Here is a 72,089-nt window from a genome sequence, read left to right as displayed (position 1 = left end):
AACCAAAAGAAGGAACAGACTATGATGACATTGCTGCCCTCGATGACGGCCCAGAAGGATCGGCCAGATGTCAGCAGCCCTTCAGACACTGGTGACAGCCATGTCCCTCCTGACTGTGACACCAAAGACGGCAGACACATCACCAATGTAGCAGCTGAATTGGACTGTCCTGGTTGATGTGCAACCTAGAGAGTGACAGAACTGGACAATGGGCTTGTGTGCTTCTTCCACGGCTACTCGCTATTCATATGATGGCCTGGGGAAAGGCTTCGCCCTGTTTTGCACTTGTAGGCAATGCCTCTAAATTAGTGGGTAAAAAACCAACACACCCATCTGCTCTTACCTGAGCTCTAATTTGGCCTCACACTTAATACTGCCTACCTGTGTGACCCTGGGCAAGTCACTTAACTCCAATCGCCTCAGCAAAAAAAAAAAAAAAAAAAAAAAAAAAGAGAATTAGCTTTTCCAGATTTCAAGTTATACTAAAAACCAATAGTCAAAATTAATTAATAATGCTTTTAGAAACAGAAAAGTAAATTGGTTATAATAAAGTAGATAAAGAGGAATCAGAAACATTAGACTCAATAATCCATATTAGATTAGCCTGAGGATTTGAATCCCTTAAGGAAGGATTCTTTTTTTCAACAAATATTATTAGGTTAACTGGGATGAAATTTGATAGAAATTAAGCTTAGATCAACATCTTCCATTAACAATGCATTTTAAAATAAATTCAAAATTCTGATACAACCTGAATATTAAATATTATACTATTTAAAAAAAAAAACATGGAAGAGAACCAAGTCAGATCTTTTTCACATATATGATTAAGAGGAGAATTTTCAATGAGTCATTTAATGGCCTTTTTTACCTCTCTGAAGTCACAATCATCTTGGAGAAGAAAGGACAAAAACCTCTGTGAGTGGGAGCTATACCACAGAGGACCAGTCAAACCGCTTGCTTTCTTTTTCTCTTTCTTTTTTTTGATTCTTCCCTTTCCCTTCCTATGATTGCTTGGTCCAAAGAGGTGATAATAAACTATAACAGTTTCCATTGCAAGAAACTTAAAAGTTGTTGAACTAAAAAAAATTAACATTATTAGGATACGCATTGGAATAGGGGAAAATATTTGCATTAATTAATTAATTAAAGATATAGAATAATCTACACTAGCATATAAGATCAAGAACTATTTTCCCAGTGGATCAGTCACCAAAATGTATCAACAAATAGTTCTTTAAAATGAAAAGAATGTAAAGAAAAAAAAGAAAAAGAAATAAAATGAAAAAAATGTAAATCACCACAAATCAATATAACTCTGAGGTTTCATTTAACACAGAGGAAATTTACAAAGATGACAAAATATGAGGATAATCAATATTGAAGAGTTTATGGAAAAACTAGTATGTTAATATATGAAAGCAAATATGGCATCAAAGTCAGTGACTGCACTGATGGTAAATTATTCAACTTGAATAGACTAGAAAAACTGTGGAAAGAGTGTTGATGCATGATATTCTTATTTGCAGATGATTGTGTGTGCACATGCCTCTGAAGCTGAGATGCAACAGGATATGAATTGATTCTCTGCTGCTTGTGCTACTTTTGGTCTAACAATTAACACTAAAAAAACAAACAAACAACAACAAAAAAAAAAAAAACCAGGCACTCCAGCAGCCAGCAGTATACCAAATATACACTTGCCAAAAAGATGGAGAGCTCACACTAGCTAAGTGTTCACAAGGTGGTCAGTAAAATTGATAAAAGGACCTTTCAAGGTCTCTCTTAAGAACTTTAGAATTGATTTATGACATGGGAGACACTGGCATAGGACTGCCCAGAATGGCATGCCCTTATCAGAGAAGGTGCTGTGTTCTATAAGCAAAGCAGAATTAAAATAGCTCAGAAATGCGAGATGAGTAGAGTTAGAAAATTCACCCCAAGTATTCATAGGGACTATTTGTGTCTGACCTATGACAGAGCATTCCAAGCTTGTATTGGTCTGATAAGCCAGGGACACACTTCAAAGCCTTAGACAGTAACAAATTACTTAGAAATATCATGCTCTTATTTTCTACTGCAAATCTCTATCATTAACATTCTTAACTTTCCAATAATACAACTCCTGCCAAACTCCTTTTAAAGAATATGGAAAGTAATACATCTTAGTTTCCCATATCTTCAGGAATTATTCTTTTCTTATCAAACTGTTATTGGCAAAATAAAATTCACTTCATGAGATAGATTAAAAAAACTGAAAATGAGTTAAAAAAAAAAAAAGAAACCCAGTGACCCAGGAATTGTAAAAATAATACTACCTCATATTTATAATTGTACTTAAAAGTTTTCAAGATCTTACTCTCACTACAACTCTGTGAAGTAGATAGAACAAGTAACTTAATGGCATTTTGTATATGAGGAAATTACGACTCAGTATAGGAAAGTGCCATGTCCATAATCACAAAGCTGGAAATTTTTAAGAACTAAGATTCAATCCTGATCTCCTAATTCCAAATCTATCCATCCATCCATCAACATTTATTAAGTACTATTATGTACACTATACAAAGCACTAGGAATAAAAAAAATGATTCCTGCCTTTAATTATCTTAAATTTTGAAGAGGGAGATAACATATACACTATTAGATTCTGTCATAGGTCAGACACAAATAGTCCCTATGAATACTTGGGGTGAATTTTCTAACTCTACTCATCTCGCATTTCTGAGCTATTTTAATTCCGCTTTGCTTATAGAACACAGCACCTTCTCTGATAAGGGCATGCCATTCTGGGCAGTCCTATGCCAATATAAGACATTAAAATCAAATGTGTGTGGATTTAGTTGGAAGAAAGCATTAACATTGGGGAGCCAGGAAAAACCTGCAAATTTTCCAGATCAGTTGCTTTTCACATTTTTCTTCTATTTTCTTTTTTTCATTCTTTTGACTGTTTTGTTGTTTTGTTTTGTTTTTATTTAATTGTTTCTTGTAAATGACTCATGCTTCCACTTGCCCAATTCTAAATTTCAAAGAATTATTCTCTTCAATGAGAATTCTTCTCCATTTGGTCAATCCTACTTTTTGTAGGTTTTTTTTTCCCCCAATGAATTTTTGCATATCTTTTTCCATTTGGTCAGTTCTGGTTTTTTATTAAAGCTTTTTATTTTCAAAACATATGCCAGTACAATTTTTTAACACTGATCCTTGCAAAACTTTATGTTACAATTCCCCACCTTGCCCACACCTTTTTCCCTAGATGGAAAGTAACTCAATCTGTGTTAAATATAGTAAAAATTTATGTAAATCCAATATAAGCATACATATTTATACAGTTATCATGCTGCACAAGAAAAGTCAGATCAAAAAGGAGAAAAATAAGAAAGAAAATAAAATTCAAGCAAATAACAAAAATGTGAAAACACTCAGTCCCCACAGTCCCCTTTCTAGGTGTAGATGGCTCTCTTCAACACAAGATTATTGGAACTGGTCTGAATTATCTCATTGTTGAGAAAAGCCATGTCCATCAGAATTGATCATCATATAATCTTGCTATTGCCATGTATAATGAATTTCTGATTCTGCTCATTTCACTTAGGATCTGTTTATGTAAGTCTCTCCAGAACTCTTTGAAATCCTTGCTGATCATTTCTTATAGAACAGTAATATTCCATAACATTCACATACCTTAACTTATTCGGCTATTCTCCAATTGATGGGCATCCACTCAGTTTCCAGTTTCTTGCCACTACAAAAAGGGCAGCCACAAACATTTTTGCATATGTGGGTCCCTTTTCCTCTTTTAAAATCTCTTTGGGATATAATCCCAGTAGAAACACTTCTGGGACAAAGAGTATGCACAGTTTGATAAGTTTTTGAGCACAGCTCCAAATTGCTCTCCAGAATGGTTGGATCCATTCACAATTCCACCAACAGTGAGTGCATCAGTGTCCCAGTTTTCCCACATCCCCTCCAACATTAGTCATTATTGTTTCCTGTCATCTTAGCCAATCTGACAGGTGTATAGTAGTATCTCAGAGTTGTCTTATTTGCATTTCTCTGAACAATAGAGATTTGGAGCAACTTTTCATGTAACTACAAATAGTTTCAATTTCTTCATCTGAAAATTGTTTATATACTTTGACTATTTATCAGTTGGAGAATGGCTTGAACAATTATAAATTTGAGTCAATTCTCTATATATTTTAGAAATGAGACCTTTATCAGAACCCTTAAATGTAAAAATGTTTTCTCAATTTTTTGCTTCCCTTTTCATCTTGTCTGCATTGGTTTGGTTGGTACAAAATCTTTTTAACTTAATATAATCAAAATTATCTATTTTGTATTCAATAATGAGCTTCATTTCTTCTTTGATTACAAATTTCTTCCTTCACCATACATCTGAGAAGTAAACTATCTTATGTTCTTCTTATTTGCTTATAATATCACTTTTTATATCTAAATCATGGACCCATTTCAACCTTATCTTGGTAAACAGTGTTAGGTGTGGGTCAGTGCCTAGTTTCTCCCATAATAGTTTCAAATTTTCCCAGCAGTTTTTATCAAATAGTGAGTTCTTATCCCAAAATCTAGGACCTTGGTTTGTCAAACAGATTATCATAGTCATTAACTATTTTGTCTTGCAACCTAACCTATTCCACTGATCAACTTCTCTATTTCTCTATTTTGATGACCACTGGGTGGTTGAAAGTCAACAAAGGAGGGTGAGGACAGGAGAGTGAGGAATCAAACAGATGTTTAATTTCAGATGTGGGAGATGGGCTGCAGAAAGGGAGAGAGAAGAGACTGAAGACAAAGAAACAATTTAGGAAGGTGTCATATAATTATGGTATGAGATAGTAAAGACAGAATTTGTCCTACATCCTAGAGACCAATAAGATGATAGAGCAGAAGTTTTCTGCAAACTTCTCTATTCTCAAAACAATGAATTATCCATAATATAGATAGTTTCAAGATAAGATGAAAAATCTCACACACAAAAAAACCATCATGAAATAATAACCTAATAACCTAATAAAGGGTGGAGGGAAGAAGAAAATCTGAAGCAGAAGGCTATGCAAGGGTCAATGTTGTCAAATTATCCGTGCATGTCTTTTGAAAATAAAAGGCTTTACAGAACCAGGAAATCATTATACACTTCAACAACAATACTGTATGAGGATGTATTCTGATGGAAGTGGATATCTTCAACAAAGAGAAGATCTAATTCAGTTCCAATTGATCAATGATGGACAGAATCAGCTACACCCAGAGAAGGAACACTGGGAAATAAGTGTAAACTGTTTGCATTTTTGTCTTTCTTCCCAGGTTATTTTTACCTTCCCAATCCAATTCTTTCTGTGCAAGAAGAAATTCGGTTCTGCACACATATATCTACGATATACTATGACACATTTAACATGTATGGGACTGCCTGCCATCTAGGGGAGAGGGTGGAGGGAAGGAGGGAAAAATTCAGAATAGAAGTGAGTACAAGGGATAATGTTGTAAAAAATTACCCATGCATATGTACTGTCAAAAAAAATTATAATTATAAAGTTAATTTTAAAAATAAAATAAAATAAAATAAAGTCTGGGTCTAAGATCAGTAGTGTTAGAAAAATAAAAAATGGGTAGATCTTTAGGAATCTTTATATGGATTCATTCCATTTCTCTAAATTCCCACTAAATACTTAACATTTATTGGAACACAAGCAAGGACAAAGACATTTTGTAGTTTCATCTTCATATCCTAGCTTCTAGTACATTGCTTTATACATAGTAGGTATTTGATAATACTTATAGGATTGGATTGGATCTTTTTCCACAAAAAGTTTCCCTTCTCAACTAGCCTTTCTCTAGCATCATTATTCTTCTAGTCATCAAAACTCAAAATAATAGATTCAATTTTAGTTAAATCTCTTTTTCCTTCATTCCTTAAATGCAATAAATCCTTTCAATTCACCCTTTGCAATATTTCTCATATTCCTTACTTTCCCATGGACTGGACCTGAAATCAAGAAAACCTGAGTTCAATTTAGCCTCAGACACTTACTAGCAGTGAATCCATGCAAGTCACTTAATCTCTTTCTGCCTCTGTTTCCATCTGTAAAACGAATACCCTTCCTCCAAGATTTGTTGTGAGAATCAATGACATATTTGTAAAGCACTTTGAAAACCTTAAAGTGCAATATAAATGCCAGTTGTTGTTATTATTATTATCATTATTCCCACTGTTGTTAAGTCTAGACCCTAAGATTTATACCTGAGTTACTGCAGTAGTTCCCAAATTGTTTCCAACATACTATTTATTCATTTTCAGACTAATTTTTCTTAACTATCATTTTGAGTATGTCACTCTTTTGATAAGTCATTTTAAATGACTCAGAATTGTCTATAAATTTGCATCAAATAAAAGTTCTCTTGGGATAGATAATAAAGATTAATAAAGATGGGATTAATTCAATTCATTCAATTAAAGACAAGGTGTTTTAAGCAAATTATATTTTTATTACCTCCCTCTAAAATCTCAGATTTTTTGAAAAGTTAGTTATTCTCCACCTTACTGTTACTCATCTCGTGTTGTTTATTAGTTTACCCTGCAGTCTCATCTATTGTATTCAAGGAATCTAACACCAGATCCTTAACAATTCATCAAAAATGTATGTGTTTTCCATCTTTAAAGAAAGCCCTATGAGTCATATTTTCTTTCTTGCTTTTTTTTTTTGGAGACCTTTAGTGATAGAGAACTCACTTGTTCGTCAGGCAACCTTTTGCACTGTTAGATGGCTCAAACATAACAAGTGTCAAAAAGTGTCTTGAGTCCCTATAACTTTCATCTTTTAATCCTCTAGAAAGATATAAAACTATACAATCCCTCTTCTGAAACCTGACAGCCTTTCCAATATTTGAAGATAGTTATTATGCATCCTTCCCTAAAGTCTTCTCCATGCTAAACATTCCCAATTCCTTTTGCTGATCTCCATATAACCTGGTTTAAAGACACTATGTCCAACCATGGGCATTTATTAGTTTTTCATTGTTTCTTGAATCATCACTTACACAACTGGACATGACACTGCATTTGAAGTCTAACCATGCTGAAACTAACTGGACAATCTTATAGACACTATCCTACTCCTAATGTAGCTCATGATTGAAATAAATTTTTTTCCCATATTACACTTTTGACTTTTGTTGCCCTTTCTCTTTCTGTTAGGTATTTTCACAGTTTCCCCCATCAGTGGTTGTGATTCTCCTTCATGGGTTATGGATCAGTTCCAATCCTGGAATACCTTTTTTGATATTTTTTGGTTGAATACCAAAAAACAAAAACAAAAACAAAAACAAAACCTATTTGGTAGTGACAGTAAATCTCTCCCTCTCCCCAAAGTTATGTCATAGCATTTTAAGAGTCACCTATAATATGCAATTATAGTTTCATTATCAGTTTCACTCATCAAAAATACCTCCCCTGTAAATTACAACATTAATGACTCATTGCACTGTGTATAGTATTACCTTCTTCATAAGGATCAAGTAAAAAATTCTGGGATGAATAACATATTTAGCCTAATAATAATAATTAGAATGTAGAGTGCTTTTCAAATTACAAATATTATTACCTTAGATATGCACAACAATCTTTTCAGGTAGATCCTATTAGTATCCTCATTTTTCAAAGAAGAAAACTGGGATTTAGACTCATCTCAAATGAGTCTAATCTTAATCTATAATCACACAGCTAATAAATGTCTCAGACAGGATTTGTACTCAAATCTTCCTGCCTTCAAGTTCAACTTACTAATTCACTGTATCACTTTTACAACTCAGTGTGAATAAACTTCTCGGAAGCTGTCTTCCATTACAGGAACAATAGAGTAATCATGAGAAAACTAGGCTCCTGAAGAGTACAAAGAAACTGGGAAAGGAAAAGAGGAAAAATACTGAATGGTTATAAAGAGTATAAGTAAGAGTATATAAACAAGCAGGAAGGGGTAAAAAGAGGGGCAGATACTTGAACTTCATTTTCATTTGAACAGGTTAAAAGAAAGATGAATATTCATACACATCCACACATATAAATACATAGAAGCACATTTCACTCAACAGTGAAGTGAGAGAAAGGGAAGAAAAAGAAAGGGGGAATTAGAAGAATGACAAATTAAGGGAAGAGCAGCTAGGTGGTACAGTGGATAGTGTACCAGGCCTGAAGTCAGGAAGATTCAGTTTCCTTAGCTCAAATCCAGCCTCCTACTAGCTATGTGACTCTGGGCAATTTATTTAACCCTATTTGTCTCAGTTCTTCAATTGTAAAATGAGCTGAAGAGAAAACAACAAATGACAAATCGCTCCAGTATCTTTGGAAAAAAAAAAAACAACCCAAATGGAATCACAAAAAGTCAGATATAACTGAGAAATTAACAATGACAAAGTTTTAAAAAGAGATTAGTCTTAAACAAAACAAATTCTTAGGATGTACAACAATCTAATCTTTTTAATGTGAAAAAGATTAGCCACCTGAGGAGATAGACATAAACTGGACAATCAATTAGCAAGTTATGGTACACAAATCTAATAGAATACTGTACTGAATTTTTATTAGTGTCATGACCAATCAGGATTCCTAATGATGAAACATGCAGTTTACTTCCCGACAAAGAGAGGTAAAGGACAGCATGAGATAAACATGTTTTTAGGACATGGTTCATTATAGAAATTGATTTTGATTGACTCTATATGTGCATTATGTGTTTTGTTTTCTTGTGTTCTCAATGGGGAGAATTGGGATAAGAATTAGTAGGTAGGTATTGGTGGATTAATATATGTATGTATGTATATGTATATAAGCACATGTGGTATTGCCCTTTGTTCTCAGAGAGGACCAAAATGGCATTATTATATTAGTAGCAAGGTACAAAGTATCTGGTTACGACTGATCAGACTAATATGACCTCAGAAGGATCTATTCACAGACCATAATTAGTACACATAAACATTTGGATTGGCAATGTCTCTAAATATGTTTCTTTGATACAAGTACACCATTCTGAGTGGTCCTTTATCATTGTCACCTATGTCACATAATTAATACCAAAGTTCTTCAGAGAGACCTTGAGAATGTCCTTGTATTGCTTTTTCTGACCTTCAGAAAAGATTTGCCTTGTGTGAGTTCTCTATAAAACATTCTTTTAGATAAGCATACCTTGAACAGGTATTAAGGGTAGAAGGAAGATACAAACTGGCTATGTGAATATGAACTTATCATTTAACCTCCCCATACAGTGCCCCATACATTTCTCTAAGACTTTAACTTACGTGCATTGGTAAAAGGAATTATCTCTTTGGATATTCCTTATACTAATTACATAATAAGTATAGTAGTAGTAATGATAGTGATAATAGTGGTGGTGGTTGTAGTACTCATAGTAGTAATTTTAAAGATGGAATAGGCTGCCTCCAGGGAAAATTATTCATTCACATGAACCTTAAAGGTTTATTTTTATTGTCTAGACCTGTTATTTCATTAGTCATTAGTACAGAAATTTCTTTCACTAATGCAGATTGACAACAAATTTGTAACTTTTAATCTTAACAGTTGTCTAGGGCACAGAAAAATTAAGTGACTTGTCCATGGTCACATAGATAAAGGTTTAAAAAAAAAAAAAAAGACAAGTACTAGATTCGCTGAATACAGCAGAAGACACCAAAGTAACAAGATCAGAATTTTTCATGCTTATCACCAAAAATTCCAAACTACAAAAGGGGAAATTGCTATGTCAGTCTCCCAATCCTGTATGAATAAATGAATGAAGCATTTATTAAATGCTTATTGTTCTTACCAAGTTCTGTGTTATATTTAGGATAATTACAAGAAAAGTGATACAGCTCCTGATCTCTAAGAACTCATTCTAATAAGGAAAAATAACACATTTAGAAGAGTTCAATTACACAACAGTTGGGAAAGCCCAGAAATCCCAAGGATGATACAGATGCCAGGGCCCAGAGATCCTCATTTTATATCAGTAGATCCAAGTAGGGAAAGTAGATACACAATTAGGGATATGTGGGCAAGTAACTGAAAGAAAGTCATACTTTAATGAAGAACAAGAAAGATAGAAATGATAATATATACCTACACTGGACCTTCAGAATAGAAGGTAAAGAAAAACTCATCTGAAGAAGTTATAACTTGTTCAACTGAGTAACAGTAACACCTGAACTATGAAGAGAAAATAATGCTCTGTGTGCTTAATAAAAACAACCAGAAAAATTGAGAATCTTTGGCTTCAGATTCCTTTTCCATAAGTACATCCTAAAAGGACATGCAGGTGCAAAATGTTGGCACTTTGACATTACATGGGTAGGACCTGTGCTCAAAAGAAAATAACCCTACTTTCCTCCAGCTTTATCTATTCATCTTCCATCTCCTATTCAAGCATCAAACATTTTGATAATGCATTGTGAATATCTCCCAATCCACTGTGGCCTTCTATCTTGTCTCTTTTTATCACAAGAAGGGCTTTCTACCTAGGCTGCCAATTGTTAAAAAAGCAGACTGGGCCTCTGAGGAACTAATTACATGCTCACTGGGTACTGATCATAGTTGAATGAGAATAAACAGTCATATACAAGAGCCCCTTAAGATTCTTGTCTTTTTTTCTATTAATATTCTGGAGCTCTAGGCTGGACAACAGAGAAAACAAGAACCATCAACATCCCCCCCCCCCCCCCCCGAGGCAATTGAGGTTAAGTGACTTGCCCAGGATCACACAGCTAGGAAGTGTTAAGTGTCTGAGACCAGATTTGAACCAGATCCTCCGGACTTCAGGGCTTCCTAATTTCAGGGCTGGTGTTCTATCCCCTGCACCACCTAGCTGCCCCAAATCAACAGCTTTTGCAAGTCTTCCTCTCCTTTTCTACAAGATCCAGTCCTCTCTTCTGTACCATTCACCAAAGCCTAAGGCTACCAGTCTTGAAGTCTTTTTTTGTTTTCTCATTCTCTTTTCTTCTCTGAATCACTTTGTCTCTGTCTCTGTTTCTGTCTTTCTGAGTCTCTCTCACCTCCACCACACAAACTTAGACTGAAAACTAATTGCACCTTATTTCATTCTTTGTACTTGTGTTCTAAGCATCTAGGACAGTGCCTGGCACATAGCATATGTTTTAATTTTTTTTTGGTTGATTGGTTCACTTTCCAAACATGTCCCTCCCAGTGGTACAAGTAGAAATCCCTGGATCTCAAATAATCACATCAGCAAAAAACTTCTTGACCCTTGTGGTAAAAATAAAGAGCTTATCAGAATCCCTGGAACCCAAGGGCTGCTTAGATAGAATTTATGCTGTGGAGAGAAAAAAAAAGGAGGTAGTTGGCATATTACCTACTAAATGAAGTCAAGATTAGTAATTATTATCATCACCATTGTTGTCAAAATGTTGTTACATATGCATGGGTAATTTTTCAACATTGTCCCTTGCAATAACTTATGTTCCAACTTTTTCCTTGTCTCCCTCCATTCCTTCCCCTAGATGTAGGCAGTGTCATACATGTTAAACATGTTAAAGTATATCTTAAATACAATATCTATGTACACATCCATAAAGTTCTCTTGTTACTCAAGAAAAATTGGATTCAAAAAGGTAAAAATAACCTGGGAAGAGAAACAAATATGCAAGTAGTCCACATTCATTTCCCAGTGTTCTTTCTTTGGATGTAGCTGGTTCTGTCCATCATTGATCAATTGGAACTGAATTGGATCTTCTCATTGTCGAAGATATCCACTTCCATCAGAATTGATCATCATATAATATTGTTGTTGAAGTATATAATGATCTCCTGGTTTTGCTCATTTCACTCAGCATCAGTTCATGCAAGTCTCTCCAAGCCTCTCTGTATTCATCCTGCTGGTCATTTCTTACGGAACAATAATATTCCATAACATTCATATACCACAATTTACCCAACCATTCTCCAATTGATGGGCATCCATTCAATTCCAAATTCCCTCTTTATACTCAACTGATCTCACAGAGTTTCAAACCCAGGTTTTTTTGATTCCAGAACTGATCACTACTCCATGCTGCCTCTCATTTCAAGAGAAAACTGAATTGATCAGGTCCACAGAGCTGTTTAGTGACAGAATTGAGACTCAAACCAAGTCATCTGATTCCAAGTCTACCACAATATTTGCACCAAATATTGGATCAAATTTGGACCACACAGGAACTTAAGGAAATGATCCTAAGAGAAAGAGACGATGTGGAATTAGGATGACAGAAAGAAAATCTAGAAGTAGCAGTAAGGTTGTAAGGGGATAAGCCTATTCCTCATCAGTACAATACCGTGTTTCCCCGATAATAAGACACTGTCTTATTATTTTTTTGGGACTAAAAAACACCAGAGGGCTTATTTTCAGGGGAGGGCTTATTTTATCCTCCATCATGCCCCTTTTATCCTCCATCATGCCCATTTTAGCCTCCATCATGCCCCTTTTATCCTCCATCATGCCCATTTTAGCCTCCATCATGCCCCTTTTAGCCTCCATCATGCCCCCTGAGTGCTTATTTTATTCTCCATCGCTTACTGAACTTACCGAGTTTTTAGATGGTCCTGTCTCAGCTCTACTCCGCGGCGCTGCTCTCAGTAGCGCCAGCAAGCAAATCACCAGGGAAGAAGAGGATGACGCGCTCACTGCTGCAGCTCTGATTGGATGCAGCTCGGAGCACGACGTGCGTTTCACCCGGGAGGGGAGGGCGGCGCTGCTTACTGAAGGTACCGCTATGCAGCATATAGCGCAGGGGATCACCATGATGACCGTTTTCATAGTAAGTTCGATAGGGCTTATTTTCGGGGGAGGGCTTATTTTAGCGGAATATTAAAGAGTATGTGGGTGTCTTATTTTCAGGATAGGTCTTATTATCGGGGAAACACGGTAGGTGCATGTGAGAAGATTCATCATTAATTAGAGAGGTAACCTGTGACTTATATAGTGAGCAAGTTTCCCTAAGTATAAGAAGATGGAAAAAAAATGAGAGGAAAAAGTCTGAAATGAAGGTAAATATGTTTAGCAACAAAATAGGGCCATAGGAAAAGGGAAGGACAGAGCAGGGTAGGGATTTTGGAAAGGCAGGGCTGTGGTGAATGAGGATGAAGGGATAAAGAGAGTTTCAGGGGAAGTATGTTTTCACTAGGCAGCCTACAACTGAATCATAGTGCCTCTGCTGGAATATTCCTTTCTCTACCTTTCTAAAACTCCAAAAGAAGTAACTGACATGGTTCTTGCCAGAACCATGATTCAGAAATAAAAAGAATGATAAAGATTGCTGGTGTTAAGATAATTATACTAATAGTTTGATATAGCCTGTCCTTGTGGAAGTCTCAGACAATTGTTAATAGTCTTCCCAGGGTTTGGTTTGAGACAGTCCAGGTGGTAAGAAGTCTGGTGTCTGGGCTCTCAACTGATATGGAGAGCTGAAGAATTGATTTATTTTCCTTTTACAATCAGAAAAACAGTTCCTTTACAGGTGGGACACACTCAGGGACTAGAACTGAAGCACTGTTTTTTGTTTTGTTTTGTTTTGTTTTTTTTCTCACCATCTCAGGTTTTGGCTCTGAATTCTTTTGATTGACAAAAGAACCAGTCTCAGCACTTCCATGGTTATGAAGCAATAAAAATTGCTGGTTTGTTTATTTTTTCACTCTTCCTAATGGCAATAGAACTTTGACAAAAAACCCACCTCTCTGGTAATGAAAAGATATTGTTTCATATTAATTCTAGTATGTGTGTGACTACCTTGCTGTCCAAAACAAATTTAAAAAGAAACTATTCCCCATTGGTCAAAGGAATCTTGCACACAAAAGACATGGCTTATGCAACACAGGTGTGAAAATAATCACCACTACAAGTAGACATATGCTGCTGCTTTTTTCCTTCAGTAAGATAATAATAAAAGTAGGCAATAAAGTTAGTACAGGTCACTCATTCCCAACCTTTAATTCAAAAGATGCAGAAAATGTGCAATGTAAAAAAGAAAGTACAGTCTTAGTCCAGAGAAGTTCAAAACTAGGGAATAATGAGACTCACATTATATTTAGTCCCTGTCAAACCGAATCTAGAGATTATGGGTCACATGATAAATAAAATGGCATATGAAACACTTTTTCCAAAACATTTCAACCCTATAGTCCCACCTCACCACCTCCTAAAAGGTGGGGGTGGGAGGGGAATAGAATAAAGAAGCTTGACTGGGAATAGTGAGTATAAGAGGGTTTATGTGAAGATAGACACACTAGTGCATTGTTGGAGGCACTATGGATCAGGACAACAATCCGGAAAGCAATTTGGAATTAAGCAAATAAAGTGACAAAAAATGTCCCTACTCTCTGATGCAGAGATTTCACTACTAGACCAACATACCAAAGAAGTCATTGACAAGAAAGAAATCTTCATATATACCAATATTTATATTATATACACCAATATTTATATTAGTACTTTTGTGGTAGCAAAGAATTGGAAACAAAGTAAATGTCATAAAGCTAAAAAAATAGCTAAAGAGATTGTGGTAGATGAAAGTAATAGAATATTCCTGCATTGTAAGAAATAGCACATATGATAAATACAATATGGAATGACATATAATCTGATGCAAAATTAAGCATACTATATCAATAATACATTATATATAATGACTACAACAATAAAAATTCAAAAAACAATCATAAAACAATTAAAAACAAATGTTGCAATATTAGAGAAAAAGCATGACCCTCAAAAAATAGCTATGACACATTTTTCTCCTTTGAAAAAGTAGGAAATCTGTAGATGAGGAACATTATATACATATGTGTGAGTATGTATATGTAATTCAAAGAAAGAATATAAATATATATGTTTATAATAGATATTATTCAACATATATATGTATCTTCAATACATACATACATGCACATGCACATACACACACACACACACACACATACACATAACCCTAAATTTAGGTATATCTGTCTTACCCAACAGAGGACAATAGAAAAGGGGGAGGATGACAAAAGGAGAGAGGGAAAATTAAGGGAAGCAGGGTTCAGAAGCAAAACAGATTTTTGAAGAGAAAGTATAAAAAGAAATAAAGATAAACAGAAGAAAATAGGACGGAAGGAACCACACAGAAATCATAACTGGGAATGGGAATGGAATGAGCTCACCATAAAAAAGAATCAGATAGAAGAATGGTTAAGAAACCTCATTCCAACCTTATGTTGCTTACAAGAAGCACACTTGAAACTCAAAGAAATACACAGTTAAAATAAGGAGATGGAGCACAATTTATTATCCTTCTATTAAAATTTTTAAAAAGGCAAGTGTAGCAATCATAATCTCAGATAAAGTACAAACAAAATAGATCTAACTAAAAGAAATAACCAGAGAAACTACATTTTGGTAAAAGTACCATAGACAATGAAATAAAGAACATTTTTTACAATTTCTCTGAAAAAGGTCTCTTTTCTCAAATACGAGTCAAAAAAAAAATAGGAGCCATTCTCCAGTTGATAAAGTATCAAGATATGAGCAGGAAGAAAGAAAGAAAGAAAGAAAGAAAGAAAGAAAGAAAGAAAGAAAGAAAGAAAGAAAGAAAGAAAGAAAGAAAGAGAAGAGAGAGAGAGAGAGAGAGAGAGAGAGAGAGAGAGAGAGAGAGAGAGAGAGAGATCTCCTATCTCAGACTAAGTGGCTCCTATCCCTCCCAACTTATCAGGATCTATGATCCTTCCTCACCCCCAACCTGTCAGAACCGAATTATGGTCCATTCTTGGAAGTTCCTGCTCACCAGAGCTCTAACCCCAACCCTGCTTTGTTCCCCTGATTGTTGGAGCCCTATAAGAATACGTCACCCATTGCTGGATGCTTTGAGGCAAGAGTCCAATTCAGCTGCTGGGAGTAACATGTTTTGTCCCTAGCCCGATCTCTTCCTCTCAAATAAAATATTAAAAACTCTCTAATCTCTATCTTGTCTTATTTTCTCCAGCATTACAATTGGATGTAACAGAAAATACAGGCTATGAATCTTCACCTTTCATTACACAGCCAGTCCCTATTCCAAGGAGCTTACATTCTTTTTGGAAAAAATTAATTCTATCCTCGATTATTCCTTGATGTCCTTGTGAGTTTCAGTTTTCCAATTTAAGTTTCATTTCTCCAATTTAATTTCCATAACTGTGGGGAAAAAACAACAACAACAACAAATGCCCATCCTTTCCTCACAGTGCTGAAAGATAATTTATACTTCTGAGGGAACTACAGCAATATTCGACATCTGTTAGATAACATCTTGAATGTTTGAGACGGTTTCGTTTACTTGTACTTTGGGCTATGCAAATAACTTCTAAAACTTTCTTGTTTGTGACAGAAAATGTTTGGCATTAACAGTTCTGACATCCTGTCATTTGTAACATCATATCATTGTGATATCAAAATTTATATACATATGTAATTTAGCAGTAAACTGCTACTGAATTGTTAGGGCATAAATACTGTTTTTTATACCTAACTACTTAATAAATGCAGTTGTTTGGGTATTCCTTTTGGCCTTAAGAACACGATGAATCCAGAAAGGTTGGGAGCTTTTGCCTTAGAGAGAAGTTGTTCTAATGGTCTTCATTCAGATCCCTGTTTTATCCCAACTCTTGACTCACTGGCTGCTACACTTTTACCTTGCCTCCAGGTGGTGACTTGTCACTTCTGGTTTTTCTTCAATCTCTGACTCCTGTTGGCTATTCTATAGCAGCTATCGTTTTGAAAATTCAAATGTCTTACTTTTCAAAAGTCTGAATCTTTCTATTAGTAGGACATTAGTAGGACCAGTCTTCAACCCTGTTTCCCTACTTCAGATAGGAGACTTGTGACTCTCTTTCTCTCTTCTGAGTACATAACTAAGGCATAAATTTGATCTTCAGGATGCTCCTTTGTTATGTTCAGTTTTTGTTCTGTTTGTTAATAAGTTCTCTCAAAGGGATCTACATACTCCCTCTGTGAGGAGTATGTATACACACACACATACAGATATATATGTATGTACATATATTCTTAATATGTCTTCGGAGTAGTGCCATGATTATGGTCATTTATCCTGAGAGTGATTGACTTTGCAACATTTCTGTAATAGCCCTCTTCTCATCTCTGACACTGCACTACCTCTCCAGTGCAAGCCCTGATCACTTCGTACCTTGATTAAGGCAATAGACTTTTGATTTATCTGCCTATGTTAATTCTATATCCATTCCACTCCATTTTCCATTTAGCCAATTTTTCTTAAAAATGCAACTCTGATCAAGTTACTTCCCCCACCCCCTTCTCCACTCAATATTCCTATTGCCTCCAGTTACAAATACAAAATGCTCTGGCATTCAAAGACTTTTGCCTTTTGGGTGTTTTTACACTTCATTTCCTGACTTTTCAACCCAACAATAGTGAGTTCCTAGCCATTTTATGAAAAAGGCACTCCATCTCTCAGCTCTGCACATTTTCTCTGTCTCCCATGTCTGGAAAGCTCTCCCTCCTCCACTTTGTCTTCTTGCTTCTAAGATCAAAGGGCTCTTATACTTTCAGCTTTCAATCAGGATGCCCTCAACAACTGGTGCCTGATAACAAGGAATTTGAAATGAAAGGTGTCAGAGCAATCACTGCATGGTCCCACTTGGTCAAGACAACCTCCAAGACGACTCCAGAGGGAGAGCCCACAGAGCTGCACTGTTTCTGGAGCAGGCCAGAGAGTGGCAGAGATGATAAGTAACTTAATGGGGCAGAAAGTAGGCACCCTACTCTCTTCAAACAGGAAAGCATATGTGAGGACTGTATATAAATGTAGAAAAGAGTAGGTGAGCATAGTTCAATTAGGAGATATTAGGAAATTCCTGGATATTGCTTGCAAAGTTTCTCCTGGTTACCCAAGGAAAGCTGTTATAATTGTGAGAGATGGATTGCTTTTGGTTATGATAAGCAATGCCAGGAGAAATACAAAAAAACCATTTACAAAGTCTTAAATCAGAACCAGAAAAAGAGGTCAGGAAATTTACAATTAGAGAATAGACAGACCCATCTTTTAGCATTAGATGCCCCTCTCCTGAGCCTGAAGAAGATGATATTGAATGCTCCCTTCCCCCTCCTCCCCATCCTACAGCTTCTGCCCTGCCCTATGCTTGTGTCTATCTGGATTTACAGCCTTTCAAAAGTTCTCCTAATGTAAAATCTAAGAATGAAATAAGAATTGAGGAAATGCAGAATCATACATACAAAACAAAGACAACATTGACCCCTAGTGGACAAAAAGCCAAAGGCAATCAACTATATCATCACTTTAAAAAGTTTTGCAACAGGCTGGGGATCAAGAAGACACAGAGGGGTAGGAGGACTCTTTTAACCCAGGGCAGAGAAGACATAGACATGAACCACTTTCCTTTAATGCTCTAACCCATCTTAGGACTCAGTTCACAAATATGGCCTATAGCACCATTTATTATGTTACAACTTGAAACAATGTCATGGGCAATTCTGTGTCCCAGTGATTGGAAAACACACAGGCAATGCTAACCCCAAATCAGGCAGTGTTCTGGATGACGGTATTTTTAGAACAAACTTGGCTGACTGCCACTCAGGTTGCTCCAGGGACAAACATGAACTTATACTTTGAGCAACTGAGTGGCACTGGGGCTTATGCAGACACCATAGATCAAATTCATTTTACTAAAGAAACACTGCCAAAACACTGTGGAGTAGGATTCTTGTAGAAAAAAAGTAAAAAGGAAAGCTTTACTCAAATAAGACAAAAAACTGGGGAGCCCTTCACTGATTTTGTTGCTCAATTGCAGCATGCTAAGGAAATGTAGGAGATGGAGATAGGATATTAATTGTGGCAAAACTAAAAACTATAACAGATTGTCATAGAACAATGATTGGACTAAGAAGAGATTGTACCATAGAATAAATGATTCAAAAGTGTGACAGTAAGTTCATAAATATATAGCATGAGTTGACATAGGACTATGTGCTTGCTGCTAAGAAAGGGCCAAAAGGGAATTGTAAACTTTTGGCAAACCAGGACACTTTAAGAAAGACTGTCATTCTTGAAGTAAGGAAGCAGGCAACGGAGGTTGACCTAAAACAGCATGCCCAAAATGCAAAAGGATGGGACATTGGGCTTCAGAATGTAGGAGTCAGGGAAATGGAGTGAGGGGCCCTCAGGGGCCCAAAACCAACCTGGGAAATGACAGTTCAAGTAGTGACAGACACATATCAGGAATGGAGGAACAGGTCTGCAGCTTTAGACATCAAGCTACACTCACAGTAATAAAACTCAGGAGAAATTATTTTTACCACCTACCCCCTCATACTGTTTGTGAAGTGCCCATTCAACAGTATCAAGGAGGAAAACTAAGAATCTTTGTTATAAATTCTCCACTATCCTAGTATTCATTCTCCATCCTGGTCATACAAATATATGAGGAAGTGCCTGTGTCTGTAACTATGATCAACCCTGACAATATTGAAACATATCTAAATAAGGGATAATGTATAGTTCAGGAATAGTCATTCCATCTGAACTTACAGTTAAAACAGAAGATAATAATTGTGAATTAGCCCCACAGATGAGTCCAAATTCAGAGGCTGTAGTACAAACATATTTTACAAAGGCTCTCACACTCACTAGGCCGATATTGACCCTTACTTTGAATAACCAACAGTTGGAAGGATTAATAGAGACTGGAGCTGACAAGACTGTGGTGGCTGCTTCTCAATGGCTCCTTTGGAGGCCTATGACTTCAGCTAACAATAGAGTGGCAGGGGTAGGAGGCAATAAGGAGGCTTTGACGTCCGCTGAACTTGTAAATTGACAAAAAGACAGAAAGACAGGAACCATTTTCCCCTTAATAGATGGCTTGCATGTTAATTGATGGGGTAGGGATATTTTACACCAATTGGGGATGAAAATCACAACAGGTTTTTAGGAGTGGTCATTGCCTCTGCAGCTTCCACTGATCCTAAAATGACTTGGATTATTGACACACTGATATGGGTGGAGCAATGGCCCCCTGACCCAAAGCAAAAACAGCCACTCTACATCAATTAGCACAAGAACGATTAAAGTTAGGACAGTGAGAAAACAAACAGCCCATGAAAGCGTGCATTTGTTATAAAGAAAAATCTGGTAAAAGGAGAATGTTAAAGGATTTTGAGACAAGTAAACTCTTACTTGGAAGATTCAGGCCTGGAAGTCCTGAAAGAAGTTCCTTACAGGCAGGTTTGCCATCCCCAAACATGACCTTCAGGGAATGACTCTTATGGATAATAAATATTAAGGATTGCTTTTACTCTGTCCCCCTTCACCCTGAGGACAGGGATAAATTTGCTTTCTCAGTATATACATATAATTTTCAAGGACCTGTGAAGATATTTTAGTGAAAGGTATTGCCACAAGGTATGAAAAACATCCCTACCATATGTCAATGGTATGTTGACAAAGCTATTAGCAAGATAAGGAAACATTACTTCAATGCAGTCATCCTCCATTACATGGATGATATCTTGGCTGGTCATCTACAGCCTGAAGATTTAGAGATGTTACAAATGACAGAAAGAGAATTTAAATAGTTAGGGTTTAATAATATCATCAGAAAAAATATAAAGACACTCCCCTTTTAGCTATTTGAGTTTTATTGTTCAGCCAAAAGGTGTATATCAGAAACCACCTGAATTCCAGACTGCTCAGGTACACACATTAAAGCAGGTTCAAAAATTCATTGGGGACATTCAATGGCTTAAGCCCCTACCTTGTATACCCAACACTCTGATGTTTCCTTTGTACAAAATGCTTGACGGCAATCCTTGGTTAGATTCCTGCAGGAAATGGACTCCTGAAGCTCTTGATAGCATAAAGCACAAAACACAACAGCAAAAGCAAGCACTCAAAGAGTACTTCCACAAAGAAAAGACTACATGATTCCGTTATTTTAGCTCCTGTACAACTAATAGGAGTTATATGTAAGGGTCCTAGAAAGAAAAGGCAAGCGCAATTGAGATGTAAGTGGGCCAGTGGTCTCTGAGGTCCCCAGATGTAATTGGAGTTGAGTACTTAGGGACTTCCTTCATGGGTAGGACCTCCACCCATGGAGGGAACTCAAAGTCTCACTTGGAAATCTCGGTCAAGTTCGGGATGTAACCTTCATCATCTATTGGCTTGTGTCTGTGACCTCATAGACCCTATATAAACTCTGGGCAGGAAGAACTCTCTTACCATCTAGAGCTTGCCGTGGAGGAGCACTACCATAGAGTAGATGTGAACCACGTGAATAAAGTCTAAGCTTGTTTGCCAAAACTCTCGCGTGCTCTGTTGTGCTTAAAAACTGCTTCCCTATGAGATAGCAGCCGGAGGATTCTGGGGACCTCAAAACAGAGGTAAGATATTTACCAGTTTCTCTCTGATAGGCCTAGGAATAAGGGCCAATTAGCATTAGTTAGGCGAGAATGGGCCTAACAGTTATACATCAAAACAATCACATTTGTGAATGACTATATATTTTAAAGACAACAGGTCAATACTTGGACATGATAGCTGAAACAGCAAGAAAAACATTGCTCAGAATTATCCAATTAACAGGTGAAACAGGAGTCATATGGGTTAACATAGACAAGGATAGTTTAGATTGTTTAATAGCTACTCAGGAAACCTGGATCATTTTGTTAGGATTAGGAGATAAGAGCAGGAAAAATCCTGACCCAGTTGCCATACTATAAACAATGGCAATGGATAGTTCCCACAAAAGTTCCCAAAAGACAAAAAGACATCCATTTATAGGCCCTAATATGTTCACTGATACCACCACGCAGAACAAAGCGGCCATATATTCCCCACAATTGGGCATCTCTAATGTATTTACTATATCTTACATCTCTATACAGCAAAATGCACTGTATGCCATTATATAAGCCTTGAAAATAGACAAACCCATCAATATTATTTCAGATAGCCACTATGCAGTTGGGGTGGTCTAGAGAATAGAGACAGCATATATAAAGGCTATAACAGGACCTATCTTCTCATTGTTCCAAGAGGTACAAGAGGTGATTTTAATGAAAGTCCATGCTTTTTACATTCTGCATATCCATTCTCATAGAGATAGGGTGGGACCTATATTTGAAGGGAATAAAATAGTGGAGTCTGATTACACAAGGTATGCTCCTTTGCCCTCTGGAATAAGCAACAAAATCCCATGAACATCTGTATCTGTCTGCCAGATCTCTCAGGAGATTGTGTGGGGTGTCCTGGCAAGAAGCAGCAAGCATTGTAAAAAAAGATGTATAACTTGTATACCCTATTCTCAAAGACCTCTAGGGAAAAGTACTAACACCAGATGTGACAGACAAAATGATATATGACAAATAGATGTCACACATATAGGGAAAACATGCATTCATGTTACAGCTGACAGCTTTGTAGCTGTATCCTCTCAAAGAGGGATAGCTGCTTTACATGTGATAATCACTTATTTCACTGTTTTGCCTCTGGGGGCATCCCACACAACATCAAGACCAATAATGGGCCCTCATACACTTCAAAAATATTAAACAGTTCTTACAGGAATTCTTCCATATGTCATATTTTGGGGATTCCTTACAAACCCACTGAACAGGCCATTGTAGAAAGGACTAATCAGACAGACCCTGAAGAGATTCATCAAAAAACAAAAAGAGGGAGATGGAGATAGGGTCACTCAAAAAGATATAGATAAAGCAGTGTACACAATAAATTACTTAAAATTTGATTCAAATGATTTAAGTCTAGCTATGAAATATTCTCTGGTAAAAATAGAGAATCACTAAAAGATAACACCTCATTTTCCTTAAGAAAGCCCCCTAAGAATGAGACCGTGGTGATGGAAAAGAGTCCTGAAGGATGGGAGGGATGCTATAGGGTTCTAATTTGGGGGCCAGGATATTCTTGTATCTCTACAAGAGAAAACCTTCAGCAGTGGATTCCCACCAGATATTTCAAAGTTGTCCATAAACTAGAAGAGGAAAAGAAGGAAGAAAAAGCAACTGTCCAAAAGAAGGAGAAAGCAGGCCCCCAAGACAGCTTACAAGATGCTTTATATATATGGAGAGAGAGAGAGAGAGAGAGAGAGAGAGAGAGAGAGAGAGAGAGAAGAAGAGAGAGAGAGAGAGAGAGAGAGAGGGAGAGAGAGAGAGGAGAGAGAGAGAGAGAGAGAGAGAGAGAGAGAGAGAGAGAGAGAGAGAGAGAGAGAGAGAGAGAGAGAGAGAGAGGGAGAGAGAGAGGAGAGAGAGAGAGAGAGAGGGAGAGAGATTTGTGTTACATACACTCAGGATTGGCAACAGAAACCAAAAGGTGGGCTTACCATGATGAACCAACCATGGCCTAGGATTGTCTCATGGGGGGAACATATACCGAATATAGTGCTAACAAGAAATGTGTCCTAAATAATAAAGGATAAATTTCACCTTGAGAAATACAATGGAACTATGACAAAGGAAAAGTATAACTTTGCTGGACTTGTGAATATGCTTCCTTTGTGCTAGTCACAAAGGAATAGTACCTATTATGTGAAGAATGTGACTTTACAGATGTCACTTTCAGGTATGGGATATCAAGTGACAGACATACAGGGGATGCCTTGTCATAGCAACACTCTCATTTACATGGGAGGGCTGCAGTGGTGTGCCTACATAAAGAGGTCATCAGGTTGGCCCCTTATATCTTCATGCCTTGCCCATACTTGTACTTGTTTCATGATTGCAAATTGGAAATTACAATCATGGCACGAGATTAAAAAGATAACTTCTGGCAGTCTCTCAGTACATGTTTTGGTACCTTACAAAGGTAATGCATGTAAAGATTTATGGAAAGCACAATCCTCCATGGGATACATTCTTGTCACTCAAGAATTGGGCTAGCAATTTTTTGAGAGACAGCTAACTGGTGCGATGCATAGTACACCAGCCCTGGAGTCAGGAAGACCTGAGTTCAAATCTGGCCTCAGGTCCAGGCTAGCTCTCTGGAGGATCTCAGGACCAGCCTTGGTCTTAGTGGAGGAGTGAAGTAGGCAGGACAGCCACCAAGAGAATGGTCAAAGATGGAAGATCTCTATTTCCAATCCTCTCAGCCCTTAAATACCTCAGTATGATTACATCATTACAGAAAAATAAGTATGTGTGAACTAGAGAACCATTACATTACCATACTAAGTACTAAGTATATGTGAACTAGAGAACCATCATCTCATCAATCACTCTGAGTAAACAGCCTGGTATAAGTATCTTTGCTTCAAGTATACTATTCTCAAAGGTCCCCAAAATCTTCGGTCCTCTACATCTCCCACTTTCTTTTGTTTTACAACACAGGAGGTCATGCCCTCCCTGACTTCTCAGGAAGGGAGTTGGACACCAAAGGGAAATGGGGAGTCAAACCAGATATTGTTAGCAAGTTTCCTCTAGGCTGAAGGGTCTTACTTGAAACGGGTATACATAAATCCATCAGCATGCAAGGTATTTCACAAGCACATAGTAACACAGGTTAGCAGTGATGTAACAAACAATATGAATCAACATGAAGAATTATACATGTCCATAAGTCCTAGAAGGAAGATATATAAATAACAATCACATATACATCTCCTTCAGCAGCTGAAATATAGTGCAAAACGAATCTCTTGTCCATTACTTCATGTGTCAGGGAATCCAATGATTCCTGCAGATTTTGAAGTCCTTCAGCATTCTCATTGACAATTTTTGATGTTCATGAGTCATGATTTTTCAGTGGCACATGTATTCAGAGATGGAACCATATGATGTTTCTTGAGTCTTTTCTTTTGTTTCTAAGGTCTTTTCCATCTCTCTCTGATGGACAAGGCAAATATAGCTCGTTGGCACCCATCTAATTCCTTCTCCATCTGCAGAGATATGAGCAAACCCTCTTCCCCAAGCAGATAACCTATCTGGTCCCTTCCATTCATCACTTCTAGATCTCTCCACATCACCTGGCGATTATCTAAAGACAGTGGAGCTGCTCGCACTGGACACTGCCCTTCTGGTGGGTTATAAAACCTGTCTGCCAGAGCCAGTGCATCTTTATCAAAAATCGAAAAATTAATAGTATAAAGAGCTAAACTTAAAAGTTCTCGATGTTTACATGTAGCTCCCCCATTTTTTTGTTTTTGGAGGAGCATCTTGAAGTCTCTGTTTCTATTATTGCCTGTCCTTGAGGATTAAAAAGTATGCCAGTGATATGTAAAATCTAATACTGTGCACAAAAGTGTGCAAAATGTGTAAAAGTATATGCAGGTCCATTAAATGTTTTTATTGTTTGTGACACACTCATAATTGCAAAAGCTTGTATATGGAATTCAATGACCACTTGGGCTGTGTCTTTTGTTGCTGGTATTGCAAAAGTAAATCCTGAAAAGGTATCTACTACAACATGAATAAAAGACAAACAACCAAAAGATTTATAGTGGGTCACATTCATTTGCCAAAATTCATTGGGTCTCAAACTACGAGGATTTTTCCCTAAAGGGAGAGTAGGAGAGTGGAAAGGAAGGCAAGCTGTGCAGGCTTTTACTGTGCTCCTAGTTTCCTCTTTTATTATCCCAAAATGCAAACATAAAGCTCAAGCAGCCTGATGATATTTAGAATGAGATTCTTGGGCTGCCTGAAATAAAAGAGTATTGACTAATATGGTTAGAAGGCAATCTGCCTTTGAATTTCCATTAAAAAAAAATAGGACCTAGAAGTCCATTATGAGATGCAAGATATAAATCTTACCTTGATGCTTTCTTACTTGCTCTTGAAGTTCCTTAAAGAGCTGATATATATTGGAAGTTACAAATTTTATTTGGGCTGTGGCAATTCTTTGTACCACACCTACTGAAGAGGCCGAATCAGGTATTATATTTATATCTCCTGGATAATAAGTAAGAGCTAGCATGATTGCATACAATTCATTCTGTTGAGTGGACTGAAAAGGAGTTCTGACTATTCTCTTTATAATTAAGTCCTGAGAGTATACAGCACAAATACTATGTTTGGATGCATCTGTAAAAATAGTTGGTCCTTTAGAGGAACCTTAGAAACCTTTTCTTTAAAAATCCATTGCCAATTATAATACCCAGGTTATCTTTAATGGAGACACATGTGTAAAATTTGGAGCTGTGGCCAATAAAATTTGCCACTCTGGGATGGTTTCACAACATACTGAAGTGGAAGGATACCCCTCTGGACCATGAGAAACATAATTTTGAAACTCTGTAGTCAGAAGCTTGTTGCAGCTCTTTACACCCTAATGCAAATGGTATTTTTACACCCCCAGATTGCTACCCTAAAAAGCCTAAGACCTTGACAACTTGATAAACATAAAGAAATACTGTTTTATTGCATGTCTGGGAATGGTACCCTTGGTGTGATAACCTTTGCCTCCTGTCTGGGAAAGGAACTCTATTATTATAATGAATGCTTCAAAGAACTCCTTTGTAGAATTGTCCTATAAATATGTGTCTCTGAAACCACTTGATAATGACTCCCTGGGACTCAATCCTGGCCAGTGACAATAAACGCTCTTAAATTTTCATTATTTTGGCTGTCCTGTATTTTCTTTCACCTGGACACTTCAATACATTAATTTGTGCATTGGTATAAAGTGTATATCTTGTCAGGTCTTCTCCCAGATTATTGTTCTACTCCCTTAATGGCCTTTAATGATTCTAGCCATAAGCACTGGATAAGGAGTAAGGCTTTGGTTTGGTTGTGCTGGGAGGTTCATCCTCTCTATTACACTGTCTCCTTGATGAAGACTGCTGTGGGTGCCTCTTTTGTAGCAAAAACTGATATTTCCAAGGGTTTCTGAGTGACTCAATCACATTGGATAAAGCCAGTTCAACTGCTCTCAAAACCTCTTGAGCTTCTTTTGTAAGCTGACATTATAAGCTGAGTTTAAAGCAGTGTTTCCCCTTAAAATGTCATATAATAGTTGTAATTGATAGGTAATTAAACCTAACACTGGACACATCCATTGGATATCTCCTATCAATTTCTGAAAGTCATTTAAAGAGTTTAACTTCTCTGTTCTTAAAGAAAGATTTTGTACTATAAGCAATTTAGGATATACTTCATATCCTAAATATTGAAAAGGAGAGTGCCTTTGAATTTTTTCTAGAGCTATGTGCAGTTTGTATTTCCTTAGTGTTTCTATGGTCTTTTGTAGACATGCTTCTAACATTTGCTCCTCAGGTGCACATCTCAATATATCTTCCATGTAATGTAATAACATAACTTTTGGAAATGCTTTTCTTAACTGAAGTAAGAGTAGTAGCCACATACATTTGACACATTAGTAGAACTATTTTTTATTCCCTGTGCCAAAACTGTCCATTCATATCTTATATAAGGCTCAGCTACATTAATGCTGGGTACTGAAAAGGCAAATCTTTTCAAATCCTTTTTATCAATAGGGATAGAATAGAAACAATCCTTAATGTCTATAATCAAAAGAGGCCATTCCCTAGGCAACTGAGTAGGAGATGGAAGTCCAGGCTGAAGAGTTCCATCTGTTCATTTACTTTTCTCAAATCAGTCAACATCCTCCATTTTCCAGATTTCTTTTTTACAATAAATACAGGGGAATTCCAAGGACTTAGAGAAGGTTGTAAGAGTCCTTGGTCAAGTTGCTCTTGTACTATATCTAATAAGGCCTGAATTTTTTCACTGATTAAGAGCCACTATTCTACCTGATGTGTCACTTTTCCATTGAATAGGAACAGGTGAAAGTACAGGCAGGCCTTCAAAAGCAGCCCTGCCTAAAAAAACCAAAGTACTCAATTATAATCTTACCTGTTGTAGGATGTCTCTTCCCCATAGAATGATAGGGATTTTTTTCAACTACAAAAGGAGTAAAAACTCCTCTTTCACCTTCAAATATCCATCTCAAAGGGGTAGCACTAATTTCGGTTGCTAGGAGGATCAACTATGCCAGACATATAGGTGTCTGCCTTAATTTTTGTCCAATGACTAGGCCAACTAGAACCTCTAATGACTGTACAATTTGCACACGAGTCTACCAACCCTTTCATTGGTATGCCATTTACATAGATAGTATAGGATGGTCAACTGTAATGGCTGCAGTCCAGAATATTCTTGGATTCTGTTATTGGGAGTCAAAATCTGGGCAAATATCACCAAATTGCCTATTAGGAGTGTATATCAGTAAACCTGATACTACTTCACCTAGGTGATAAGTCATACATTGGCTACCTATATTAATGACTGGGACATTAGCTACACATCCCCCAGTTTCCCAAATCAGTGTATGGATGAACACTATTTTGTAAGTACTCTCTAGAGGTAAAGTGATTAAGCCTACTGTAGCTGGAGGCAAAGGATCTATAGATGGGACAGGGACAGTAGTCCCAGCTGCATACTACTATATTTTTATACCCAGTGGAAGCCTTTGTTGCATTTTGGATATGGGGTTTTGGGTCTTGTTCTCTCATCCTGTTTTTTCAATTTATTTTTATACCAACACTGAGCTTTCACATGCCCTATTTTACCACATTGAAAGCATTGATGAGTGTCTCTGGGAGTCCCTTGCCAAAAGGGACCCTGTCTTCCCACGTTCAGATCTTGAAAAGTCTGCATCAGAGCCTAGGTATAAAAGATATTTGTGGCCACTGTGGCACAGTGTCTTATGATCTCCTCTAAAGGAGCATCCTTGTGTAGTCATAGTATAATTCTTCTACAAACCTCATTAGCATTTTCTCTAGCAAGTTGTCTTATCATAATCATCAATAGTTCATATGACAGCTGTCTGCAGACATCCCACAAAATCAGCAAAGGGTTCATCTGGACCCTGAGCTATTTTTGTGAAGGCTTCCCCTCTATCTTGTTTTTCTGCGAGGGTGTCCCATGCTTTGATAGCAGTAGAAGCAATTTGTTCATATGCTGGTATAGGGTAATTTGAACCAAAGTGTCTGTATAAGGACCTCAATCTGCTAGTTGATCAAAGGTGACTGGTATATTAACTACAGGTTGCTTATTTCATTGGGCTTGTATTCTACAGAGTTCACTATACTCAGAAAGTAACCACAAGTTTTGTCCAGGTTCTAAATATATCTTTGCTATAGATTTCCAGTCACTAGGGGTTAAAATTTCAAAAGCCAAATTCTTTAATAACATCTTAACATAAGATGATGCAGACCCATAAAGAGTGCAAGCCTTTTTCAGATATCTGATAATTTCCGGATTAAAAGGAGTGTATCTTCTTCTTTCTTGACCTGAAGAGTCAAACTCTTCAATCACAAGGTATGCTTCTATTCTCAAATCAGATGTATCTTGTCCTTCTTTGCTGGAACTCTGTCTTCCCAGAAATTAGCCGGAGTTAGGATCACCAAAAGTCTTTTTTCTTGGTCTTTTACGGTCAAGGTCAGAGGATTAGATCTAGTAATCTCCACACCACCCTCTTCTCTCTACTGCCATGAGAGCCAGTGCCTCAATTTCTTCCTCCTACTCTCCCTACACATGTCACTTCCCCCTCTTTGTCCCACCAATTAAGTCAGCACAGAACAGCTGGGGAGAGTCAACCTTCAAACAAGTTAATAGAGAACTGTCCAATTGGCAATTAGTCTCACATGCTCAATTATCCAAGTGCATTTGCTCAGTTCTAGCCCTTTACACTTCTTCTTTAGCTTTAACTAAAGCTTTTTGTAATTGTGTCATAGAGGTTGGACAAAACTGCTGCATGGGTAGTGCTGATAATGTCACTACCCCTCCCACTCCTCCTTCTCTCTCCACCCATGAAGGCAAAATTGAGAGGGGAGGGTCAGGAGATGGGAAATGCCCTAAGGACATCTCCCGAGAAGCACCACACTCCTTAAGTTCATCAGCACTGTACTTAACTCCTTTCTTGTCCAATTCTCCATGCTTTTCAGTTGCTTTGTCAATTCCTGCTCTTTCTCCTTACACTTTCTTATCTGGCGGTCCACATTTAAAAAAAAAAAATTTCCTTATTTGAAAACTTGTGGGATTCTTTAAAGCCAATTGTATTATGTTGTCTATATAGAATGTTTTCTCAGGAATTGAATCAGGACCCTTACCTTTGTAATATTCAATTAGTTGCTCTCCCACTAGTTTCCTGGCTCTAATTTTTTTTCCTTAGAGAACCAAGGAGACATGCACTCTAATATTTTTAAGAGTCCAATGATCTGCTTCCAAGTTATCAATAATCCTTGCTTTTTTATTAACCTAACTATGTATGCTACACACTTCCCTTGGGGTGGGGAAGGCTCTTTTCTTAGTATTTGCCCCATTTCAGCTGAAAAACTAAAATGACTAGTTCAGCCCTTACCAAAATTTCCCACTTCTCTATTTTTGTACTCACCCTATATAATAAAGGCTTTTAAGATTACACGTGGCTGTTCTTGAGTGCGCTACCGGTTATTAAGCTATAGATTCAAGAGATTGTGGCCAGAGACCTTTGAAGGCCTCAGAGGAGGCGAGCTGGGTAGAGTTCACACTGCTAAGCACAGTGGTCAAAGGTACTCTGGTGGGTCTAGGACAGACTAGTAATAGTAACTGCCAAGAGAGCACGTTACAAAGGGTCACAGGGACTTCTCCACTAAACTCATCAATCATGTCAGTTGAACTGCTGAGTGTAGTAGGTTCTTATGTCTAGAGCCTCAAAATGTAGTGTGCTTCTTTCAGCACCCCACATTTGGACGCCAAAATGTAATGTCAGGGCTAGCTCTTTGGAGGATCTTGGGATCACTCTTGGTCTTAGTGGAGAAGTAAAATAGGCAGGAATGCCACCACGAGGATGATCAAAGATGGAAGGTCTCTATTTCCAGTGCTTAAATACTTCAATATGATTACATCATTACAGTATACTATGTGTGAACTAGAGAACCATTACATCACCATATTAAGTACTAAGTATATGTGAACTAGAGAACCATGCTCTCATTAATCACACTAAGTAAATACTCTGGTGTAAGTATTTTTGTTTCAAGTATACTATTCTCAGAGGTCCCCAATATCTGCGGTTCTCTACAGCTCAATATTTCCTAGTTGTGTGACCCTGGGCAAGTCACAATTACCTAAGGGGAAAAAAAATGAGCCAGCAGTTTGGCACATGAAAAAACAACTTAGGCATATCAGTTCTACACTAAAGCCTGTCTGGGAGGGAAATATGACTTCATGTGGGAAGACTCTGTAACTGTTACCAAAGAAACCTTAGATTTTTACAATGTTATTTGTTGGGAGTATACAGTCAGTGATTGCTTGGATACTGAAATTGAAAATCAGACTGTATTTGTGATCACTAGAGCTCATGTAGCAATGCTTCCTGTCAAAAGTGAGAAGTGGTATAATATTAAGACTGATCATATGTACAATACCATAATAGAAAAGAAGGAAACAGACTTCAGTCCCATTAGAAAAAAAGAGTTATCAGCTGTGTTATATTAGGTATCACTGTTAGTTTCACTTATAGCTTCATCAGTCTCTTTTGCAATATCCATATCTAATGTACAAAACAGTATAGTACAAACTAGATATATAGAGCAACTAGCTAGGAATGTCTCTGTGGATTTTGTCCAGCAGGCTAAGATAGATGAACAATTGTATCAGATGATAAAAGACTTAAGGAAAGTATCATTAGAAATAAGAACAGAAGTAGAGTTATTGAACTTCCAGGCTCAATTACAATATGATTACAGATATACAAAGGTTTGTGCAACCCCTTTGCTGTATAATCATACAGGACAAGATTATGATTGGGACACTATCAAGAGGCATTTGAAAGGCTTATTTCTTAATAATTCAATTGAAGATGACATAGAAAGTTTATATATACTAGCATGACATAGAGAAAGCTTCTCATGAAGATTTGAATCCAGATAAAACTGCTGAAAAAAAAATCATACGTTGGTCTGATAATAACTCTTCATGGTGGTTAAAATTAGAATCATAGATTGCTATGTGTTTATGTTATTTCTCTGTTGTTGTCCTATATCAGGATGTCTTTATAGATCTTTCTCCACCATTCTTTCAGAGGCTTTTACCAGATTTTCAGAGGTTGCAGCTCAAGAAAGGACTTTTTAAGTTATCAAATTGTGTATACCCTTTAACCCAACAGTGTTTCTACTGGGCTTACATCCCAAGGACATATTAAAGGAGGGACCTTTTTGTGCAAAAAATGTTTGTGGCAGCTCTTTTTGTAGTGGCAAGAACCTGGAAACTGAGTGGATGTCCATCAATTAGAGAATGGCTGAATAAATTATGATATAAAAATGTTATGGAATATTATTGTTGGGTAAGAAACAACCACCAGGACGATTTCAGAAAGATCTGGAAAGACTTCTATGAACTGATGCTAAGTGAAATGAGCAGAACCAAATCATTATACGTGGCAACAACTTGATTATACAATGATCAGTTCTGATGAACATGGCTCTCTTCAACAATGAGATAATTCAAACCAGTTCCAATTATTCAGCGATGAAGAGAGCTATCTATACCCAGAGAGAAGACTGTGGGAACTGAGTATGGACTGCAACATAACATTTTCATTCTTTCTTGTTGTTTGCTTGCATTTTGTTTTCTTCCTCAGGTTTTTTTGTTGTTGTTGTTGTTGTTCTTGATCCAATTTTTCTTGTGCAGCAAAATAACTGTATAAATATGTATACATATATTGGATTTAACATATATTTTAACATATTTAACATGTATTGGACTACCTGCCAGCTAGGGGAGGGGATGGGGGGAAAGAGGGGAAAATTTGAAACAGAAGATTTTGCTAAGTCTGACAAGACAAGACAAGAATGTAATGGAATACAATTATAAGAAATGATGAGCAGGTGGATTTCAGAAAAACCTGAAAAGACTTACATTAATTGATACCAAATGAAGTGACAGAACCAGGAGAATATTATACATGGTAACAGCAACATTGTGTGATGATCACCTATGATAGACTTAACTCTTCTCAGCAATATAGTTGCTGAGAAGACAATTGCAAATGACTTGTGATAAAAAATAACATCCATTTCCAGAGAAAGAACTATGGAATCTGAATGAAGATCAAAGCATACTATTTTCACTTTTTAAAAATATGTTCTTTTTTTTTTCTTTCTCATAGTTTTTCCCTTTTGTTCTGATTCTTCTTTCATAACATGACTGATTTGCAAACATGTTTAACATGACTGTACAATAACCTATATATTATAGCCTATAATGGATTGTTTGATGTCTGGGGAGAGGTGAGGGAAGGTATAGAGTGAGAAAAATCTTTCAAAAATGAATGACAAAAACTCTTTACATGTAATTGGAAAAATAAGTACAGAAAAATAAGTCAATCATTTTTTTTCATGTTTCACATCACCATAACTCACTCATTTCTTTCTTTTTTAAATTAAATTTATTTTATTAAACCAACAACAATATACTTTCTCAATCTCCATCTTCTACCATCCATTAAGAAAGAAAAAAGCAGTAGGAGAAAACAAAACTTGTTATAATTGCATATAGTTAAAAGCAAAACAAATTTCTGTTTTGATCATGTCCAAAAACAAAAGTTTGTTTCAGATGACATATCATCTTTTTTATGGGGAGATCATTTTTTGTTTCATCATTAGTTTCCATAATTGTTATTGATCTTTGCACTACTAAAACTCTTAAAATTCCCAGTTATTTGTCTTTATAATATTGTTACCATTATATAAATTATTCTCATGATTCTGTTCATCTCATTCCACCACTAATTCATACAAGTTTTCCCAGGTTTTTCCGACATCATCTCCTTCATATTTCTTATAGTACAATAGTATTGCATCAGATTCACACTTGTTTAATCATTCCCTAAATAATGGCCTCTCCTCAATAAACAATTCCTTGTCACCACAAAAAGAACTGCTATAAATAATTCCACAAATCATTAGAGATTTTTTTTACTTAGGACTTCTCTCTCCCTTAAGTTATCCTTTTTTTAAAATGCCATCCATTCCCCTTTCTTTTTTTCCTTTCTCCCTTGTTTCCCTGTAGAATGAAAAGTATTTTTGCACTTGATTATATGCATGAATTTTTCCCAGTGAGATTTAAAACTTCAAATACTCCCCCACCCCTTATTTCTTTGTGTCACATAACGGAGTGCACTTTTATTTGTGCACTTTGATTATATAATTTTCATTATCCTCACTCTCCTCTTTTCACCTCTTATGAATTCTTTTCCTCTCTTTCTTTCTTATTAAAACATCACAAAATTATGCTCAGGCCTTCTAACTAATTAGACTCTCTATGATCCTTGATGATGAGTTTTGAAATGATCTCTTATGATGATTCACTGATTCCTCATGCTTATCATTTTATGTTTCTCTTGACTGTGTTGTGTGCACTTCAAATTTCTATACAACTTTGATCTTTGCACCTGGTCTTTGGAAGTCTTCCATTTATTAAAGTTCTATTTTTTTTGCCCTGTAGGATTATACCTCATTTGATTGGCATGTTTTTTCTTGATTATAAATTCTTATTCCTTGTCTTTCAAAATATTGTGTTACAAGATCTTATCTCCTTCATAGTGATAGCTGATAAATGCATGATCCTTACTTTAGCTACTCACTATTTGCATTTTTTTTTCCTTTTTGACTACTTGCAGGATTTTTAATTTGATTTGGAAGCTTCAGATTTTAGATAAAAGGTTTCTGGGAGTTTATATTTTGAAATTTAAGAAGATAATTGTGGATTACCTATTTCTACTTTGCCCTCTTATTCTAAAAGATTTTAGCAGTTTTCTTTTAATTTTTAGAAATTTAATGTTTAGGTTCTTTTTTGTTGTTGTTAGTCATGGCTTTTGGGCTATCCAATGATTGGATCCAATCTAGACATACTTGAATCTTGAAGAATAAATTTAATAATGTAATTTCTTGCACTTAGGTTCAAAAAATTAACTTCACAAGCACCAAATGAAAGAGATATGTTTAGATAGTAGTTTGTGTGGGAAAAAAAATCTTGGTGTTTTGGTATATTTGAAAGCTCAACTTAAAGTCAATAATGTGATATGCGATCTTGAGGTGATAATCCCACAGTATTTCATCATGCTTAGATGACATCTAGAATATTGTTCTGTATCAGTTTAGGAAGGGTATTGGTGATTATGCCCAAAAACCTCCATTTAAGGGAGATCAGGGTAGTGAAGGACCTTAATTCTACCACAAGAGTTTCAATTGAAGAAACTAGGAATATTTAGCCTCAGGAAGATTGCAGAGGGCAGGGAGGAAGGAGCAGGGACATGATAGACATGCTCAGAAAGAGCACTCACTCTAGAGAGCACCTATGTTCAAATCCCACATCAGATATTACTTGTGTGACCTCTCATGACTTCAGTTATCTCATCTTCAATGATCCTAAGTATCTGAAGCTCTGTCATATGGAGGAAGGATTAAATCAGAGAAAGCAGAATATAAGAGACTTCTGGGGATTGAGCCAAGATGGCAGAGTAAAGTCAGGGATCTGTTCAAGTTCCCCCAGTTTTCCTTGAAAACCACATGAAACCAAATGTCTGAATAGAATCTGATGGGACAAAATCACTCTTCAGCCCAAGACAGACTGGAAAAACTTCAAGAAAGGTCAATCTCTCTAGGGTGAAAGGGATGTTCAGCCCTGCTCAGCTAAATTCTGGGAAAGCTGAAGAGGGTCTTAATCACAGCAAATCAACCACTAAGACTTTAGTCTTTCCTGAAAAGAACAGGCAAAATTACCCCCTGTAAACACAAGAGGCCCCTGTGCTCAAAGCCAAGGTTCAGAGGTATACAGGAAGCTTAGGACAGCACCACATTTACCCCAGTAGCAGAGCTCAACCATAAAAGTTTAAAAAAGCATCAACAACAACAACAAAAATAAAAAAGTAAAAAAAGTAAATACCAAAAGGAAAGGGAAAAAATGAGCAAGAAACAGAAAAGAACCTTGACCACAGAAAGCTACTATGGTGACAGAGTAGACCAAAACACAAACTCAGAAGAGAACAGAATGTACACAGAAGAAATCTCAAATAGTGATATGAATTGGTCAGCCAAAAGACCCAAAGAGGCTTTTTGGAAGTGCTGATAAAAGTCTTTTAAAAGCAAATAGAAGAGGTAGAAGAAAAAATGAGAAAGAATATGAGAGGTATATATGAGAGAGTCAACAACTTGGAAAAGAAAAGGAAAAAATTGTCTAAAGAAAACTCCTTAAACAGTAGAATTAACCAAATAGAAAGAGACTCATAAGCTAATTAAAGAAAATCACATTAAAAATTGGAACAGAGCAAATGGAAGCTAATGACTTTGTGAGACAGCAAGAATTAGTCAAACAAAATAAAAAGAATGAAAAAGTGGAAGAAAATGTGAAATACCTCATTGGAAAAACAGCAGAACTGGAAAAGGGATCCAGAAAAGACAATTTAAAATGTATTGGCCTACCTGAAGGCCATGACCAAAAAAAGAGCCTGGATAACATTCTTCAAGAGATCATTAAATAAAATTGCCCCAATATTCTAGAAACAGAGGGGGAAATACTGATTGAAAGAATCCATCAATCATCTTCGAAAAGCACTCCCACAAGGAATACCCCAAGGAATATTGTTGCAAAACTCAAAGTCTACTATCTCAAGGAAAAAATACTGCAAGCTGCCAGACAAAAGCAATTCAAATATCAAGAAGCAACAGTCAGTATTACCCAGGATCTGGTAGCTTCTATAATAAAGGATTGGAGAGCCTGGAATGTCATATTCCAGAAGGCAATCAAATACTACCCAGTAAGATTCAGCAGCATCTTTCAGGGGAGGCAATGGAGTTTCAATGAAGTAAGAGACTTTCAGTCATTTCTATTGAAAAAACCAGAACAGAAAATTTAATCTACAAACACAGGACTCAAGAGAAGCATAGAAAGGTAAATGGAGGAAATATATATTATTTAAAGGAAAGCAGAATGAGGAGAACTGGGTAGAAATTGCAGAAATCCCTTTGTACTTGACGTCAGGAAAAATTTCCTAATTAGAACTATCTTCAAGTAGAATAGACTCCTCTGGGGAAAACTGAAATTACCCATTGGAGATATTTAGGAAGGGCATGGATGGAGCCTGGTTTCCTTTAGGGGAAAGGGTTGCAATAGAGAGATTCTAAAGTCCTTTCCAATTTTAAGGTTCCATGATTCCGTAACTTTTTCCCAGAGTGAAGGGTGGGGAGGAGAAAAATCTTCCTAACTACTATTCTGAAATCAATATATTCTCATTTCACCAGATTCTATTCCTCAACTAGGTCCTCTATTGCCACTTCTCATGTTAAGAAAAACTCTGATTTTCTGCTTTGTGAGCTCAGCTACTGAAAAACTTCACCTTCAAACTTTTAATTTTTACATAAGGACAGTTATAAACCTTTCTTTTTGTGCCCTAACAGGGATTATCCAGGCCATAGTTATTTTCTTCCTTCTCACCTACTCCCTAGAAATTATATCAGATGGAATTCAGTAGGTTTCAAATATCTATGTTCCTTCTGTCTCAATAACAATATGAATTATTAGGAATCATTAATTCTCTTAGGTTTTAATAAGATATTGGGGTCAAGCACTTCTATGTCAAGACACATGTTCAGGGAAAGGCAATAAACCTTAAGATTTGGAACAAGAAAAATAAGAGTCAAGAGATGTTTCCCTACAAAGAATAAGTGCCTGGGAGCTCACAGGATACAAAAATTTAAGCAGCACAGTCTTATCTTTTGGTCATTAAATAATAAAATATTTTATTTTACTGCTCTCATTTTTTTTATTCAAAGAATCTTACTGCTGAAGGATCCCTTATAATACCATTTCATTCATTTCCCATAGATGGTCTTATTGTATTTTAAGTGCAGAGGAGACTTCTCAAACTCTGATGAAAACATGTTTCCGGATATGAAGACTAGAAATAGGAATATTAAGAAGTTTTTCCTCCCTTCAATGACATCCTCCCTTCTTCTAAACATCAGCTGACTATCTTCCTCTCCCCACAAACAAAAATCCTTCTCTTTTGTCTTCTCATTGACTTATAAATTTAAGTAATTCCTTCAGTCTTTTCCAAGCACTTCTCCAAAGGAAATGTCTGATCCTTTCTTAATAATAGAAGGAAGAAATGCTACGTGTCACATTGATCTCTGGTTTATTGAAGGCCTAGAAGAATTTCCCCAGAAGATATCACAATATGAGGAAATATCCATATCCATACATCCATCTGTTCATCCTAGTTGTTGAAGGTACCTCTCCTTCAGGTCAAGACTGCTTGCCAGCTAGCCACTAGAAATAGCTCAATTGTATCCTCCCCCCCCCCCCCAATTTGCCTCAATTCTCAATTCTTCTAAAACTAAGCCCAAGGGATTTGTGTCAGAAGGGAAGGATCATAGGAAGAAATATGAATATGGATAGAGTGCTAAGTGGTTGTGACTATAGGAAAAAGAGTATTATGTGAGAGGAGAAAAATTGTGATTATAGAATGAGTATAGATGTGGCAAGAGGAAGCAAGTAAGCATAGAAGAGGAAATCCATCAACATGGCAAGGAATGTATAGGAGGGGCATGGATTTATATTGAACATGTGGCTATAAAAGTGCAAAGAAGACGGAGGTAACTGAGCATTTTTAGGGAAAGCACTGGTTATAGCACTTGCTATATGTATATGTAAGGAGTATATGTAAAAACACACATAGCCATGAGCATATACTAGCACACATGCTAAACATAAGGATAAGGACTGAATCTGTGATTTTATTGGTAGAGGGGACTCTGAGGTGAGGAAACTATCATTACATATTGGCACCTTCTCTGCAACTTATGGTCTTAGAGGGTTGATGAGAGCACTGAGAGCTTAAGTTACTCACCCAGTGTCATATAGCTTGTACATGTCAGAGACAGAACTTTAAACCAGGTCTCTTGGTTTCAAAGTCAGCTCCCAATGCACCATATCATAATATTTCTCTGATTTGCTAGACATCTCTAACTACAAATTTTCTTTTAATTGCTCATGTCATTCTGACCTTTCTTGTGTGTTTATAATACTCTAACTTGTATTAAAACTGATTATTAATATGCCTAATCTCTACTAGACTGTAAGCTCCACAAGAACAGGAACTAGGTAATTTTTCATCTTTTCCTGTATATATTAAATTCTTAAATACATTTCTTGAATTGAATTAAAACCATATATGTTTGAGAGCAAAGATGTTGTGGAGAGAGTGAGAAAGATGAGAATGCAATGGTAAGCAAGAGTAAGTCAGAGGCAAAGAACAAATAAACCTGGGCAAGGAAAAGGAGGAAGTGAGCAAAGTAAAAAGAGCAAATGGGAAAGCCAGAATGCATGTGGAGGAAGCAGAAAAAAGAGTGAGAGAGTACAAAGGTGCTATACATAGGAATGGTCCAACACTGGTAAAAAAAAAAATGGTAGAAAAAGCACATGTTTTATAGAGTATAAAAAGGTACACAGAATATGGGAAGAAGGGTCCAGAGAACACAATAAGTCTGAATTAGATTAGCTAAGTGATGTGAGTTAGATGTGAGTCACAAGAAGACTAGAGATGGCAGTGTTATCACTTATGTACATGTGCATCAAGAAATGACAAAGAGCAATTAGAGCTGAGGTAATAAAGCTGTGACATGAAGATATGTAGGTAAGTGAAAAGAGGCTTGTTTCCCAAAGTACTAGAAATCCAAGCCACCCTAGGAGAGATAGATTAGGGAAAAAACATTCCTATCCCCTGAAAATGAGGACTTCTCCATATTTCTTCCCAAAGTTCTCCAAATTTTTCTCTACTACCCTCCCTCCATCCCACCTGCTTCCCTTCCCCTGCTCTCTCCCTCCCAATAAAAGCCCTTATTTACTTTACTTCCCCTCACTCCCATTCCCTCACTTATAGAGCAAATGGACCCGGCTCCCATCACAGCTGAGCCGGTCAGGTGGCTCAGAAGTACCACAAGGAAGACCCCCCGAAGGGTCTGGGGGAGTTGGAGGATGACGCCGTGAACGGAGCTGCTGCCGAGACTGGAGTTGGTGGCGAAGTTCAGAGACACGTTCCTCTTTCTAGTGGTAGAAATATAAAAACAGAAAGGAAAGAGATGACAAGGAGTAGAGAAGGGATGTTGAAAGAGGAAAAAGGAAGATATAAGGGAGGAAAAAAGGAAGAAATTGAGAAAAGGGGAAGAGAGATGATACCAGGAGAATGGCAAGAAATAAAGTTATAAGGAAATGAATGAAAGGGAGAAAGATAAGATCTGAAAGCTTTCAACATATATGATATAATACTATAAAATAAATATTAAAAAATAATATAAAAGTCCCTTCTTCCCAAAACTACCTGTCCCTCAGAATCACAAACTGACCTTCCCTTATACTCCTCCACTCACCTCAGCAATGATCTTTTCTAACTCCCGATTTTCTTTCTCTAAGAGTCGTGATTTCTCTTCCTCATTGTTATTAGTAGATGAACCTGTTTTCATAGTGTCTTGGGCTTCAGACTGCCACTCTCCTCTGGTGATAAGCCTCCGCATCTGAGGGAGTTGGTACAGAAAGGAACAACAAAACACTCAGCTGAGTCTAATGGCAAAGTTGGGGAAAGAGAAAGCAAGGGTAAAGTTAAGGAGACAGAGATGGCAGCAGCACAGGGACAAGGATTAGAAGGGGGGAGGGTAGAATCAAAGAGTCCAGAAAGTAAGGGGAGAGGGAAAGGGAATTCCTGGATTATGGGAAGGAATAGAATAAAAGAGTAATAAGACAATTAAGGAAAAGAGAAACAAAAGACAGAGATCAGGATGGAATCAGAAAATAAGGATAAATACACATTAAGTAAGAGGAATTCATTAAGAAAAACAGCTCCTGGGGCAGCTAGGTGGCAGTGGATAGAGCACCAGCTCTGAAGTCAGGAGGACCTGAGTTTATATCTGGTCTCAGACACTTAACACTGCCTAGCTGTGTGACCTAGCTGTGTGTGTCACTTAACCCCAATTGCCTCAGGAGGAAAAAAAAGTACGAAAAATAGCTCCTTCCTATTTTAAAGCCTCACCTTGGGCACAAAAAGCACAACTAGTGTAATGTAGGAGGAAAATACGATGGCAAGAGAAGCAAAGGCAAAAGCAGCATCCTGTTGACTGGATAGGATCATAGTGACTGGGGCAGTGATGAGACATAGGACCTGAAAAAGACAAAGACATTCAAGAGTCCAATAAGATGTAGAACAAATTTTCTCCCTCTATCATTCTTATAATGCCAGTCTGAGGAGCTGTTGAGGGGGTATGTTGATGTTGGCTATCTCATTAGAAATAACCTCTGTCAGGCATTGATTTGAATTATAACCAGTGATTTAGAGACGAACTTCCAAAAAACTTATCCCTCTAATCATTTCCCCAGTTCTAACTTATCCCCTTCTGCCTTCTGCTTTTAATATCGGAGATATGGGTTGAGCCAACAGATAGGGACAGAATTAGTCTTCATACATTTGGTATGCCCCATCTGCCTCAGAAACGGACAGACACTTAACTTCATTCAATAACCACTTACTAAGTGACTATTGTGAACAAAGTACTAGGAAGAGGCAGCATAGAGTCCATTTCTTTTAGACTTATTATGACTCTTAGCCAGAACCAGAGCCACAATAAGGATGAGGTGTGTGGGCCCTCTCCCAGGGTGCTAAGAACGGGAGGTGTGTTTCCAGCTTGTGTCTCCCATTCCAATCCATCTCCCAGTGCAAGGCCATCCACTCCAATCTCCTAGACGTGGCGTCATTTTATTATCATCTCTCCTCTGTGATGCTTCTTAAGTGGGGGAAGGGAGGGATGGAAGGCCAGGGACTGTTTTCTATGCCACAGAGGTTCTCTGGAGGACAAGCCAACTCCTTTCCCAGTTAACTGCACCTGCAGAAGACTGTGCCACCTCCTTCCATTTCCATCCCACTTCCCTACCTATTCTAAATTTGCTCTAGAATCACAAATTCTTGGTTAAGGCTGTGACCTTATTTTATCAGATCTCCATTTCTGAGTCCTAAGATTATTTACTCAGTAAGGCAGTGACTTTGCACAGCCCACCCTCACAAATCTAATTCACTCACATGCCAAGGCATCCCCTCCCTGCTGTAATGGTCCTCTTCAAGAACAAAGGACAAGAGACAGCTAGATAGTGTAATAGATAGAGCACCAGTCCTGAAGTCAAGAGGACTCAAGTTCAGATCTGGTCTTAGACACTTAACACTTCCTAGCTGTGTGACCCTGGACAAGTCATTTAGCCCCAATTGCCTCAGCAAAAAAAAAAAATAAATAATCCATATGTAGACATATGGCTCACCGCCACATTGTAGATTGCCATTCCAACAGCACGGTGGTCGTTGATTTTCTCAGTGGAGACACTCTTGGTCTCATAGGCAAGGAAAATTCCAAGAAGCAGCAACAGTCCCTTATACCCATAGAAGATACCTAGAGATTAAAAAGGTCACATGGAAAACATTCATTTTTACTCCCTGACAACATTTATTTCTTCTCTAGTCCCTCTTATTTCCCCAATCCTTCATCAGATACCATCTTTTACAATAGCTCCATTAAAGCAAAGTGAAAAATGACCTTTCTAGCCTCTCTAGGAGATATACCCATGCGACACTCCCTCCCTCCTACACTGACCCTACCTCCCACTCATCTTCTCTAAACTCCTTCCTTTTTCCCTATGCTATCCTTTGATACTTCTGGTGATACTTCTGGTCTATTTTTTCAGAAGGCTATATGCTCCAAATTTTTTTCTCAGTAATGATGGACTACTCTGAACAGTACACACTGGCTTACCAGATCACCTACTCTGGCAGCCAACAACAAGCATGGTGTGTGTTTAAAAGGACTTTCCAGGGCTAAGGATATAAACTGTGGTTACAGACAGAACACCGCATACTAACTGAATGAAAGGAGAACAAAGCCTATGACTTGCCAATCAAAGATGATATATTTTTCAATAAAGTACTCCTAGCTTATTCCTCTATCACTACAGAAGTGTGACATGTAATCTATCTTAGAGTCTCAGTTCCTCACAGTAGAGACAGATTTACTTCCTTTCTTGGAAAGATCTTTATTATATGGGAGATTTTTTTTTTGGGGGGGGGGAAGGGGGAAATATGCAATCCATGTTGTTGAAAATGTTAAAACTTTGTGTATCTTTGCCCCACATGAATCCCACCCGTTCTCCCCAACCCCCTTTTATTGTTTGTTTCTGTCCTCCTCCCTTCAGTTTTCTAGACCACTTTCATGTCCAGGTCCCCCATGCCCCACCCACCGAGCCAAGTATTCATCTTCTTGGAGCTGCAATGCTCCAGCTGGGGTAGAATGGAGATATCAATATCTTGTTTTGGTTCCTCCTTGGTGAAAGACTATAGGAAAAAACAGGACCATAGGTAGAAAAAGTGCCACTTCTCACATTCTACTTCTTGTCTAGGATATAGTCTCCAACTTCTCCCTTTGCTTGAATAAGTTATCCTCAAAAACAATACCTCCCACTCAAAAACATCCTTAGTTCCCAGTCTGTGAGCTTCCCTTCCCAAATCCCAACCCCCAAAATCTTAGCTCCCCTCTTTTGAGAAAATCAGTTCTTAAAATGCTCCCTACCTGATTGCTATCAATATAATACCTTAAGTCTTCTGCTGCTTTTATCCCCCAAAGTTACCAAATAAGTCATAGTTATTAAACTGTATAATTAATAAGCCTTAATAAGAGCTTAACAATAAGAGCTCTTTCTAAGATGAAAAAGTTCTTTTTGATGTTTAATAGGATCTAGAGAGTTATCTTTATTCAGGTCTTCTAAACTAATTTCTAACAAAATCAATGCCTTTATGAATTGTCCTCAGCCTCTTCAGCTCCAACTCCATGGTTTTTAAGTATACCTCAATAGTTCGATGTAAGGGATCCACAATCTGCCAAACAGCCAATGTAAAAACATCCAGTCCCACCAGCAGCCCCACCGTAGCATAAAGTTTCCAGGACTCTAGTGTCTGGGTCAAAGAGGATATGGTAATTACTAATAAAGAGAGCACTTCACACCCATAACCCCCACCCAGGATTTAACCATTTCCCACTTTCATTACTGCCAAAAGTCTATCAGTGATTCCTGAAAAGGATCAGGAATTGAGGTGGGGGAGGTCTGGCTTGGCAGAGGATTAGGAAAGCAAAGCAGCTCACCTTCCTTCTTTCCTTTTTCTCTTCTTTTTTTGTGAATACTGTGTGGACCCACCAAATCTTAGTGAACATGGAGCCATAACCCAGACTGAAGCCCAGGCCTAAAAGCCAGAGTCGGGCCTAAAAAGAAAAAAAAAAGAGTGTATACATGCATCTTGGGAAGTGGAGAAAAAAAGGAGAGATTTAAGGCAAACAAAAAAAAATAGGAAATAAGGGAGAAATTTGAACAGAGGAATTGAAGATGCTAGAGCAATAGAGCACAGGTGATAAGAAAAGGAAGAAGATTGAGAGTACATACAAGATATAAGAATTCAGACAAGATGGAGAAAAGGTGATAGGAGAGAGTGAAAAGTGCTAAGAAAATGGATATGGGCTAGTTATGATAAAATGTCCTTCAACCAGCGGTAAGGAATGTTACTTGTCAGACTTACATGATTGATGTGTCTTGGCAAGTAGACTTTCCCCAGAGTACTGAATCTTGCTCTGTACATATTATTCCTGAGACCTACAAGGGGTCTTAAGACCCTTCCTTATACATCCTGAGACTTTCTCATGCTTTCTCTTTCAATACAACAACTTCCATCTTTCTGAACCTAATGTGGGGCTTTATCCTGAACCCCTACACCATGGATATATTACCCTAGCTAGTTTCTTGGCCATGCACAATTTTTCCTTCCCTTTACTTCATCCCCTACCTGCAAGGTAATAGCGATTTTGGAATCCTTTTCATTTTTTTTTTAAATGTAAAGAATTTCATCCATGTAGAAAGCTGCTAAGCTGGTTACTACACTGAACCAATGTGGATTGGCACCTGCTTTGCATTATAATTGCAGAGTTATCTGGGGCACTGAGGGTAATGGACTTGGGATCCCACAGCCAAAAGCAGAACTTGAAACCAAATCATCCTGATTCTAAGGCCATTTCTTTGTCACTATGCTATTTCCTGAAATTTAGTACCAAATGCAAAAGGTTGGAAAGGACTCAAATTGTCAGACAGAAATAAGCATGGAACATCATCAAATGAATAAAATTAATATAAAGGACAAATAAGGGGAAAGAGGAAAAAAAGAAAGAATAAAGCATGAGAAATATCTTAAGAAAGGTGATAATAAAAAACAATTTCAAGGATAAAAACTCCTTACCTGACAAACAAATGGGAAGTGGCCTGGCCTAATGTGGTGGCCATCCAGCCCAAGTGGGAAGACAGCAGCTAGTGCCAAGCCACAGCCAACAGCAGTCAGATTGTTCAAGTTTGGTTGTGAATTCTGAATATACCTAGAATAGAGGGGAAAGGGGAAGATCATTACTTATCTGTGGATAGACTCATCCTTTCTCACCCAACACCATAAGACAGACTAAACCCATGCAGGTTTTAAAAAGATTGAGAGAAATCAGGTTAAGGGGAGATTAGTCTTTGGATATTGATAGAAATTTCTCTCTCCCACAAAAGTGGGGCTACAAAGGGTCTATCAGTGTCACAAGTGTTATTGAGTTTAAATTTTGCTTAGACTTATTAGTGCCTTAATGTGATCACAAGGGGCATTCTCCCCTCCCCAGATAGATGACTTGAAGAAATTTATATTTTATATCCCTATTTTTATTTCCAGAACTTACTTATCAGCGAACCAACACTGGGCAAACACTTTTGGTGTATGTGTCATTATGATAAGGCAAAGCTTTGCTCCTACCATGATATCCATTTATGAGTAGAGTGATGCCATAGTGGTCATTTGAAAGGACAAAACAACAAAAACAACATCAAAAGAGAAACTAACCGAACATGAGAGTTGTAGATATTAAAGGACAAACAAACGATGGCCAGCACGATGCCCAAACTAGATAGTACTGAGACGGAAATAAAGAGCTTCTGAGACAGAAAGCGGAATGTCTGGATGACCAGGGTTTGGTCAGCTGGAGGATTTCCTCCTAATTTGAGGAAGGAAAATGAAATAAAAAAGAAAAATTAGGAGACACTCTGAAAGGGTGAGAGATCTGAAACAAATGACTCTGATTATAAGATCTAGATGTTACAGTAGGAACAAATATTGCTATCAGACAGGACTGGGGAGATGTTGAGTTTCATCATCAAAGTATGTTGTAAAGTTTCCACTTCTTTTGCAAAGGTAAGTGTAGTACAGTGAAAGGGGAAGGGTACAGCCATGATCAGGCAAAAGTATGGAAAGAAGTTTTTTCTAGACAAGTCAAAAAGTCATCAACTGAGAGAACTATATAATCTCAGAACTGGAAAAAATCTTGAACATATCATCAAGTCCAACATCTGCTTTTAAAAATAATATTTAAACCAACAATATTCAGAGCATCTAACAAATTCTTTAAGGGTATCACAAAATTCTCCCAAAGTTCTCCAAAGTTATTGTCTTTAATTTAAATTATATATGTGTGTATAAGTATACTCCCTTTTTAAATATTGTATGCATTTAATATGTATGTATATACACACATATATACACCCATATATGCATACATTTTATATGCACACAATACTAAGGAAGGGAGAGGATTTGTATTTAAATAAAATAGCAAGGTGCCAAAACACCAAAAAAAAAAAAAAAAAAAGAAAGAAAAAAATTGTGGAGTATCAATAGCCTAAACAGGATAGATGCTTGGCGAGCTTATCTTTTTCTTAAACATCTTCAGGACTGAGACTACACAGTTACCCTCAGTTGACCAGCTTAAAGGTTTTCCCCTCTGAAATCCTTTTTTTAATCCAGTCATTTTCTCTATTTTAATTTAAACTGATTTCTAAATAAATAAAGAGTACTGTGTAACATTCTTCTCATTTAAAGCTCTTTGCTTGCTTGCAGACAAAGACTAGGTCACTCCTTAGCCTTATTTTCTACAGGATAAACAACACCTCAGTTTGCTTCCTGATTTTTTATTTCTAATTCAGGGGTTTAGATTGCCTGAAATATTTCTATGATAACACCAGAAGATAGAATTGTAGAAGAATAAAATATTAGACCTAGAAGGAGTTTTAGATATTGTCTAAATCAATCACCTTATTTTACAAATTTGGAAAATTAAGCACTGAAAAGTTAAATCTTTTGCCTAAGGTCACACCTCCAGCTAGTGGAAGAAGGAAGATCAAAAGAACACAGGCTCTTTTATGCTCATATTTTTTTCCATTATATCACCTTCAATGTGAACCTTCAATGTGAAAATCATTTCCTTCCTTCAACCACCAAATGTGGTGGTCCCCAACCCTCTTCAGTATACTTACTGCTAAGATCTGTGACTCTCTTATTGCTCCATGAACTACTTCAATAGTTATTCACCAAGATAAGAATTTTTTTCAATTCCCTGATCCCAGGGCCTGTGCCATACAGCCTCCACATTTCAGCCACAGCCCTTCCCCACCTCTGCAAACATGAAAGATGTATTTGATTTTTCCTTTCTCAGAAGGGGAAGGGATATAGGAAATAAAGTCACAGAAGTTAACAGATTTCATTTACCGATCCATTTGTCAGCACCCAGCCAGTGCAGGTCATCCTTGGTGCTGTCATAGTAGCCAATCTGCATATATTTTCCACCTAGGAGGAAGAAAGAAGAGGGCAAGCACAAGATGAATTTAGAAAACAGAACCTGAATCCCCTTTTCTTCCCATTTCCTGAAAAGTCACACTGCACTGTCTTTGATTTCTATCTGATCCTAGGGGATGTCAAGTTTAGAACTGAAGGGATCTTGGAAGTAGTCATTTTATTTATCCCCATGAAAGTAGTACCTAAGTCTAACTAAGTTTAAGTTTAAGTAAGTTTAAGTAAGACACTTAAGACAGCTCAGGCAGACAAGAATTTCTCCTAACTTTAAAACTCCTTAGAAAAGGGTTGCTCCATAACTTTTCTTAGTTACCTATTTCCCTATCATTCTCTGTTCTAGGCAGCTTCCATAAGCACTACTTTCCATTATAATTAAATATCTTTATTTTTTTCTCATCCTGGACACAAAAAGAAGGGAATGGGATAGGGGAAAAGGAGCTTTTCAAAGAAGACCAAGAAATAATTCTCTTTATCAAGAAATGGAGAAGACAAATTAATTCAGAGAACCTTATTCGGCCATACAGGAAAACTCACATTAAGAAAACCCAATTGATTCATACATTTATAGAAATGTTTAACTTAAAAAGCAGGATGGCTGTTGACATCCCCCCCAAAAAAAAGTCCAATAAATTCATTTAAATGTCCATGTTGTTTGAAATAATTAGACTCCTTTATAAATTTAAAACATATGCTTATAGATTAAAACTCCTTGATTAGAAGAGCTCAATGAAAGTGAGATTGGGGAAAATTTAATATAGGAGACTTGGCATTTTAAATTCTATCAGGAATGAGGTTAAAGAATCTCTGAAATGATATTATAAGTTATTGGAAAAATAGGATTTAATTCTATTTACAAACAATAGTTTTTAGGAATACAGCTATTAAATCTTAAAGTGAGTTACATATATATGTAAACCAGTGGTCTTCAAACTTTTTTAAATAGGGGGCCAGTTCACTGTCCCTCAGACTGTTGGAGGGCCGGACTATAGTAAAAACAAAAGCTCACACTCTGTCTCCACCCCTCAGCCCATTTGCCATAACCCAGTGGGCCGCATAAATGTCCTCAGTGGGCTACATCTGGCCCGAGGGCTGTAGTTTGAGAACCCCTGATGTAAACATAGAGGGAAGGAGGGAGGGAGGGAGGGAGGGAGGAAGAGAGGAAGGAAGAGAGGAAGAGAGGAAGGGAGGGCAGAAGGGAGGGAGGGCAGGAGGGAGGAAGGAGTTTTAGCATTGTCACTTTCTTCAATGTGACAAATACAGAAGATAAGCCAGGGAATAGGGAAAATGGAAATAAAATAACCTTGCAAATTTTCTCAGTGTTCCATTTGACAGCTCTCCCCATTGATGTCTTCCTCTCCACTCAGGATCCCTCCCCACATCCCAGTTCTCCTCCCCACAAACCTTGCCCTCACCCTGCAGCTGTTCAATGAGAGTCCGTGCCATCCTAGAACCACTAGCATCAAATACCACATGGCCCTAAAGAGAGGAAATAGGGATGGGTGGAGGGAAGTGAAGAGGGATGGATAAAAAGGAGGACAGAAAAAAAAAAAAAAAGCAAATCAGGGACACTTTCATTTCTTGTGTTTTCAATAAATTCTATTTATGGTATTTCTTACATATAGGACACACTCCAGTTGTCAGTACCCTAGATTTTAAAACATCATTCCTCTAAAGAGATTGAAGCATCTGTGACAGTAAATCACCTCCAAACTATAAAGAGCACTAGATTGACTTAAGAGATCTATGATCTAATTCTACCTTTGCCTTTAGCTAGCTGTATGACCCTGGGCTAGTCATAAACTTCTATGAGCTTCAATTTCTTCATCTATAAAATGAAGAAGTTTGTGTAGATGCTCTCTAAATTCTCTTTCAGCAATAAAAATTCTATGGTATTAAGGAGATTTGTGAAAATCAGATGGCAATCTGATAAGCGGTTCAAAGGAAATGGAATACTCTTTCTTTTATAACAATAAAATATAAATAGAGCTTTAAGGTCTGTGAAGGGCTTTATAAATATATTTTCATTTCATTCTCATATATTTTCATTTTATCCTCATAACTCTGGGAAATAGGTACTATGATTATCTCTTATGAGGAAACTGAGAAAAGCAGGTTAAATAACTTATCAAAAGTCTTATAAGTAGTAAGTTTCTGAGGCAACATTTTCATCCAGGTCTTCCCAACTCCCAGACCAGCCTTCTATCTACTGCACCATCTCATTGCCTTTATATTAGGTATTTCTGTAACTTTTTAAGGGAATGAAAAATAGACAAATGATAAAAATTAGATTAAGAGCAAAGGAAGGTTAGGTTCATACTGCCTAAAGAAATTCAAAGAAATCTATTCTGAATAATAGCCAAGTCTGGAGGAGGAAAGATATTTTAAAGGGCAAAAGTCTATTGAGAAAAAAATCCTAGTGGAAAGTGAAGGATGGGACAAGACTCACAGAAACTCCTTCAAAAGATGAAGAGTTCATTGCCCGGTAGATCTGATCTGTAATAGTTTGGTTGTTATAGTTGAAGTCCTCCAGTCGCACCCCACCACTCGAGTGGATACCACTGCCCCCTGATGTCTTGTTCAATGCTAAAGCCAAAGCCCAGATAGCATCATAGGCCAGTGGTGCTTCCTGAAAACCACCAGTCTCCTCAGCTTTCTTGCTCCCCAATCGCTGGGTCAGTTTTTGTACAAACTCCTGGGATGTCTAATGAAGGAAAGAGTAGAGAAGGAATTAATATGCCAGGTTTCAAATGGAATATCCAATTCTCACGATTCCTGCTTCATTCCCCTTTTAATTCATTTTCTTATTCACTTAATGTATGAATGAGGATCTAGAGGTGTAGAACTGAAAAGAAATTCAGAAGCTATGTAATTTAAACCCCATCATTTTACAGATAAGGAAACTGGGTTCCAGGAAGGCTAAGGTTACACAGGAAAGATTTGAACCCAAGTCCTCTGACCCCAGAATCCTTGCTCTTTCCATCATACTATGCTTCCTTTTTGTCATAAATTTGTATTGGACTATATCCATTTGCCTGTCATACCGTATAATATATAGAACAAGGACACTAGCTTTTTAATTTGGTTTCATTAGCTCCTAGCACAGAACTACATATAAACAAATTAATTCCAATCCAAAGAGTTTGGATTATTGAGGATCAGAAAAAGATTAAAAATATATGTGGACAGGGTAAAAGGGGATAGGCAGAAATTCAAAAGAGTTCCTTCTATATTAATATACAAACCTCTCAGACCTCATTGGTTTAAGGCCTTGAAATAGAATTAAAAGAGAATTGGACTTAAGAGTCAGAGGACATGAATTTAAATTCTTGTTTTGCTACTTCCCTCTGAAATGAAGGTGCTGCTCTGCTATATGATTTCCAAAACCCTTTCCAGTTTTTAAGTCCTACGCACTAAACTTCAGGTTTAGTTTAATACCAATCACCTATAGAACACCTCTACTTGAATATCTCATCACTTAAAACTCAGAATGACCAAAGTTGAACTAGTCTTTCTCACCAAAAAACTAGCTCTCCCTTGCAATTTCTTTATTTCCACCATTTTCCCAAACACACTACCTTGAAAACCTTAGATTCAATGTCACATCTTTATTCTCTATAACCAATAACCAAATCCTATCAATTATCCCTTTGACATCTCATTCACATTTATTTTTTATTCCCACTGTGTGTGTGTGTGTGTGTGTGTGTGTGTGTCTTCTATTCTAAGACTGATCAATGATATTCATCTCTGAAATGGCTTATTTTTTTCCCATTCTCTCTCATTACAATCTATCTTAAAGACTATATGAGATTGCCTTGAGAAGAAAATATCAGCATCCACAAGTGATGACCATCAATGCCCAGCTCCACTGATATCTCAAATCTCTTTTCCCACTTTCCTATCTTAAATCTGCCCCAGTTTGACTGATTTCTGAGTTGAAATAAACATTGTCAGCCACTCTTGTCTAACCTAATTTACCTAGCCTTTTAACAAATGTGGAAAAATTCCTTTTGCCAAGATGACACAATTTTCTAAAACAACTTTTACTAAGGAATTAGTAGAAAACAATAAGCAAAACAAAATGTATTAAAATGAACAAGTCTACAAAGTACAGATTTCTGTTCCTACCACCTACCCAAGATCAGCTTGGCTGGCACAACTCACAGGAACCCAGCTTTTTCCTCTCTTTTCTTCACCTCATCCTTATTTGAGTTAGATGCGCGAGAATGAATGCTAGACCAAAATTCAGACATTTTTGGCTCAAGATAGACTTGGCTTGGCACTGCTGCTAAAGCTGATGGGATTCACAATCCCATCAAAAACCAGCTGCTAAGCCCGATAGAATGCATAGTCCCTCCCAGAACCTAATATAAGGTCTAAGAAAATCTTCAGTATCTCTCAGAATTTGCTTCCTAGTCTTGTTTCTGGCCCTGGTGATCCCTACATTTCACAGTATAGTCACTCTGGGTCCCTGCCAAAAGATCTCCTACATTACTTGGAAGATTTTTTTCCCTCTAGGATTCAAACCATCTTAAGTTGACCTTCCCCCATTTTCCTGTCCTATTCAGTATGCCTAAAGCCTCCTCACTAGGCAGTTAAAGCCAATTACACTCTTTGGTAAAGTTAAATACTTTAGTTTATATTCTAAGCAAGCAAACAAGTCTTGTTACAACTAGAAATCAGGTCTTGATGGTGAATGTCATTTTTGGTAGAATCTATCTATATACCCCAGTTCCCTCAAACATGCAAAAATAAATTCCCTATTATTTCCTATTTCAAAGCTTGATCAACTTTTTTTTGAGAGACCTTTAAATTAAATTAAATTTTCTATTTGAGAACACTTGTAGCTGGCAGTTCATTTGCCTTAGCAGGGATGACTGACAGGTCCTGAACTCAATGAATGAGAAAGTTTTTCCTGGCTCAGTTTATTAGTTCTATTCAAAATTTCCCTTTATTCCAAAATTCCTTTAGTGTACAATTTTCAAGTATGACCATCTGAGGATTAGGAGCTTTCCAAATTCAATCAACACTCTGAGGGTAAGAGGTAAAAAAGAAAGAATTGGGGACAGTTATGTCTATTCATTCCTTTCTTGATAGAATTATTTTCTGTAACTAATTGACTATCTCTTAGGGTGGTTTCTGGAGTCAGAAGACCTAGGTTCAAAGTACCTATGTGATCTCAAGCAAACCTCTCCAGGCCTCAAAGGTTCCTCACCTACAAAATGAAAGGATTGGACTAGATGGTTCCTGAGTTCCCTTCCAATTCTAAATGTAGAAACTGTCATCCACTTCTCTAAATATACTCCTTTAAGACCAAGTTAAATCTCCTTATATCAAATCATCAAAGGCTTCTCCAACTTCTTCAACCCTTTTAAATTCTTCCCCTTCTCTGAATTCCTATAGCTTTAGTTGTAACATTCATCTAGGCATTTTTATAGTCCCATGAACTGTTACCATAAGTGTTTTATGCAGTTCACTGTGTTTCCCTAAATACTGTTTATTTCTAAAGGGCAAGAACCCTGTTTTCCAAGCTCTCAGTAAATGTTTATTGTACATTAAGAACACATAAAACAGATAAATTCAAAGGTTTTAATTTTACCAAAGGGGGAAAAAACATTCACCAACTAACTCCCTTAGTTATTTTAAATATTTATTTTCAACCCATTAATTACTTAGGATAAAAATTTTAAGAAAACGTTAGAAACTGGGCTAAACGAATAGCAATCAGAAAGAAGGATTAAACATCTAAGTAATATAAGTCCCTGGGAAAATAAAATCTGATTTATACTCAACTTTTCAGGAACAGAATGACTGCCAAGCAAGGTACAGCTGTACATCCAAGGAACTAAATTATTAACTCCATTGCCCTCCCTTTACAAGTCTCCAACTTCCCTTCATCTCCATGGTGACAATCACCCCCTACCTTTAGTAGCATACTGAGCATGCTAAGAACTTGATTCCCTACCTCCATCCATTTCCAGAGCAACGACAACAGAGGCAGACCCTACAGTACCATTTAAGCATAGCCAGAACAGGAAAATTTTTTCTAACCCTGATTCCCGAGTTCCAGTTACAACAACATTCTGTTAGTTATAACACGCCTGCACCCAGATCCCAGATCCCTGACCCACTTTATATACCTACTAAATATCCAACCCCAAATACTTCTCACCATGTTAGAGATACCACGAGTGTTCTCGGGGTTTAGCATAACGATCTCAGTAGTGACATGTCCTTCTACTGCTTCTGCCATCTCCTGCTCAGTGCAGTTGATAGCTGGGTCTGGGGTTCTGAACCAGTTATCAGCATACCAGCCAATGAGGAACCAGACATATTTCTTCCCAAAGAGACGCTCCTTGTAAACCTGAGTATAGAGAAGAGGGGCGGCTAAGATTGGCTCTAACCTCAGATCATCCTCTTGAGAATATGAGGAAAAGAGGCAAAACATGACATGCACATGTTTTAGGAATGGGGAAAAAAAAAACAGGGAAAGCCCATAAATTTCCTCTCAGTCATTCCTCCTTAATGCCCTCTACTAATCCATAGGACCTCATAGAAAACTGAAATGGAATACAATGGTATTTGAAGAAAGTAATGCTAAGAAAACTAGGAGATATGAACACCAGGTAAAAAGTCATGTTATCATAATAATGCTGGGACTAAAAGAGTACAAAAATGATATCATAAGAAATCAAGATTTGATGTGTATTCCCTGTCCACCCTCCCTTTTCAGAGTTCTTCAGCTCCACCTCACAGAAAACTTTACGAGCTTCAGTTTCATAGAAAAGTCCCACGATGATGCGGGCATCCTGGCGCTGCAGAAGGAAGAAAGGCAGAGATCCTGAAAGACATCTGTAAGTCTCTCACACAGTAATCCACATAAAGTAAGTGTCTGAATGATCCTAACTGAATTAGTGAGATGTCCCTTTCGGAACTTCTAGAACCTCTATTTGTTGTTGCCCAGGTTGACTTTCCCTACTACCTCCAAATCAGTTCTTGTTAGATTCATCAAGTCTCAGACCCCAATTTATTCTTCTATCGTACCTTAAGGTTCTTGACTGGTACTGCTGGATCAGAAAAGAAACTTTGGCGGAAAGTAATCTCAATTCCTGCTTCCTTCACTCGTTCCTCTAGATCATCCAATGTCTAATAGAAAGGGCAACAAACAATTGGGGGAAATATTAGGATATGTTCCATATTTGAGTAAAAACAAAAAAGTATTAACTTGGGACTTGGTTACCCAATACATATTCCTAAAATAGCACTTTTATGTACTCTCCCCTTTAAGATCTCTTTTGCCCTAAGACAGAACCATATGAGGAAGGAAAGGAAAAAGAGATTGTGATTAAGAGGGAATAGCATTCATACATACAGAGTATGTATGTACAGAGTTCAGGGCAGTTTCCCCACTTACTACCTTATATAGTTAATATTTTTGATGAAAACCAATGAGAAGAGGGGAATGCAAACAGAATATTTCAGCATACACACACACACACACACACACACACACTCTCTCTCTCTCTCTCTCTCTCTCTCTCTCTCTCTCTCTCTCTCTCTCTCTCTCAAAGAAAGAATGGATTTTTCTCCCAAGTTATTCATGGTAGAAGCCATGAGGCCTCAATATCAAGCTCAAATTCTAGATGAGGTTTGATGAAGTAATTAGTTTAGATTTGTCCAGTAATCACAATGGTCAGATAATTTCAAAGTTATCCCAGTAACATAATGTCTGATGCCCTCTGTAGCATCTGCCTGCTATCTTTTAACGAGGTAAATAAACTTTCCTTAACTAATTATGCTTAAGAAAGAAAATGAAAGGCTTAAGAAAAAGAACAGATATTGAATCCAGGGGTATTCTATGTGGTAAGAAGGATTAAAGAGGTCAAAAATATTAGGAATTGCCAATGGAACTTTTAGAACAAAACTGAAAAGGTTTTTAAATCAATAGAATGTTAAGAACAGGACTTCTATGACTGGAAGTCATTGGAAAATCCACAAAAGTTAGGGGGAACCATGTAAGGTTTCCATTATAGACTGTGACATAATTAGTGGACAAGGAGAAACAAAAGTAAACAGGAACAAGAAAATCAGAGTTGTATCCAGAGTAACAGAAAGCAATTAATATTAAATAGGAAATAGCCCAGGTTCAAAAGAATGAGGTCAGAGATGTAAATACAGACTGATGATATTTCTCTACTTCAGGTATACAGCTACCTATATCTCTTTCCACTCGCCTTCCATCATCTTTGCTTCAATTCATTCTCTCAACATTGTCATTATCTTTCTCTATGTGTCTATTTCACCCAATATGTATGATCATCTGTGTATCTTTGTCTACCTGTCTTTTTTGTTTGCTCATTCCTTTTCCCTTTCACTTTCACAATCACACATGCACTTGCTTCTCCTTTCTAACCATTTGCATTTTTATTTCTGTGTTCTTCTCCTAATTTGAGTTTGGGGATGAAACTCCAAAAGTTCTGAACAATTCTTCATCTTCTGATCTACAAGGTGAAAGCATCAAGAGAATTACAGAACCCTATTGGAAAGGTCAGCTGTTGCACCTAAGAAATGATTTCTCTTTTTATGAACTTAACACAGTGCTTGGCACATAGCTTAATTAAAATGCTTTTACAATTGGGAAATGACCTCCATTATATTCCTCCCTACTACAATTTAAATAGCTCACCCCGCCCCCCCAATCTCTACCTCCCTCACCGAAGTGAAAACTTCAGTAGTCTGCTGAATAGTGGCAATCTTCTTCCAGCCCCATTTTTCAAAGAGTTTCACCCGGGTAGGATTATGGAGTGTGGCTGATGGGTGAGTTCGAAAGAAAGTAGGAAAACGCTGCCGGTTTGATAGGGCTGGTGAGCTTGAACCATAAGAAAGCTAAAAGAGATAAGAGTAGTACAATAAGACTTATTCAACATGGAGTCCAGGTTATTAAGTCAATCAGTCCCTCTCCTCTTCTCCTTCCCCATTACTCATACAAACAAGATTTTTTCTATGCCAAGATAATTTCATGAAAAGAGATACTAAATCATCTTGCTAGAGAAACTAGTTGAGCCCCAACACTGTCTATATTTCAAACAACTATAACTTATTGAACATTCCTGGGATACCAAAGTGAGAGATTTGTTGATCTGGTCTTGAACCTGTGACCATTTTCTCAACAATGTTCTCAAAAATAGCAAAATCCCAAGCATTCATTCCACAGTCCAAGAATGTGGACCCTTTCCCCAATAGAACCACCCCCATAGATTAGATTTCTTAGATGAATACCCACACCCTAAAATACCCACACCCTAACTCACCACAATGAGGTTCCACATCCTGGCGGCTTCTGCTACAAGGGTGGAGACAGAGCTGCAGCCTGGCAAGAGGATGATTTTGATGGGATCGTTGTAAAGTAGCTCATATAGGTACTTGGTGGCTTGTCCAGGATCACACTGCATAATAAGGATAGGAAATCAGGGAGCAATCTTACTTCAGATTCTTTTGTTCACATTGGCTTTCAATATAAGACACCATTATTTCCTATCTCTGTTCTGAGATTTCTTCCTTCTGTCCCTCTTCCACCTCCAAATGTACTTGCCTATCATACAATTTCCTGTACTACTTAAGTAGCAACTTCTCATGCCATTTCCCACTCCCCTTAAGCATGACACTATTTTCCTTTTCTCTTGATTCCCAGATACTCATTCCTCAGACCTTGGTATCTCAAGGTTTCTCTATGAATAGAAAGACATTAATAAGATACAAATAATAATTAATTAAAGACATTAATAAGATACACCATAAGCCCTTACCCCACTTTAAATTTTGTCTTCCACACTCCATATTTTTTCTATATCTCTTTTCAGCACTGATAAGAGATAAGAAAAAAGGACAGGAGGAGGGACACTGTGGGAATCTCAGCTATCCATCTCCCCCTACTGTGTCCTGACATTTTGACTGATACTTTAGAAAAGAGAAACAATTGGGGGATGGGGGAATCAGGAGTCTAAAAAGGAACAAGTGAACAAGAAATAAGGAGTACAGAAGAGACTAGAAAGATACTTTGGGATCCGTAAGAGGAAAGAGATGGTAGAGAAGATAGGGAATAGAAGAAAGGAAATAAAGGGAGGAGAGTGAATAAAGAGAAGGAAAAGGAGTTAAATGGAACAAGTATAAGCTACAGGTCTCAGTACATGTTCTCTTCACACTGAAGCCTGACCTTTTAAAAGCTGCAGAAACCCAATGGGGAGCAGAGGAATAAAGGAGGTAGGAAACATAAGGGGCCTGGAGATGGTGAAACATAGAAGCAGGTAGAAAGGAAATAAAAGTGACTCCCTGGAGATACCTCCTTCCCCACTAAGGTTTGACATTTGATTTGGGCCACTAAGGGAAATCAGGAAATGAGGAGGAAGTTAGCACAAAATGAAAAACATTCAATTGAAACTTAACACCACCCACCCATCCCTTATCAAGGTCAGTGTCTCAACAATATTTAGATGTGTTGGGATTTTTCCCTCATTACTTCACTTTCTAGAATCTTCTTCCAGACTCTTCACTCTCTGGGGATCCTTTCTCTAAGTTATCCATCTTAGTTCTGAACTCCCTATATTTCAATACTCCCCTAATTTTTTGTCCAAAATAGAAGTTGTCATGAGCAATAAGCTATGTTTCAGTGAAACAGTATATATGAAAGTCCTTTTTGAAAAATAAAGTACTATATAATATTACCACTTTCTGTTAGTGGACACTAATTCACATACATTTTCTCTCCCCCCACCCTTTTCATAATTTTGACCTTTTCCTACACTTCCTTTTTCTCTTCCACACCTATCTGCATTTGCCTCAATATGGAATAAGAGACATATATTACCACTTCTCCCCTCCTACATATTCTACATCTTCTCTCTTACACTCCTTCCCTCTCCCTTCCACTTCTATTCTTTTCCTCCAGTTTCAGCTCCCATATCCCCCCATCTGCTTCCTCAATACCTCAAGGGAATCACCTGTCATAGTGGATAAAGCTGAGCTCATACTCAGGTCTCTCTCATTTCCCTGTGATCTTGTCTCAGAAGGGATCTTCTGTATTGCATCTCTCTACATGACTCTTTCCTGAATCCACTTATCTCCCTTTCTCTTACAAACAGAATTGTTTTGCATCTCATGCTCAGTATGACTTCTTAAATGAAATCTGGCACCTTCCTTCTTACCTATCCTCCAATTCTCCCTGTACTTTTATGCTTCTTTCATGCTCTTCCCTTGTAACCTGGGGATTATCTGACCTTCTCAGGTATTAGTCAAGAGCCAGTTAGATTTTGCCATTCTTTTACTCACCCCACCTTGGTACTTCCCCTCACTCAAGTTACCCTGAAAACTCATATCTGGTTTATTTTGCTGCCCTAAAGAATCAGCATAAGATTAGTCTTATATGATATCACTAAGTTAATGCCATACCTGGCATACCACTTTATTCCTCTACCTCATAATTTTCATACATTTCCAATATCCTCTTTGTATCTAAGGCTAACTGTCATGGAATATGCCTGGTCCATTAGAATGACCCTGAATTTCTCCCCAAATCTTTTTATCACATACCTCACATTGCTAGGGAGAGATTTTTTTTTGCTCTGCTCCCCTGTTCCTAGCTCTCTTTAAACACCATCTCTCTCTTAACCACCATCTCACTGCTATGAAAAATAATCATGATCTCTAGTTGCTCATAATGATCAAGGTTTCTTCTCTTTCCTGTACCCTATCCTATACCCTCCTTTTACCCCCCCCCCACTTACACAGGGGATACCTTGGTGTTAATGGTAATGAGCTTGAGCCTAGATACTGCTCTGCAATTACCTCCATTCCTATCTTGTTCCCACATCCATCCTATTTCCCTTATTTCCTTCCCTAAACCCCCCAGGAAGAGGGATATCTATCTTGTTGTCACTGAGTTTCTAACTCAGGATGTCCCTGGGTCTCCCCCACTCCAATCCTGTTCTGAATCCTGTTCTAGCCCTTGTACCTTATTTCTTTTCATAACCTAATTCTCTCCAACCCCCACCTCAGGTTCCTACATCATAACAATTACCTTGATATTGTGTAAGCTGGGCTTGTACCCCTAAACTATTTTCCCCTCCAAGGCTCTCCTCCCCTCTCCCTTCTTCATATACTATTTTCTCTCCCATACCCCACACTGCCTACATGAGAAAATCCAGATTATTTTGTTAGGTAGATTACCTTGGACCCGTAGCTCCTCAAAATGATTCCTAAATCTTTTATTTTCCAAAACTCCAAACCCCCACAAGAAAGAGGGGGCTGGGTTCTGCCTCGTGATTCTAGAGACTCAGCTTAAATCCCAAATATATCCATCTCCCTGGCCTCAGCAGTAACCGCCGCCCAACGCCACTGTCCCCTGAACCCCCATCCCGGGGGGTCTACCTTGCTGTCGTGGTGGATGAGCTTGAGCTCGTAGTCGGGAAGGATGTCCCTGCGGCTGTTCACGTCCTCCAGCGCCATCTCCACCGCCGGCTGGCAGGCCTGGCCCCCAGGCCAGCCCCCGCTCATAGGGAACAGCGCCCCGATATAGACGGAGCGCCGGCCTGAGGAGGGGGCTGAGGGAGCCCGGAGATGCGGGTGAGGGTGCGGGAGCTCTGGCTGCGGAGGAGAGTGAGGGGCCCACACCGGGGGCACCCCAACAACCAGCACCATCCCCACCAGCAGCGGCCAACCCACCCTAAGAGAGGGAGACCCCGGACCCATGGCCAGCGGAGGGAGCTGTTGGGGGAAGGAGTGGGGAACCTCAGGGAGACACTTTTTAGGGGGGGCTTCGGCGGGGTAATCGAGACTGAGGAGACGCCTCCATCCCGAATTTGGGGGAAAAAGGGGGGGATGGGGAAACTCGAAAGGTCTAATCTCCCTAAGTCCCCGCCGCTGCTGCTGCCGCTGCTGCTGCGCTGCTGCTGCCGCTGCCGCGAACTCTCCTATAGCTGACTGACTGAAGGAAGGAGGAAGCTATGGAGAGCGGAGAGGAGGGGGCAAGAGGCGGGGAGGGGGCGGGCTCTGACGTCACGGGCGGCGGCAAGGCCGCAGGGGGCGCGAGGGGCGGCGATTGAAAGGGAAGATGTAGGGCGGGAAAGGGAAGAAGACCTCTCTGGTCGAGAAGGAAGCTAGGAGCTGCGGCTTGCAGAGAGGGGAGAGGGAAGAGAGGTGGGGAAAGTGAGGGAAGGGAGCACGTGAGAGAAGGTAAGGAAAGGACGTAGTGGGGCGCTAGGTGGGAGGAGGGAAGGTGGATGGACTACCGGGTGGGGGGGAAGAAGGGGGATGGGTGAAGAGTTAAAAAAAAATGAGAAAGGAAAGAGAGAGGGAGAGGAGAACAGAGTGAGTGGAAGGCCAGGAACGTGGAATGGAGAAGGGTTTAGGGGGAGATGAATGAAAAGAAAATTGGGGAATAGAAAGGGGAGTTAAGAAAAGTTGGAGAGTTAAGAAGTGATGGGAATGTTGGGGGGGGGGCGCAAAGAAATGGAACCTTGGGAAAAGGACTTGGTGTAGTTGAAGGAAAGTGATGGCCGAGCTATAAAGGATCTTTGACAGTAATATTTAGGATTAGTAGTAGAGATCGATAAAGACAGGAGTGAGTAAGAATAAGGCAAAGGTCACTGAGTTAGGAGAGCATTTCAGTGAGGGTAGAGGCAAAGTTTGGGGAAAAGGTAGAGGTTAAGAAAATGAAGTGAGGAATGTTCTACAGCCAGTATCCAGACATTTAGCTGAATATGATCGGGTAGGAGAAGTTAAGGGGAGGCAGGGAATCTGGAAGTGGGGAATAGGAAAAGGGAATGGGAGTGGACACCACAGCCCAAAGGAAGAATGGTAGAGGGAATAGGAATCAGGTAGAATGAGAGAGGGCTAAGAAAGCAGAAAGAGGAAGGGACCTCTCAGTCTAGGGCAGAGAAAGGGAAGATGGTGCATTAAATGGACTTTAATGTTTGCTGGTCTCACCTGTGTATATGGTTCTCTTCACTGGCAGCAGGAAAGATGAGGATGCAGAGAAGAGTTATCACTGATGCCCAGCTTTCCCAGGCCCGATCCCCATCACCCCAAACACACACCTGTGCAAGTCAAGCACTTGGGAGAGGAGAACACCTGAGTTTCTGGGAGGGGAGGGTGTCTGGGGATAAGAGCAAGTTGGGGCTGGAAGTCAGAATTTGTATTTTTTCAGTTTGGGGAACAAAAGCCAAAAGCTAAGGTTGAGATTGCTATGTCAAGAAATAATGGGCATCATGGAGACATGGAGCAATGAGAAGAGCCAGGGATTAAAGGACAAGACCAGGATCTTGAAGGGAAAAAAAAAAAAAAAAACATTCTATAAGGTTAGGAAAGCTAGGGCAAAGAAACATAATACCTAGGTACTGGAAATCAAAGATTTAGGAACAGGCTTCTCCAAAGGAGAGTAAAGTCTTGGTAGAGTAGGGGAAAACCATATGAGGTGTGAGGGGAGGGTGGTGGAGGATCAAATACCAGAATCTCTTTAAGGGAAAGGCTAAAGGATAGACCTAAGGACTGAAAAGCTTCAGTGACTAAAATAAGTTTACTTTAAAATCCTTGTCCTCCTACGTTGGCTCCTAAATGTTATGTTCCCCTTTTTTCTACCTCCCCTCCCAACCCAACCTCCCCATTCTAAATTTTGAAATCATTTTCTTTAAGGAGACCTGAATATTTCAGGGAGGTATATAGGAAATTTGGTGGCTAAAATAAGAAGATGGAGTCCAGGGAACAGAGGGGAAGAGCCTTAAAGTAAAATAAACTAAAGTAAAGAGAAACTCCTAGAGAAACAATAAGACTACAGAGAAAACACTAGAGTATTTACAAGAGTGAAGTGACATTGAGAGAGAGGGAATAGTTGAGGGTCAAAGATGAAGAGGGGGAAAAAAAAGAAAAAGATTATAGCTGTAAAAAGAATCTAGACATGGAAAAGAATGAGAGAAACAAAGTTGTAATTAGAGGGGTAAAGGTTGGGTTTTAAAAAGAGGGAATAAAATATTATTTCAGCCTCTCTCTGTCAGTAATTCATTTCCCCAAACATCTGTATCTTCTTCCCTACCCATCCCTTCCCAACCATACTTAGAATCTATTCTCTAAAAACTGTATATAACCAAGAGCTTGTTCCCCTCACCCTGGCAGGAGGGCTTCGGGGTGTCCCACTGTCCCCTGGCACAGATGCTTCGGGAACTGCCCACTAGATGGAAACCAGGGTCACATCGAAAATCCACCCAGGCACCATCTAGTGCTGGACGGTTCCCTCCCCTGAGGAAAGCTGTTCCATTATCCAGTGTCAGATAAGACTTGGAACAGGCACGCACTGTAAAGAAACAGGGAGAGAAAAAGAAAAAGATGCAAGTATATACAATATGCATATTATATATGTATATGTATACACATATATATACACACATGAACACACACACAGATATATACATATATTGTGGGTTTTGTCTTTTGATACATATAATCATGTATCTCTTTTGATATATGTATCAAAGAAGAAAGCACTTTCATTTCAGTGAGCAGGAAAGAATCTGGATTGGGTATCTGGAGACATGGACAGAATACTTTCCAAGTAAATAGGGGAAAGAAAGGGCAAGACCCAAGAGAGAAAGAACCTAAGATCTGTAGGCACACCAGAGAGAGGCCCTTTTAAAATATTAATTTGTTAAATAAGCATTTTAATTGTTATTATGTGTGCTTAACTATTCTGGGTCCTGATGATAATGGGAAAAATAAGATGTTGTTACTCTCAAGAAGTTTAGTTAATTAAAATAGTTGAAACTCAGTTGTGCATACTAATTAAATAGTAAATTCTAAATAATGCAACAATAATTTCTCTTTACATATAGTAGATACATCTCTTTTAAAGTTTATGTAATATAATATTAAAATAAAGCTCATAGGATAATAGCTTTTGAGCCAGAAGGAATCTTAGGAGTCACCTATCTAATGCCTTCATTTTACAGATAAGGAAACTGATGATCAGCTTAAGATAATTGCCCTAAGTAACATAGCTAGCAAGTGACAGAGTCAGGACTTTGACCCAATTCTTCCAACTAAGCTAGGACTTTTTCTATTTCACCATGATGCAGTAAACAAAAGTGGCTACCTTGGGAGACAGGAGTATCCAAGAGTGTATTGGGATGGGATGGATAAATTATGGATTTATTTTTGTAAGGTGCCACCATTAATAATGAAAAGTAAAACAAAAATTCAACTAGCCATAATCATAATGGACTATGTGGAGAGTATGGAAAGAATGCTGGAGACTGTTGATTTCCTTATATTTCTAACAGCTCTAATAGCACAACTCTATATTTTTATATCATTTAAAACACATACTTGCAAGATTGCAATGCCAAGGAATTTGGGGAGAGTAGAAAGGGGGAAGGAAAAGAATTTTTTAAGGAAAACGAAGGGCATTGCAAGTTTACTCACCACACCGACTTGGCATGTCCATATCTGTCCAAGAACCATTGGAGAGACACTTTCGAACTTTGGGACCCACAACCTCACGATCCCCCCGGCACACATACTCAATCTCATAGTCAACGGGCAGGAAGTTGATTGCCCGAACCTGATCCCGGGTCAGGCCCCTGTAGCGGATCCCCCCTTCCCATGGTGGATGTATGATTTGGCAGCCTGTTAGAAGTGTAGGGGAAAGGGAAAAGGTAGTCAATTTTAAGGAAACAATGAAGAGAGAGAGAGGATCGATGGGAAATGTCACGAGGGAAGGGAGGGATGAGACTGGTGTTAAGAGTTTTGGAAGAGGGGTCATAAGGAAGATGGGAACAGAAAAGACTCAGACTATGATTCCGGAGTTTAACAAGAAGCCAATAGGATCAGGGGAAGAATTAGGGAGTTGTTCAAGTAGGGGAGGGAAAAGAAATAGAGCATAGTTAGAAAGGATAAAATGGATTGTTTGGACTTCATTAAAATGAAGAAAGAGTTGGGCTGGATTGAGAGTGAATGTGAGAGCATGGAAACAGGAAAATGCAAGTGGAAGTTGTCAGTTATCTGGAGAGGTTTTAGAGAAAAGTGCACCTTCTGAGGTTGTGTTGGAGTTCTGGGCCCCATCAGAACCCAAGGGAAGAAGGAAATGCAGTAGCAGCAGCAGCAGCATCTGGATAAGAGGCACCTCAGTTAGGATAGAATTGAACCTCACTGGAATCCGACCGGACAGGGTGCGGCTCTGTCTTTCATTTTCCTCCTAGATCCTACAGTGTTTCCCTGGCTGCTGCTTGGTTCAGCATCAAGACGTGTGGACAGCGCCCGTAGAGTAGGCAGAAGCGGAGCACCGCGCCAAAGTCGGGATGAGGAAAAGGAGAAGAGACATTATGTCCCCTCCCTCTTTCTCCTTTGCTAGGAACCCCATATCCTTTTGGGACTCTATCTTACCATCATCATCTCCATGCCCCTTTGTCCCCCTCCTCGGGACCTCGGGATCCCCCTCCATTTCCTATTCCCATCTGCTATAAGGCATCTCCTCCCCTTTTTCATCTTTCTTCTCCGCACCATTTGTCCCCTACCTCATTTTTCACCTTCCTTATTACCCACTTTCTAGTCCTATCAACACCTCTGGCCTTCTGTATTTCCTCACATTTCTGCTTCCCTTCCCCATTCCTCTGTTCCTTTTTCCTTTTCCCTTATTTCCTCCATCTCCTCCCATGTCCTTTCCTCTATTCAGTCTCTCTTCCTGCCCTCCTCCCTCCAGGCCCTTGGCTCTCTTACCTCAGTGCTTTGGCCCAGCTCACCCGGCTCTTTCCCTGGCCCAGCTCCCCGCCTCTCCCCGGGCCTCAGGGTTCCAGGCCGGGCCGCTCCTCCTTCCCCCCACTCCTTTCTCCTCCTCCTCTTCTTTTCCCTTCTGCCTCCAGGTACACAGGGACGGGCCGAGCAGGGGTCTTTTCCCTCCTCTCTCTTCTGCTCAACCACCCCCCCACCCTCCCCCCAGTCTTCCCTTTCCTCGGACAGCGGCTGTAGCGGGAGCCCAGAGCCGGGAAGAGAGTAGGCGGCGCCGGAGACCCGGGAACCTTCGGGCGGAGGGAAGAGGGAGGGTGGAACAGAGGACTGGGAGGGGGACGGCGAGAGGGCACCGCCCACAACCGGAGCCCCGGGAACCGCCCCGGATCCCAGCCTCGCCCTGGACCGCCCACCGCGATATAAGACAGGATGAGAGAAATCGACTTGTGTCTAGAACTGAGAAAATGGGGGGGGAAATACTCGAAAACAGAATAAGGAGGAGAGAAACCTCTCAAGCCAAAGAAGAAAATTAGGCCGAGGCATTGAGATAAATGAGTGACTAGGACTGTAAGCAGAGAATACGGAAAAGAGAGATGGATACAAATAGAAGCAGTTGGTCTGGAGGACACTAAGTCTGGGAATAGAATAGGAGAATGGGGGATGAAAGATAGAGATTGTAGGAGTGAAGGAAGTGGGTTGAAGATATAAAAGAAGAAATTAAGTAACTTAGAGAAGGACAGATCAGAAATAAAAAGAGAGGTATAGGAACAGACGAATAAAGGAACAAGTAGCATGGGGATAAATGGACGGGACCAAGCCTGAGATAATAAGTACCAGATTTGTAGTCAGAAAGCCTAAATTCAAGTGAGACCTTCCAGTTATGATATTCTATTACACATAAACAGGGCAGGAGACAGAGGTTCAGCACTTGAAGCAAAGGTGAGGGAGAAGTGGGAGAAATGGGTAAAATGTTTGAGTAAATGGAGGCAGAACTCATACCAAGTAGGAAAGAGATTGCAAGCTTCATGTAAGTAGGGACCATATTTTATACTTCTTTTTTTATGTAGCTCCAACAGTCTCTAACAAAGTTCTAGAAACTAAATAAAACTGAACCCATATTTGGTAAGAATGAGAATTGGAGAAAGAAATCAGGAAAAATTCACCCAAAATGTACCTATTAAGCTTCTATTATATTCAAAACACTGTGTAGAGCTTTGAGATAATTTTTTAAAATTTAAGTAAAGCATAGCCCCTATCCCAAGAAACTTTATGATTTAGTTGGGAAGAGAAGCATAACAATACATAACCTAAATTCAGTGTGGCTCATTGACTACTAAGAAGTGGCCAAATTCATGAGTCCTCATCGATGTTTTTACTTGTAAGGCAATCAAGAAGAACACAGTTCAAAGAAAATTATATTTAATGAAATGACATAGCAAATGACAAAACATTATATGTCAAGGATATATGTGTATGTACTTACTTATATATGGAATAGTCTCCAGGGCAATTTACATCTTGAAATGCTTCTAATGTTATGTGCTGATTTCAAGCTAAATGTCTGTTGGTTTTGTAATTACCAATCTGCTGTCCCCTACCATCAGAGCCATCTGTTGGGCTTTGTGTTCCCAACTATTAAGTGTCCAGATCTCCAACTCATAAGAACAAGCTTATAAATCTTTTCATTAAGATATGCTAGGGGGTTTAGGGGAAGGAGTTGTTCAGACATACTTTCAGTCAAGTTTAATTCTTCATGACCCCATTTAGAGTTTTCTCGGCATTTTCTTCTCCAGTTCATTTCACAGATGAGGAAACCGAGGCAAAAGAGGTTTGTCCAGGGTCACATAACTAGTGTCTGAAGTCAAATTTGAACCCAGGTCTTCCTGAGTCCAGGCCTGACCTACTCATTGTACCACCAAGCTGCTCCAATTCCTTGTACATTTCTATGATAGGCAGCAGTTAATAAAGTGCAGCCTCAAGACCCCAGATATGTGATCATCTTGAAAAGAGTATAGGAACTTTTCTATCTGCTATTCTGGAGCTACTCAGATATGATTAAAGGACTCTATCCACCATCATCCAGACTTACTCAATGTACCTTTGTAGTTCATAAAGTTCCAAAGGAGCTATGTTCATTGTGTATTGTTGTACTTCAATTAAAAAAACTTATTAATATGAATATTTTGGCCCTAAGTGCTTCATTTTCAGCAGATTAGATTAAATTTAAACTAAAATTTAAGGCTACAAGTTATGTAAGGAGCACTACAAAAGGCCTACAGAATGTCATGAAACTAAGATTGACCATTCTTTTTATTCACTGGTGTCTGATACTGATTCCAAGTTAGTGGTCCAATACAACATTCTGATTTAAGATTAAGTTCCTTTTAATTCTTACATCGCTGATTGGAATCTTCTGTTCCCAAAACCTATTTAAGGGATGTTAGTCAAAAAATTGCCGAAGGAATTATATAGAGGTTAAGTCAATAAAATCTATCATCCTAAGACCTTATTTGATTTGCATGCAAATAAGGTTCACACACACATATACACACACAGATTACTTTTATAGTATTTTCCAGCAAGTGCAAAAACTAGTTGTCTTACTGTAAATAAGGAAAATAAGGTGAAGATAATGATTTGAAGAGGGAAGAGAATAAACATATTAAAGGTGAAAGATGAAGATTTTGCCTAGGAAACTGGCAGAGTGGTAGTGGGAGAAGTGAGAGCATGAGTGCAAAAAAAAATTGTGAATATAATATTAAGAGAAATTAGCACCTAGATGTTGAGATGAAAGCACCAAGACAAATAAAACTTTAAGATTTGAGACATGAGAGATTAATTAGATGAATAGTGTCACTAACAAAAAGAGTGAGGTTTTATAATGAGGTTTATCAGGAAAGAAAGAAGCAGAGGTCTGGTAAAGATGGCAGAGTGAAAGAAAGCATTAGACCCTAGTTCTCCACTTCCTCCTCTCCACTGCCAACCCCTTTAATAGAATCAATTAGACTAAATTCTGATCAAGAAGTCACAATAAGCCACTTTTCCAGCCCAGGGCAGCTGAAGGAGATGAACAGAGATTTATGGACGCTGGAGAGGAGTCCTTGAGTTCATGACTACAGCAACAGAGTAAGAGAACATTCTACCATTCAAGGATGGAAAGAGATCTCAGATAAAATATCAAAAAAAGATCCCAGATAATTCCTGAACAAGTATTGGATGCAGGAATGAGTGCCTCTCACCACATAGTTCTGGGCCACAGATCACAGAAGTGAGCATTAAAAAAAAAAAAAAAAAAAAGGAGCTATTAATTCAATCACTCTGAGCCTGCAGAACCTCCCGATATGCCAATAGTGGTTGAATGTAGTGATAAGGTATTGAAACTCCCTACCAGACACAAGCCAATGCTCCCAAATATATAGATTTAAATCTGTATATATATTTATTCCTGTCTATTTTTCCTCCTGTTTGTTTTCTCTGCCCTTTCACCTTTTCCTCCTTACCAATAGAATACATAGATTTAAAATACTGAAACAATTTTATTAAAAGATAATGATAATGAGATAACATGTCAAAAATTTTGAGATGACCCCAAAGCTATCTTTGGAAGAAATTCACACACACACACACACACACACACACACACACACACACACACACTCTTTCATCAATAAAAGAAAAACAAACATTATACAAACCAATTTTTAAAAAATAAAGAGAAAACTGAATTTCTAGTATCAAAAAAAAAATGAAAAAGTTAATTCACAACTGTTGTAATATGGGAGCCACCTGACAGTGGCTGCTGAAGATCCAACCCAGACTTGCAGAATGGATCTCCTCATGTGAGAGGATGATACAAGGAGACTAAGAGGCAGTTTCTAATCTCTGACTGAGAGATCATTGCATTGGCTGACCTCTCTCCTCTTCTCTGTGCCTCTAATTTATTTCATCCCCAGTCCCCAACACCTGTGTAAGCAAAGGCTGCTCTGCAACTCCTTCAAATGCTATGATCCACAGCTATGGAGGCTCTCAGAGAATTGACCTGCCCCTTAACACATAACCAATGAAGAAATAAATTTACTAAGAACTATTTTATCCATTATTTATCCAACTATTTTATATAAATAAAATATCCAGATTAATGGAACAAGAAATAGAGGTCTTAAATTACTCCATCTTAGCGGGGGGGTGAGAATTGAATAAGCCATAAATGAACTCCCAAGGGAAAAAATCCAATACCAAATTAATTTACAAAAACAAAAAAGAAAAGAAAAGAAAGAAAGAAAGAGAGAGATTCTACACCAAAGTCCTTCTATGACACAAATAATATTTTAATGATATCAGAAGAACCTGAAAAGACTTACATAAACTGACAAGGTGAAATAAGCAGAAATAGAACAATTTGTACAGGAACAAAAGTAAAGTAAAGGCAAATAACTTGGAAAGATTTAAGAATTCTGATCAACAAAATGGTCAACCACAATTCCATGGCTTTGGAATGAAACATACAACTTCTTGCTTGAAAAGTGATAATCTTAGGTACAGATTGAGAAATAACAACAATGAGGATTTGTTTTACTTGACTATACACTTGCAACAGGGTTATTTTCTTTCTTTCTCAATGGAGACTGAGGGGAAAAGGTTAGAGAAACAAAAAAAAAAGATTTCTTGAAAATAAAATTTAATTTAAGAAATATGTGGCATAGGCACTAGAAGATATAGACCAAATTATAACATACTTAGCCTTTATAAACTTTGTGAACCTTTATTCTAATTTGTACTTATAGGGATAAGTCAGAACAAGGCTAACTTACCTATTTGTGTCAGGGTCATAAAATACAATATTCCTAAGGGGAAGTACAGTTCTTTAATAACATCAGGTAGAGGCTCTGTTCTATAGTTATTTGCCCTGAAATTAATCACCAATGATGAGTGGAATTGTGAATCTATTTGGGGGAAAGTGTGGAGTATAAAAAATTGCCTTGCAGCTTTGAGGGTACTGTTGAGACTATGTAACATTAATTTGTAGTGTCATTATTTTCTCCAGTTTCATTCAACCCCACAGGAATATGAGAGAAAATAGTAGATGATGAGAAAAATCCACAGTAGCATCTAGCTAGATGAAGATCAATTATATGACAAGGGCAAAAAGGATTGGAAAGAAGATGTGTTGAATTAAATTGGTTCTCCAAGGTACTGTTTTTTAATCCATCTTACTTCTTCAGTAATTCAGTAACTTTTAGACCATTTATAAACTTTAATTTTCCTACTGCTTCCCTAAGATCCTTCATTGTCTAACAAGTTGATACATTATGAAACAAACTGAATTGTATCATCACTGACATTCCTGATATAAATAAAATCAGAAGGTTAAAAAATGTTACATTTAAATAGAAAAGCAAATATTTTAGTTTCTCCTTCCTTGGGCAAATAAAGGAATCAGTTCTGTTTGTTTTATTGTGAGCTTGAAGACAAGAAGATACATTCTTTTTACAGAATACCTGATCATCTCAACTTTTAGCACTCACAATGAACATAAGCAAAAAAGTCATCAAAAGACATTTTTAAGAGCTGAATGGAGGGCAAATAGGAAAGGTGATAGGAATAAAACACTGGTGATGAGGAAAAGGGTGAAAGGACAGAGAAGACAGAAAGAAAAATAGGATGGACACAGTCAAAAACAAATAACTGTGAATGTGAATGGGATAAATCACCCATAGAGTGGAAGCAGATAGCTAAGTATCTCAAAAACCATACTACTATAATGTTATTTATGAAAAATACACTTGAAAGAGAAGCATACACGGAGTAAAGATAAGAGACTGCAACAAAATCCATTACGCTTCAGCTGAAGAAACATGAGTAGGAATCCTGACCTCAGACAAATTAAAAGCAAAAATAAGTAATTAAAAGAGATAAGAAAGGAAACTACATCTTGCTAAGAGATGAAACATTATCAATACTAACAATATATGCACCAAGTGCATAACGTTCAAATTCTTTTTTTATTGAAGCTTTTTATTTTCAAAACATGCAAGAATAATTTTTCAACATTGACCCTTGCAAAACTTTGTGTTCCAATTTTCCCTCCCTTCCCCCCACCTTCCTCCCCTAGATGGCAAATAATCTAATATATGTTTGGATTTTGTTTGTTTGTTTGTTTGGCTGATTGGTTTTTGCTGAGGCAATTGGTTTAAGTGACTTGTCCAGGATCACACAGCTAGGAAGTGTCTGGGACAAGATTTGAACTCAGGCCCTCCTGACTTCAGGGCTGGTGCTCTATCCACTGCACCCCTAGCTGCCCCCTAATATATGTTAAACATGGTAAAAATATAATATTCAAATTCTTAAAGAAGAAGCTAAGTAAATTACAGGAAGAAATAGAGAGCAAAGTTATTCTAATGAGGGACCTCAATTGTCCTCTTTTAGAACTCTCCAAATCAACCAAAAATTAAGAAAGAAATTAAGTTTGTGAATACAATCTTAGAAAAGTCAGAAATGGCAGGACTTTGAAAAAAACTGAATGCAAACAG

General features: G+C 38.0%; 1 protein-coding gene across 5 annotated transcripts; it reads right to left on the bottom strand.

Moving 5' to 3' along the window:
- Positions 1-38,191: 38,191 nt before the first annotated feature.
- Positions 38,192-65,886, bottom strand: GABBR1 (gamma-aminobutyric acid type B receptor subunit 1). Of its 5 annotated transcripts, none has more exons than XM_074311509.1 (23): positions 65,551-65,886; positions 64,864-65,059; positions 64,258-64,461; positions 62,948-63,133; positions 61,774-61,794; positions 60,217-60,389; positions 57,105-57,239; positions 56,509-56,679; positions 54,838-54,939; positions 54,543-54,608; positions 53,966-54,157; positions 50,240-50,494; positions 49,206-49,269; positions 47,710-47,787; positions 46,012-46,162; positions 45,379-45,511; positions 44,240-44,356; positions 43,945-44,052; positions 43,341-43,434; positions 42,372-42,499; positions 41,098-41,226; positions 40,442-40,585; positions 38,192-40,118 (listed from the first exon to the last, which is right to left on the bottom strand). In XM_074311509.1, the coding sequence occupies exons 2-23, from the start codon at positions 64,940-64,942 to the stop codon at positions 39,945-39,947; spliced, it is 2,904 nt and encodes a 967-aa protein (XP_074167610.1). In that variant the 5' UTR covers positions 64,943-65,059; positions 65,551-65,886; the 3' UTR covers positions 38,192-39,944. The 5 variants fall into 5 exon arrangements, with proteins under 5 accessions (XP_074167610.1, XP_074167608.1, XP_074167611.1 ...); XM_074311507.1 differs by having other exon boundaries at positions 64,864-65,056; XM_074311510.1 differs by having other exon boundaries at positions 64,864-64,942; positions 65,551-65,739.
- Positions 65,887-72,089: the final 6,203 nt, after the last annotated feature.

Source organism: Sminthopsis crassicaudata, chromosome 4, assembly GCF_048593235.1.
Source record: "Sminthopsis crassicaudata isolate SCR6 chromosome 4, ASM4859323v1, whole genome shotgun sequence".
Taxonomy (NCBI): Eukaryota; Metazoa; Chordata; class Mammalia; order Dasyuromorphia; family Dasyuridae; genus Sminthopsis; species Sminthopsis crassicaudata.
This window is presented reverse-complemented; position numbering and strand designations above follow the sequence as displayed.

Excerpts from the sequence above, each read along its gene's own strand:
- GABBR1 (XM_074311509.1), bottom strand. The coding sequence starts at position 64,942 with ATGCTGCTGCTGCTGCTACTGCATTTCCTTCTTCCCTTGGGTTCTGAT. Across the intron at positions 57,240-60,216 it reads TCATCCACCACGACAGCAAG|TGTGATCCTGGACAAGCCAC; the intron begins GTAGACCCCCCG and ends CTTATTATGCAG. Across the intron at positions 49,270-50,239 it reads CATCTTTTGAAGGAGTTTCT|GGCCATGTGGTATTTGATGC; the intron begins GTGAGTCTTGTC and ends TCCTCTCTTTAG.